Source organism: Balaenoptera borealis (assembly GCF_965194805.1).
Source record: "Balaenoptera borealis genome assembly, contig: HAP1_SCAFFOLD_1363, whole genome shotgun sequence".
Taxonomy (NCBI): domain Eukaryota; kingdom Metazoa; phylum Chordata; class Mammalia; order Artiodactyla; family Balaenopteridae; genus Balaenoptera; species Balaenoptera borealis.
This window is the reverse complement of record NW_028122858.1, coordinates 89933-156794: the sequence shown is the minus strand read 5'-3', so window position 1 is coordinate 156794 and position 66862 is coordinate 89933. Positions and strand designations below refer to the sequence as shown.

The window sequence follows — 66862 nt, the reverse complement described above, 5'->3', positions numbered from 1 at the left end:
CATTCCATTGCAAACTCCGTTTTTCTTGAGAGCTCCTCTATGCTTTCCCTCTTCATTCTTACATTTTCTCCCATCTCTTGGTGCCTGTTGGCCTGTGCTAATGAAAACCATCCTAAACTTCCTTACGCTCGACTCTGTGCCTCCCTGTAGAGCCCAGTACTCTCCATCCTCTCTCCCTATTCTCTCTTTTCAACTAGTCGAAATCCTAGTGGAGGGAGACCATTAGAGATGAAACATCTTGGTATATATTGCTAGTTTTCTATGTCCCCTGGCTTTTCTGTGTTTCTGTTGAAACACTCTTGAGAAGTGTCTGATTTCGTTTTCTACATGGGTACCCTTTAAGGCTCAATACTGGAAAAGAAGGGGATCAGAGTGATCAACCCAACGTGGTATCCTAACGTAACAGTTAAGGAAAGCAACAGGCTTTGTGAGACAGCCAGTGATTTGTCCAAAGTCACACAGATAGTAAACGTCAAAGTCAAAAGTGAAATTAGGTCTCCAGACGTGTAGTTCAATACTTTCCCTCATTATTCCATGCTATTTTGAATCTCCTACTTACTCAATTTAGGGGCAAAAGAAATCGAACGCAAAACTTTCCAAAGTTTCTTTTCTTACCTGACATGGTCAGAGAAGAGGAAGCATCCACTGCAGGTACAAGGGATGAGGAGACAACACTAGAGGATGTCCGAGTGGCTGCAGCTGAACGGCGCACGTGTCCAGTACAGAGGTCACTGGTTACTGGTCCAAACAGCTCCACGGAAACCCCAAGGCTCTACCAAGTGGTAGTAGGTTTGGTAGGAGAGTGATGTCACAAAGCAGGCAGTTGAAAGGTATGAGAGAGCCAATAGGGAGGTCCGATCCCCAACAGGAAGGCGGGCTTGGGTGAAGAGAGTGTAGGAGAGCTAAAACAACACCTGAGTTTCTGAGCTCTGGGGAGGAAATCCTAGAAGACAGATTTACCTCCCCCAGGCTCTTCCATTAGGGAAATCATTGCCACATTTCTTACAGACGTTCATTAATACACTGAACTAAGAGTTACTTATATTCTACAGAGTATTCTATTTTATGTATCATATACTTAGAGCTATATAGATCTTCTTTAATTAATAATCCTTAGGAAGGAAAGAGCCATCTAGTTTGAACTATTACAGTTGTTCTGAAATCATATGTGTCTAATGAGTGAACTGATAGCAGCTTTTAAGGAGCCAAAGTAGGGATTAAGAAGCTCTTTTTGTAACTTGGTTCAAGAGTAGGGTGAAGTTTGTTGAGTGTACCTTGTGGAGAATGTTGTGGTCCAAGGCTCTTCTCTTTTAGTTTCTTCTCCTTGACTCCTACCTTCCTTGGGCTGGGCTAGGCTGGGGGCCAGGTTGGACTTGCGACTTAACGTTTCTCTTCCGCTTTCTCTTTTTTTTTTTTCTTCCATTATGGGCATTGCTTCGAGGACAAGCCTTGATCTTGCATTGGACGTTACTTCCTGTCAACTTCCAGCAGCAGGAGTCTTCTTTTCAGTGCTTGATGCTTCACGAAATAGACTCTGCCCGTTGGCAGCAAATACCAGAGAGCTAGGAGACAGAGCTGGTTGCAGACCTTTCCTCTTCCAGCCTTTGGTTGCAATTGTTTGGCCCATAATTTGCTAGCTCTAGTTCCTTGGGCCACACAGGTATCCTGCCATCTCCAGCTCTTGTTATATGTGAGAGACATTCTGAACACTGTCCCTTTTTCTTTGCACAGAAGTATATACAGTGTGGCAGTTACTGTAATCTCCTCCGCCTTGCAAACAGCCACTCTAGAATCTTGGACCTCTAGGACTCTCTGTCTTGCATGCTTGGGGGCAAGGCCAAGCAAAATGAAGAGGAGAATAATTAGAGAAAGAGGAGGACGTTGGTGGAGAATTGGGAGCAGGTAAGGTGAAAGGGCACAGGAGAAAAGAGATGCATGTAGACTTTTTGGTTTCTGTGGGAAACAGGTTGACACACTTGGGCCTCATTTGGTATTAACAGAACAGAGAGTTAAAGATCTAAGTAGCTAGATAGTGTGCAGCAACTGCCATGAAGTCTGTACACTGAAGAGAAGAGTCTCACATCTAGTTTTCATTTTGTTTTATGTCATAGTACCTTATTTATAGCATTCACTGGTGTGTTTGTAGAATACAGATGTTTTCAAATGCTCTGGTTTTGTCTACATGGTTATCTCCTTGTCCTGTTTGTAAGGAATCCAACATTGTAAGACATATTGCATGTTTTTCTCTTGACGATTGTTGACCTTGAAGCGTCATGAACTAACTTGAGCTGTTGGATTCTGTGGAGAAACGTTCAAAAGGGTCTGTGAAAAAGGCACTGTGGTGAGTCGCATTATGCACCCGAGCGTAAGGAGCAAGATATCTGCCACCAGCCCAGCTTGGCCTGGATTGCCTCTGTTTTAGTTCCCCTGGTTAGTGCTTTTCTCCCTAACCACTCTTGTGACTGTGATAATGTGAGTAAGGGCGGAGTTGCTAATGATCTATGTGTGAGGTAAGCTGGTTTGAGGGAGGAAATCTATGGACCTAGTCATTTTCCTTGGTGGTAAGCTTTCAGGGGTGCAGAGATGGATCTTCCTGGGGCCTTTTCTGGTCCCAGGAAGATATCGCATAGATGGGACCTCCCAAGACACACATTGAATCTTTAGGCCTGTTTTTCCTATTATGAGGTACGAACGAGTTTCTTCACTGATGGGGATGATGCTTATCTGAGAAGAAATTGTGAAAGGTGGTGTAGTGTAGAGGTGTGGCTTAAGCTTTTAAGTTTTCCTCCAGGTTTTTCCCCTAAGCTTCCTACTTCGGACGGCCTACTTACATGATACTAGTAGGTGATGTCCGGCTAACAGCTTCCTAAATATACCTGCAAGCCAGATCAGTGTCTCTTTTCTCTGTATTCCCATGGAAATCAAGAGTCCCGCCGAATTTTCCATCGAAACAGTTGATTTGTGTTGTCTCTAGGAATTCTAAAGGGCGTACCGTTGCTTCCTAACCGGTGTCATTTGGGAGATCCGCCTCTGTACGTTCAAATGATTAATTTTGAGACTTTGCTCATGTGTGCAGTAAACCCTTGAATTCCCTAAGACCTTCCTTTCCTCCATCTCCTACCCCATTAAGCCCGCTTCAGTTCATCTCCTGAATTTCTTTGGAATCTGTCAGCCAGCTCTTCCTCAACTTCCTAATACTGAACTTGCCTGTCTGTTGCGATTAGGTCCTAACTGGTGTCCATATATCTTGTTTCCTTCCAATCCACTCTTCACACAAGAAACCTTCAAAGCAAGTTGGAACGTTGCTCATAAACATCGCTCACAAGCATTGTTTTGAGAATAGAAAACACACTGTTGGCCTTTAAGACTCTGCGTGGTCTAGAATCCTCTCTGCTTCTCTAGCCCCATCTTGTGCCACTTTTGCCCTCACTTTCTATGCTTCAGATACACTGAATTAACCTTAGTTCTCACTCATCTGACAGAAGTCAGTTCAGATACTATTTTTCACTGTGATTCCTAGCATTAAGGAATTTGATTATCAGGTTTTGTATGAGGACTATTTCATCAGGGGTACAGAAGTTCTGGCCATCTCTGGTTTTGGATATCCCTTATTTGTTGAGACCTTTGCGTTGTTTGGTTGCCTTTTGTCTGTTTTCCAGATGGGAAAACAGGAACAAGGGAAGTATAGGTTATTACTAGGTGGGGTTGAACAAGTGGAGCAGCAAACTGCAAAGCAGAAAGAAGAGGGACGTACTATAGAGGGATATGACTTCCATTCTCAAGGCGCCTGCATCCTGTGCAGGGAGACAGCCTAACATAAAATGTGCCTAACAACAAATATATTGACTTCTTACTAAAAATCTCCAGTTCATAGAACCGAGGGGTTTGTACCTTCTCCTTTAAAAGTGATAGTCCTGGGACTTCCCCGGTGGTCCCGTGGTGAAGACTCTGCGCTTCCAATGCAGCAGGCGTGGGTTCAATCCCTGGTTGGGGAGCTAAGATCCCACATGCTGCGCAGCCAAAGAAATTTTTTTCGAACGTTATACTCCTGTATTGTTGGCTTTAGTGGTTTAGATTTTGTTGTACTGTTAAGAAGATTTCAGTTTATTTACCGGGAACAAACAACACATAATGTAAAAATAGTTTCCCAGAAACGATTTCCATCATTCTCTTCCTCCCTTTCTCCCGCAGACTGGTGTTTCACCTTGACAAGTTCTCTGTCATTCCATAGGAAAGCTGTCTGGCTTGGAGGTTGCAATCCCAGGGAATTTTTCATCAGCGGGGAAGTCTCCATCACTACAGAGGAATCAAGGGAGAAGTCAGTCCCTGGTAAGTGAGATGCTCCCCCTAAACACCAACACAGCAGTCGTGTACCTTTCAAGGGGTTCAGGGGCAAGATGGGCAAGGCATTTCTACTAACTCTTCTTAAGGATCACGGACAGTGCCCTATGCTACGAGGTAAGCGGTGACTGCTGTAGTTCTTACTGGTGATCCTTTCCTGTCACTGATTCTCGGCCTTCTTTGTATTTCATAGGACTGTTGTCAGTCCAATACAAAATGAGTCTTATTTTTAAAAACCTGAAATGTTTTACAGAGCCTAGCATTCTCATATAGGGTCCTTTCCATTCTCCCCACTTTCCCGAGAGGCCAAGAACACTTCACACCATGAACTAGGAGAGGGGGTAGAGCCCTTTCTGATGAAATACATCAACAAAGACAGAGCCTTAGCCTGCTTGCTCTCTGGACAGGATCTCGGACCACAAGGTCTTCAATCCTGGTATAAATGAAGGAAGTGAGGACAGTTCAACTGGCACTCTGATAACAAGAGTTCGGAAACACCTTCCAAAGAGACTATAGCAGTAGATGAGGGAAGGGAGTGCTACAGTGTGGCAGTACAGGGGGAATGATCGGCTACAGCAGTGAAAAGTGTGGTACCGATTGGTGTGCTCTCGGGGTTCTTGTACATGTAGCATAGATGACCTCTACAGTGGCCCTCCCACCTTCCCACCTGCATTAGGTGTTCTTTTTTTTTGTAATTTATGTTTATGTATTTATTTACTGTTTGAACTTATTTATTCTACGTATTTATTTTTTTGGCTGCACTGGGTCTCTCATTGCTGTGCACGGGCTTTCTCTAGTTGGCGGCTAGCGGGGGCTACTCTCGGTTGCGGTGTGCGGGCATCTCATCGCGGTGGCTTCTCTTGTTGCGGAGCATGGGCTGTAGGCACGTGGGCTTCGGTAGTTGAGGCTCACGGGCTCTAGAATGCAGGCTCCGTCGTTGTGGCACATGCGCTTAGTTGCTGCACGGCATGTGGGATCTTCGCAGACCAGGGCTCGAACCCGTGTCCCCTGCATTGGCAGGCGCCACCAGGGAAGCCCTAGGTGTTCTCATATAGAGTCTAAAAACAGAGAGCACTGAGAGAAGGTAGTGGTTATTAAAGGCTCAGGATCTAAATTCTACCTGTCTCTACACCCCTTCCCAGCTGTCGATTTGACCCCATTTTTGAATGCTGACCTCATTGTTCAACTTTTCTCTGCCGTCTGTATACTCACCTTGAAAACTTGTTTCTGTGATGCGTTGAGCAGACACAGGGTGGCAGACTGCAGAGGTGGAAGCTGGTGGTCGGATATTTGTGGGCTGAATCTCCTTCAGTCCCATTCCCATTTCTGGTTGCCCAGAGGCCCTACTTCCTGTGTGTGACGCCGAGCCGTAGGATTGCGGGCAGGAGCCAAGTTCTCCATACAGTAAAGACCCCAGTGTGCCTTGGTTATAGTAATATACCTGGCTTCCTTCCTGGCAGGGAAGTGACAGGCGGCTATGCCCCTGCTTTGTTCGTGGGCCTCCTGATCCAGCAGTTCCCTTGGCTCTGCCCCTGTCGTCAGCTGCCCCTAGGATAACTCTGAGCCCTAGCCACTTCTCTGGTAGATTTCCCTATTCCCCCACTACAGTCACACCTGAATAAGGCAACTCAGACCTTTCAGAGATGTGTCCTGAACCTCTTGTTTTCTGAAATACCTATCTGGTGGTTGTGAGACTTAAGGCCAGCGTCCCCGAGAGACTTTTTCTATTTCTCCTAGTAAACCTAGACTCATCTTCTGTCACCTTCAACTCTACTCCAATTGTGTTCTTTCAACCCAGACCTCTGACCCTGCTTTTTACTTCTGCCATTTCATCCTCGCTCCTGCTTCCTTTCCTAAATCCATACGTCTCTTTTGGCCTTCCTAGCCCTGGGCCAAGTTCCTTCCTCTTTGCTCAGTTTTTACCCCTTTCCTTCATTCTCCCATCCAACTTTCAGTCCTTCCTTTCTCACGCCCCAGTTAGCAGCATCTGAAAATTCGAAAGGTTTGTTACTCGTCTATTAATTGTATTCCATTTACTTATTCAGTTCTATACCTGTCTTACCTGTGTATGGAAGAACAGCTGGTAGCCAAGGTGGCACCAAGAATCCTAGCAGCTCTCACTTGACGTATCCGTAGTAGTCGGCAATTTCCATTTCGTTTTCCCTCTCGGTGAAAAATTGCAGCTTGCCCGAAGAGGTGTATCTGGCAGCATTCTCCCGTTGTTGTTGAGCCCGCCTCTTCATGGCCTCTCGCTCTGGCCTCTGCTCTTGTTCGATGGGCTTTGACATGACTGGCTCAGGCACGTTGGGTTCCCTCCATGGAACTCGTTGCTTGCTGAAGTCTTGGAGTAGAAAGTGGGTTTGGAGCTTGGGTGGGGACTGGCGCTTATTCACAGCAGGGGGAACAGGCTCCCGCTGGAGAGGAGCGCCAGATGAAGTTTTGGAGGGTGCAGGCCTAGGAGCAGCAGACTGAGGGACACGAGGCTGGGTATGGTTGGGCCAAGCCGGTTGGGTTGGGTTGGTCACAGTTGGCTGAGCTGGTTTGGCGGGGCCTGGCAAAGAGGCAGGAGCTGGCTGGGATGAATTGGCTGCAGCAGGTTGAGCTGAGTCAGTAGAACCAGGCTGGGCACGGTAAGCCCCAGCAGGCCGATGTGAGGCCAGAGACTGTGGCCTCCGAGGAGCGGGTCGAGCTTGAGGCTTGTCCCAGGCAGAAAAAGGCAGAGGTATCAACTTGACCTTCCCAGGAGGAGGCCGCTCATACTGGGCTGGAGACGGACACTCTGTTTCAGCACTGCTGTCTGGTTTCTGGGCTTGGACTTGCGTTTTCTCAGGACCCTTCCCCTCACGTGGGGTATGCCGCCATGGCTGGATAGCTGGGGGTGGCTGGGGGTCTTTGGGGTTGCTTGACTTTCCCAAGAGCCGACAGGAAGAGAGCCCAGTTTTCGTCTCATTCTTCTTCCCCAGCGCATGAAGAACCTTCACAGACTCCAGCATGCGCACGCCAAGGGAGGTTCGAGGCTTTTGAAAGCTCTGTTGGAGAAGCTCAGTTTGGTGTTCCTTTCGCTTCGTGTGGGGGATTGCTGGCTTCTCTTCTGCCTTGACTTTGTTCCCTGACTGCTTGTTCTCCTCAGCCTTGTTTCTCCCTCTGGTCCTTTTGGTCTTTTCCTGCCCGTGGCTCTTAGTTTTGCTGATCTTTCTGGATGCAGCTTTCTGAGGTTTGCCTTGAGAGTGCTTGGCCGTGTTCACAGGAGCCCTGTCACTGACTGCAGCGTGGCATGTAACCACTTCTCCCCCTAACAGGCACTCTGGATTCTTTGGCTGGATTTTGGCCTTGGGAGCGCCACTGATAGGCTCAGAGGCTTTCTGTTTGTTCTTCCTGGGTTGATCAGAGGGAACCTTTATGACACTTGGCTTTTCCTGCACCTGATTCACCTTAATGGCTCTGGTGTCTTTAGCTTTGATCACGTTGGGACCTTGGGATTGATCAAGATCTTTCAAAGGATTAAAGAGCTGGGGAAGGTGAATATCCTCCGCCAGTGTAGTAATGTCTGCAAGACCACTGCTAGGTTCAATCCCATTTTCAAGTGTCCCTAGGTCCTGACGACTCCGGCTGTTCTCTCCCAGATCAGCATTTTCAGAACCAGGCTGCTCCTCTTGGCTGAGGGGATCGGTGCAGGCCAGCGGCTGGTGAATATCAGGGATTCCTAAAGGGAGTAGTGGAGGATCTTGGTTCTCTGTTGGGATCTGGTAGGCATCCAGAGGCTTTGAAAGCTTGGTTTTGATATCATCCACGTGCTTACTCTCTATTTGTCCCTGGCTTGGAGCTGGAGGCAGGGCCAGGAGACGCCTGGCACTCTGGACTGGAGCTGTCACTGAAATGTCCCCAAGTTCAGATGGTGGGTTACTCTCAAGTATGTGGCTGTTTCTGCTACTGCAGGACTTGGGGAGTTCTTGACTTTGTGTCACACAAAACGTCTGGCTTGGAGGTTGCAATCCCAGGGAATTTTTCATCACCAGGGGGGAGGTCTCCATCCCTACAAAGGGATCAAGGGAGAAGTCAGTCCCTGGTAAGTGAGATGCTCCCCCTAAACACCAACACAGCAGTCGTGTACCTTTCAAGGGGTTCAGGGGCAAGATGGGCAAGGCATTTCTACTAACTCTTCTTAAGGATCACGGACAGTGCCCTATGCTACGAGGTAAGCGGTGACTGTTGTAATTCTTACTGGTGAGCCTTTCCTGTCGCTGATTCTCGGCTCGCTTTGTATTTCATAGGACTGTTTATAAGTCGAATACAAAATGAGTCTTATTTTTAAAAACCTGAAATGTTTTACAAAGCCTAGCATTCTCATATAGGGTCCTTTCCATTCTCCCCACTTTCCCGAGAGGCCAAGAACACGTCACACCATGAACTAGGAGAGGGGGTAGAGCCCTTGCTGATGAAATACATCAACAAAGACAGAGTCTTAGCCTGCTTGCTCTCTGGACAGGATCTCGGACCACAAGGTCTTCAATCCTGGTATAAATGAAGGAAGTGAGGACAGTTCAACTGGCACTCTCATAACAAGAGTTCTGAAACACCTTCCGAAGAGACTATAGCAGTAGATGAGGGAAGGGAGTGCTACAGTGTGGCAGTACAGGGGGAACGATCGGCTACAGCAGTGAAAAGTGTGGTACCGATTGGTGTGCTCTCGGGGTTCTTGTACATGTAGCATAGATGACCTCTACAGTGGCCCTCCCACCTTCCCACCTGCATTAGGTGTTCTTTTTTTTGTAATTTATGTTTATGTATTTATTTACTGTTTGAACTTATTTATTCTACGTATTTATTTTTTTGGCTGCACTGGGTCTCTCATTGCTGTGCACGGGCTTTCTCTAGTTGGCGGCTAGCGGGGGCTACTCTTGGTTGCGGTGTGCGGGCTTCTCATCGCGGTGGCTTCTCTTTGTTGCGGAGCATGGGCTGTAGGCACGTGGGCTTCGGTAGTTGAGGCTCACGGGCTCTAGAATGCAGGCTCCGTCGTTGTGGCACATGCGCTTAGTTGCTGCACGGCATGTGGGATCTTCGCAGACCAGGGCTCGAACCCGTGTCCCCCGCATTGCATTGGCAGGCGGATTCTTAACCACGGCGCCACCAGGGAAGCCCTAGGTGTTCTCATAGAGAGTCTAAAAACAGAGGGCACTGAGCGAAGGTAGTGGTTATTAAAGGCTCAGGATCTAAATTCTACCTGCCTCTACACCCCTTCCCAGCTGTCGATTTGACCCCATTTTTGAGTGCCGACCTCATTCTTCAACTTTCTCTGGCGTTTGTTATACTCACCTTGAAAACTTGTTTCTGTGATGCGTTGAGCAGACACAGGGTGGCAGACTGCAGAGGTGGAAGCTGGTGGTCGGATATTTGTGGGCTGAATCTCCTTCAGTCCCATTCCCATTTCTGGTTGCCCAGAGGCCCGACTTCCTGTGTATGACGCCGAGCCGTAGGATTGCGGGCAGGAGCCAAGTTCTCCATACAGTAAAGACCCCAGTGTGCCTTGGTTATAGTAATATACCTGGCTCCCTTCCTGGCAGGGAAGTGGCAGGCGGCTCTGCCCCTGATTTGGAATCTGAGATGGTGTTCCCTGAGCAAGGCTGGCAGAAAGCGATGGATGTAGAGGGACCATGTTCTTGGCGTCTGAAGTTTTATCATACTGGGCTGCCAGAAACATGGAGGAGGCAGCTGTGTGGCGGTCAGTGAGTGCCAGAGTAAAGTCTCCGAGTGAAGAAGAATTCTTTTCAGTGCTTGCTGTGATGTCCCACTCAAGAACACCTGGATAGGAAGCAGCTGAAGTGGAGATCTGGCTGTGGTCAGTAACTCCAGATAACATAGTCGTGCTAGAATGTTGGTAAAGGTAGGCACTACCCATGAGTGTCTGGAAAGGGGTACCAGTAGCCGATGCCGAACTGACGGCAGGGGCAGAGACTCTGGAGAAGTTGCAGACACTTCGTGTTAGGGAAGTTGCATTGCTCACCACAGGAGGAGAATGCTGCAGAGAATTTAGAGTTCCAAGTAGAGATGGATGTTGGAAATTTTCTGTAAGAACAAGAGGGTCATGAAAAACTCAGGGAGGTTGAGAAATTCTCACTACGTTTGAGGAACGGCATCATCTGAAGGTTCTTGCTATCAGGACACCTCTACTATCACTACTTCCTGAGAAACCCAAAATCAGACAGTTAATGATGGCTGTAAGGACTGAGCAGTTTTCCACTCTTCTCTATTAACTGCCTGTGCTCCCATCTTGGGCACAGACGGGCAGAAGAGCCAAGTGGTGTGGTTCAGAGATTGTTCTCTAGGCTGGAAGCAACCTTCTCCCTGCCCTGTCTTTCCCTTCAGCCTGCACTCGTATTGACTTCTATGCTATTTCCTAGACTGGAAGCATTTTAGAACTAGGAGGCCCTTAGAGAACTTCGATGTTCTCAGTCTCATTTCGTGAGTAAGGAAACTGAGGCTCAGAGAGGTCGGGTTGACTTGTTCAAGTTCTCTCATTATGTTAGTATCATTACCAGGTTTCAGAACCTAAGTATCCTGACTTCCTTGCCAGGACTCCACTCTGAGCATGATACTGCCAGAAAGCAGGAGAAATAGAACTTATAATATAGGCATTTTTTTTGTCCATTAGAAAACAGTACGGCTATTACCATTGTCGTCTTCAGTGTCTCCCTTTGCTTGTGCAGTTCCCACGCTATTACCTAGAGGTGACGTACAGCTCAGTCCAACTGGTGAATTGAAAGAGTCATTTTTGCCCTCTTCAAGCCTGGTTTCTCATCCTACCTCAAAATGATTACCCGAAAGTGGATTTCTTAAGTGCTTTTGGAAAGGGAAAAGTTATCTGATTACTTCAGATTCCTCACCTATAAAGTGGTTATAACACCACCACCAATAATAATAGCAGTAATAATTAATAGATGAATAAGCTGATCTGTTGCGTATGATTTATATGGAGGAAGATACAATAAGTTCTAGAAAGACAAAGAAAAATCATGACAAGCATATTACGTTAACGAAAAAGAAATCCATAGATATTAATGAAAACTGGGGTATGTGGCAAGTATCGAAGCCTAATGAATTTACTAACAAATGGCATTCTGTACTATCCATGCAATATTATGAAAGTGAATTTTGCCCACTCTATTTTAGTGAATACTATTAACCAGAAGACACGATGGAGGTGATAGAGGTGAATGAATTCCTAGCCAATGCATACAGACAGAGAAGGTATGTCAGTAAAAAATGCATAACAAGCAACAGAATGCAATAAATGTGCATGTATAGGTAGCCACAACACATATAGACAAGTATTTCAATGAAAACCGGTACGAAGCAGACAGCAAAATAATAAGTGTAAAAGAGTTTCATTATTGTGCTCCTTCATATTTTTACCCAGCAAGTAAGAGGTATTAAGCCTAGGAGAAATATATATTTCAATGAATATAGCTTATATAATAAGCAGAAAGGAAGCTTAAAATGTATCAGGAAGGTTTTTGGATTTATCCTAGAACTTAGATTAGAATCATCTTCAGCATCCAAGAAGATGGCATCCCAAAACCTCAAAAAACCATCATGCCTAGAATCCAATTAAAAAAGATTTTCAAATGTAAGAAAATCCACAGGACTCCACAATATGGTTTTCGATAAACGTGGATGTTTGTTTGTTTTGTTTCTTTGGCCGCGCCGCGTGGCCCTGGCCGTGAAAGCACCGAGTCCTAAGCACTGGACCGCCAGGGAATTCCCTAAGTGGGGGGGGGAATTAGAGATGTGGGGCTTGACTTTTTCTTCTTCTTCTTCGGTAGCTAAGCTCTACAAGCGAACGATGGCTGTTGATCAATGTGCTCTCTGTGTTAGGAAGGAAATAACTGTAAAAATGAAAAGCAGCCTTGCCTTAGAACCTACATAGCACACCAAGGAAAATAGTCCTTCTGATTCAATTTAGAAGATATCACTTAAAATGTTGAATTGGTGAAATGTCTACCTAGTTTAAAAATTAGAAAGAATAAAACACTGAAAAGCAGCCCCCTAGATAACCACTGTGGTTGCTTGTTTATAGGAGGCATCATTTCTAAAACGTATTTCTAAAATGTTTATATTCAAAACTGTCAAGTGGCCAACTGTATTCAGAGAGGCAATAAAAGAAAGAAAACGGAGTATGACTTTTCTGATAAGCTGCCTTTCCTGGTGATCCCCTGTTCTGGCCTTACTTTCCTTCTTAGTCTGTTAATGTAAGGGTTTGCTACCATCAACTTGGTTTTGCCCTGCTCTGAGCAGGTTTCCCTCTGTGCTGTTTCTGCTTTAATTGAAAATCTTTGGTTCCCATCAGCATTCCATTGCAAACTCCGTTTTTCTTGAGAGCTCCTCTATGCTTTCCCTCTTCATTCTTACATTTTCTCCCATCTCTTGGTGCCTGTTGGCCTGTGCTAATGAAAACCATCCTAAACTTCCTTACGCTCGACTCTGTGCCTCCCTGTAGAGCCCAGTACTCTCCATCCTCTCTCCCTATTCTCTCTTTTCAACTAGTCGAAATCCTAGTGGAGGGAGACCATTAGAGATGAAACATCTTGGTATATATTGCTAGTTTTCTATGTCCCCTGGCTTTTCTATGTTTCTGTTGAAACACTCTTGAGAAGTGTCTGATTTCGTTTTCTACATGGGTACCCTTTAAGGCTCAATACTGGAAAAGAAGGGGATCAGAGTGATCAACCCAACGTGGTATCCTAACGTAACAGTTAAGGAAAGCAACAGGCTTTGTGAGACAGCCAGTGATTTGTCCAAAGTCACACAGATAGTAAACGTCAAAGTCAAAACTGAAATTAGGTCTCCAGACTTGTAGTTCAATACTTTCCCTCATTATTCCATGCTATTTTGAATCTCCTACTTACTCAATTTAGGGGCAAAAGAAATCGAACGCAAAACTTTCCAAAGTTTCTTTTCTTACCTGACATGGTCAGAGAAGAGGAAGCATCCACTGCAGGTACAAGGGATGAGGAGACAACACTAGAGGATGTCCGAGTGGCTGCAGCTGAACGGCGCACGTGTCCAGTACAGAGGTCACTGGTTACTGGTCCAAACAGCTCCACGGAAACCCCAAGGCTCTACCAAGTGGTAGTAGGTTTGGTAGGAGAGTGATGTCACAAAGCAGGCAGTTGAAAGGTATGAGAGAGCCAATAGGGAGGTCCGATCCCCAACAGGAAGGCGGGCTTGGGTGAAGAGAGTGTAGGAGAGCTAAAACAACACCTGAGTTTCTGAGCTCTGGGGAGGAAATCCTAGAAGACAGATTTACCTCCCCCAGGCTCTTCCATTAGGGAAATCATTGCAACATTTCTTACAGACGTTCATTAATACACTGAACTAAGAGTTACTTATATTCTACAGAGTATTCTATTTTATGTATCATATACTTAGAGCTATATAGATCTTCTTTAATTAATAATCCTTAGGAAGGAAAGAGCCATCTAGTTTGAACTATTACAGTTGTTCTGAAATCATATGTGTCTAATGAGTGAACTGATAGCAGCTTTTAAGGAGCCAAAGTAGGGATTAAGAAGCTCTTTTTGTAACTTGGTTCAAGAGTAGGGTGAAGTTTGTTGAGTGTACCTTGTGGAGAATGTTGTGGTCCAAGGCTCTTCTCTTTTAGTTTCTTCTCCTTGACTCCTACCTTCCTTGGGCTGGGCTAGGCTGGGGGCCAGGTTGGACTTGCGACTTAACGTTTCTCTTCCGCTTTCTCTTTTTTTTTTTTCTTCCATTATGGGCATTGCTTCGAGGACAAGCCTTGATCTTGCATTGGACGTTACTTCCTGTCACCTTCCAGCAGCAGGAGTCTTCTTTTCAGTGCTTGATGCTTCACGAAATAGACTCTGCCCGTTGGCAGCAAATACCAGAGAGCTAGGAGACAGAGCTGGTTGCAGACCTTTCCTCTTCCAGCCTTTGGTTGCAATTGTTTGGCCCATAATTTGCTAGCTCTAGTTCCTTGGGCCACACAGGTATCCTGCCATCTCCAGCTCTTGTTATATGTGAGAGACATTCTGAACACTGTCCCTTTTTCTTTGCACAGAAGTATATACAGTGTGGCAGTTACTGTAATCTCCTCCGCCTTGCAAACAGCCACTCTAGAATCTTGGACCTCTAGGACTCTCTGTCTTGCATGCTTGGGGGCAAGGCCAAGCAAAATGAAGAGGAGAATAATTAGAGAAAGAGGAGGACGTTGGTGGAGAATTGGGAGCAGGTAAGGTGAAAGGGCACAGGAGAAAAGAGATGCATGTAGACTTTTTGGTTTCTGTGGGAAACAGGTTGACACACTTGGGCCTCATTTGGTATTAACAGAACAGAGAGTTAAAGATCTAAGTAGCTAGATAGTGTGCAGCAACTGCCATGAAGTCTGTACACTGAAGAGAAGAGTCTCACATCTAGTTTTCATTTTGTTTTATGTCATAGTACCTTATTTATAGCATTCACTGGTGTGTTTGTAGAATACAGATGTTTTCAAATGCTCTGGTTTTGTCTACATGGTTATCTCCTTGTCCTGTTTGTAAGGAATCCAACATTGTAAGACATATTGCATGTTTTTCTCTTGACGATTGTTGACCTTGAAGCGTCATGAACTAACTTGAGCTGTTGGATTCTGTGGAGAAACGTTCAAAAGGGTCTGTGAAAAAGGCACTGTGGTGAGTCGCATTATGCACCCGAGCGTAAGGAGCAAGATATCTGCCACCAGCCCAGCTTGGCCTGGATTGCCTCTGTTTTAGTTCCCCTGGTTAGTGCTTTTCTCCCTAACCACTCTTGTGACTGTGATAATGTGAGTAAGGGCGGAGTTGCTAATGATCTATGTGTGAGGTAAGCTGGTTTGAGGGAGGAAATCTATGGACCTAGTCATTTTCCTTGGTGGTAAGCTTTCAGGGGTGCAGAGATGGATCTTCCTGGGGCCTTTTCTGGTCCCAGGAAGATATCGCATAGATGGGACCTCCCAAGACACACATTGAATCTTTAGGCCTGTTTTTCCTATTATGAGGTACGAACGAGTTTCTTCACTGATGGGGATGATGCTTATCTGAGAAGAAATTGTGAAAGGTGGTGTAGTGTAGAGGTGTGGCTTAAGCTTTTAAGTTTTCCTCCAGGTTTTTCCCCTAAGCTTCCTACTTCGGACGGCCTACTTACATGATACTAGTAGGTGATGTCCGGCTAACAGCTTCCTAAATATACCTGCAAGCCAGATCAGTGTCTCTTTTCTCTGTATTCCCATGGAAATCAAGAGTCCCGCCGAATTTTCCATCGAAACAGTTGATTTGTGTTGTCTCTAGGAATTCTAAAGGGCGTACCGTTGCTTCCTAACCGGTGTCATTTGGGAGATCCGCCTCTGTACGTTCAAATGATTAATTTTGAGACTTTGCTCATGTGTGCAGTAAACCCTTGAATTCCCTAAGACCTTCCTTTCCTCCATCTCCTACCCCATTAAGCCCGCTTCAGTTCATCTCCTGAATTTCTTTGGAATCTGTCAGCCAGCTCTTCCTCAACTTCCTAATACTGAACTTGCCTGTCTGTTGCGATTAGGTCCTAACTGGTGTCCATATATCTTGTTTCCTTCCAATCCACTCTTCACACAAGAAACCTTCAAAGCAAGTTGGAACGTTGCTCATAAACATCGCTCACAAGCATTGTTTTGAGAATAGAAAACACACTGTTGGCCTTTAAGACTCTGCGTGGTCTAGAATCCTCTCTGCTTCTCTAGCCCCATCTTGTGCCACTTTTGCCCTCACTTTCTATGCTTCAGATACACTGAATTAACCTTAGTTCTCACTCATCTGACAGAAGTCAGTTCAGATACTATTTTTCACTGTGATTCCTAGCATTAAGGAATTTGATTATCAGGTTTTGTATGAGGACTATTTCATCAGGGGTACAGAAGTTCTGGCCATCTCTGGTTTTGGATATCCCTTATTTGTTGAGACCTTTGCGTTGTTTGGTTGCCTTTTGTCTGTTTTCCAGATGGGAAAACAGGAACAAGGGAAGTATAGGTTATTACTAGGTGGGGTTGAACAAGTGGAGCAGCAAACTGCAAAGCAGAAAGAAGAGGGACGTACTATAGAGGGATATGACTTCCATTCTCAAGGCGCCTGCATCCTGTGCAGGGAGACAGCCTAACATAAAATGTGCCTAACAACAAATATATTGACTTCTTACTAAAAATCTCCAGTTCATAGAACCGAGGGGTTTGTACCTTCTCCTTTAAAAGTGATAGTCCTGGGACTTCCCCGGTGGTCCCGTGGTGAAGACTCTGCGCTTCCAATGCAGCAGGCGTGGGTTCAATCCCTGGTTGGGGAGCTAAGATCCCACATGCTGCGCAGCCAAAGAAATTTTTTTCGAACGTTATACTCCTGTATTGTTGGCTTTAGTGGTTTAGATTTTGTTGTACTGTTAAGAAGATTTCAGTTTATTTACCGGGAACAAACAACACATAATGTAAAAATAGTTTCCCAGAAACGATTTCCATCATTCTCTTCCTCCCTTTCTCCCGCAGACTGGTGTTTCACCTTGACAAGTTCTCTGTCATTCCATAGGAAAGCTGTCTGGCTTGGAGGTTGCAATCCCAGGGAATTTTTCATCAGCGGGGAAGTCTCCATCACTACAGAGGAATCAAGGGAGAAGTCAGTCCCTGGTAAGTGAGATGCTCCCCCTAAACACCAACACAGCAGTCGTGTACCTTTCAAGGGGTTCAGGGGCAAGATGGGCAAGGCATTTCTACTAACTCTTCTTAAGGATCACGGACAGTGCCCTATGCTACGAGGTAAGCGGTGACTGCTGTAGTTCTTACTGGTGATCCTTTCCTGTCACTGATTCTCGGCCTTCTTTGTATTTCATAGGACTGTTGTCAGTCCAATACAAAATGAGTCTTATTTTTAAAAACCTGAAATGTTTTACAGAGCCTAGCATTCTCATATAGGGTCCTTTCCATTCTCCCCACTTTCCCGAGAGGCCAAGAACACTTCACACCATGAACTAGGAGAGGGGGTAGAGCCCTTTCTGATGAAATACATCAACAAAGACAGAGCCTTAGCCTGCTTGCTCTCTGGACAGGATCTCGGACCACAAGGTCTTCAATCCTGGTATAAATGAAGGAAGTGAGGACAGTTCAACTGGCACTCTGATAACAAGAGTTCGGAAACACCTTCCAAAGAGACTATAGCAGTAGATGAGGGAAGGGAGTGCTACAGTGTGGCAGTACAGGGGGAATGATCGGCTACAGCAGTGAAAAGTGTGGTACCGATTGGTGTGCTCTCGGGGTTCTTGTACATGTAGCATAGATGACCTCTACAGTGGCCCTCCCACCTTCCCACCTGCATTAGGTGTTCTTTTTTTTTGTAATTTATGTTTATGTATTTATTTACTGTTTGAACTTATTTATTCTACGTATTTATTTTTTTGGCTGCACTGGGTCTCTCATTGCTGTGCACGGGCTTTCTCTAGTTGGCGGCTAGCGGGGGCTACTCTCGGTTGCGGTGTGCGGGCATCTCATCGCGGTGGCTTCTCTTGTTGCGGAGCATGGGCTGTAGGCACGTGGGCTTCGGTAGTTGAGGCTCACGGGCTCTAGAATGCAGGCTCCGTCGTTGTGGCACATGCGCTTAGTTGCTGCACGGCATGTGGGATCTTCGCAGACCAGGGCTCGAACCCGTGTCCCCTGCATTGGCAGGCGCCACCAGGGAAGCCCTAGGTGTTCTCATATAGAGTCTAAAAACAGAGAGCACTGAGAGAAGGTAGTGGTTATTAAAGGCTCAGGATCTAAATTCTACCTGTCTCTACACCCCTTCCCAGCTGTCGATTTGACCCCATTTTTGAATGCTGACCTCATTGTTCAACTTTTCTCTGCCGTCTGTATACTCACCTTGAAAACTTGTTTCTGTGATGCGTTGAGCAGACACAGGGTGGCAGACTGCAGAGGTGGAAGCTGGTGGTCGGATATTTGTGGGCTGAATCTCCTTCAGTCCCATTCCCATTTCTGGTTGCCCAGAGGCCCTACTTCCTGTGTGTGACGCCGAGCCGTAGGATTGCGGGCAGGAGCCAAGTTCTCCATACAGTAAAGACCCCAGTGTGCCTTGGTTATAGTAATATACCTGGCTTCCTTCCTGGCAGGGAAGTGACAGGCGGCTATGCCCCTGCTTTGTTCGTGGGCCTCCTGATCCAGCAGTTCCCTTGGCTCTGCCCCTGTCGTCAGCTGCCCCTAGGATAACTCTGAGCCCTAGCCACTTCTCTGGTAGATTTCCCTATTCCCCCACTACAGTCACACCTGAATAAGGCAACTCAGACCTTTCAGAGATGTGTCCTGAACCTCTTGTTTTCTGAAATACCTATCTGGTGGTTGTGAGACTTAAGGCCAGCGTCCCCGAGAGACTTTTTCTATTTCTCCTAGTAAACCTAGACTCATCTTCTGTCACCTTCAACTCTACTCCAATTGTGTTCTTTCAACCCAGACCTCTGACCCTGCTTTTTACTTCTGCCATTTCATCCTCGCTCCTGCTTCCTTTCCTAAATCCATACGTCTCTTTTGGCCTTCCTAGCCCTGGGCCAAGTTCCTTCCTCTTTGCTCAGTTTTTACCCCTTTCCTTCATTCTCCCATCCAACTTTCAGTCCTTCCTTTCTCACGCCCCAGTTAGCAGCATCTGAAAATTCGAAAGGTTTGTTACTCGTCTATTAATTGTATTCCATTTACTTATTCAGTTCTATACCTGTCTTACCTGTGTATGGAAGAACAGCTGGTAGCCAAGGTGGCACCAAGAATCCTAGCAGCTCTCACTTGACGTATCCGTAGTAGTCGGCAATTTCCATTTCGTTTTCCCTCTCGGTGAAAAATTGCAGCTTGCCCGAAGAGGTGTATCTGGCAGCATTCTCCCGTTGTTGTTGAGCCCGCCTCTTCATGGCCTCTCGCTCTGGCCTCTGCTCTTGTTCGATGGGCTTTGACATGACTGGCTCAGGCACGTTGGGTTCCCTCCATGGAACTCGTTGCTTGCTGAAGTCTTGGAGTAGAAAGTGGGTTTGGAGCTTGGGTGGGGACTGGCGCTTATTCACAGCAGGGGGAACAGGCTCCCGCTGGAGAGGAGCGCCAGATGAAGTTTTGGAGGGTGCAGGCCTAGGAGCAGCAGACTGAGGGACACGAGGCTGGGTATGGTTGGGCCAAGCCGGTTGGGTTGGGTTGGTCACAGTTGGCTGAGCTGGTTTGGCGGGGCCTGGCAAAGAGGCAGGAGCTGGCTGGGATGAATTGGCTGCAGCAGGTTGAGCTGAGTCAGTAGAACCAGGCTGGGCACGGTAAGCCCCAGCAGGCCGATGTGAGGCCAGAGACTGTGGCCTCCGAGGAGCGGGTCGAGCTTGAGGCTTGTCCCAGGCAGAAAAAGGCAGAGGTATCAACTTGACCTTCCCAGGAGGAGGCCGCTCATACTGGGCTGGAGACGGACACTCTGTTTCAGCACTGCTGTCTGGTTTCTGGGCTTGGACTTGCGTTTTCTCAGGACCCTTCCCCTCACGTGGGGTATGCCGCCATGGCTGGATAGCTGGGGGTGGCTGGGGGTCTTTGGGGTTGCTTGACTTTCCCAAGAGCCGACAGGAAGAGAGCCCAGTTTTCGTCTCATTCTTCTTCCCCAGCGCATGAAGAACCTTCACAGACTCCAGCATGCGCACGCCAAGGGAGGTTCGAGGCTTTTGAAAGCTCTGTTGGAGAAGCTCAGTTTGGTGTTCCTTTCGCTTCGTGTGGGGGATTGCTGGCTTCTCTTCTGCCTTGACTTTGTTCCCTGACTGCTTGTTCTCCTCAGCCTTGTTTCTCCCTCTGGTCCTTTTGGTCTTTTCCTGCCCGTGGCTCTTAGTTTTGCTGATCTTTCTGGATGCAGCTTTCTGAGGTTTGCCTTGAGAGTGCTTGGCCGTGTTCACAGGAGCCCTGTCACTGACTGCAGCGTGGCATATAACCACTTCTCCCCCTAACAGGCACTCTGGATTCTTTGGCTGGATTTTGGCCTTGGGAGCGCCACTGATAGGCTCAGAGGCTTTCTGTTTGTTCTTCCTGGGTTGATCAGAGGGAACCTTTATGACACTTGGCTTTTCCTGCACCTGATTCACCTTAATGGCTCTGGTGTCTTTAGCTTTGATCACGTTGGGACCTTGGGATTGATCAAGATCTTTCAAAGGATTAAAGAGCTGGGGAAGGTGAATATCCTCCGCCAGTGTAGTAATGTCTGCAAGACCACTGCTAGGTTCAATCCCATTTTCAAGTGTCCCTAGGTCCTGACGACTCCGGCTGTTCTCTCCCAGATCAGCATTTTCAGAACCAGGCTGCTCCTCTTGGCTGAGGGGATCGGTGCAGGCCAGCGGCTGGTGAATATCAGGGATTCCTAAAGGGAGTAGTGGAGGATCTTGGTTCTCTGTTGGGATCTGGTAGGCATCCAGAGGCTTTGAAAGCTTGGTTTTGATATCATCCACGTGCTTACTCTCTATTTGTCCCTGGCTTGGAGCTGGAGGCAGGGCCAGGAGACGCCTGGCACTCTGGACTGGAGCTGTCACTGAAATGTCCCCAAGTTCAGATGGTGGGTTACTCTCAAGTATGTGGCTGTTTCTGCTACTGCAGGACTTGGGGAGTTCTTGACTTTGTGTCACACAAAACGTCTGGCTTGGAGGTTGCAATCCCAGGGAATTTTTCATCACCAGGGGGGAGGTCTCCATCCCTACAAAGGGATCAAGGGAGAAGTCAGTCCCTGGTAAGTGAGATGCTCCCCCTAAACACCAACACAGCAGTCGTGTACCTTTCAAGGGGTTCAGGGGCAAGATGGGCAAGGCATTTCTACTAACTCTTCTTAAGGATCATGGACAGTGCCCTATGCTACGAGGTAAGCGGTGACTGTTGTAATTCTTACTGGTGAGCCTTTCCTGTCGCTGATTCTCGGCTCGCTTTGTATTTCATAGGACTGTTATAAGTCCAATACAAAATGAGTCTTATTTTTAAAAACCTGAAATGTTTTACAAAGCCTAGCATTCTCATATAGGGTCCTTTCCATTCTCCCCACTTTCCCGAGAGGCCAAGAACACGTCACACCATGAACTAGGAGAGGGGGTAGAGCCCTTGCTGATGAAATACATCAACAAAGACAGAGTCTTAGCCTGCTTGCTCTCTGGACAGGATCTCGGACCACAAGGTCTTCAATCCTGGTATAAATGAAGGAAGTGAGGACAGTTCAACTGGCACTCTCATAACAAGAGTTCTGAAACACCTTCCGAAGAGACTATAGCAGTAGATGAGGGAAGGGAGTGCTACAGTGTGGCAGTACAGGGGGAACGATCGGCTACAGCAGTGAAAAGTGTGGTACCGATTGGTGTGCTCTCGGGGTTCTTGTACATGTAGCATAGATGACCTCTACAGTGGCCCTCCCACCTTCCCACCTGCATTAGGTGTTCTTTTTTTTGTAATTTATGTTTATGTATTTATTTACTGTTTGAACTTATTTATTCTACGTATTTATTTTTTTGGCTGCACTGGGTCTCTCATTGCTGTGCACGGGCTTTCTCTAGTTGGCGGCTAGCGGGGGCTACTCTTGGTTGCGGTGTGCGGGCTTCTCATCGCGGTGGCTTCTCTTTGTTGCGGAGCATGGGCTGTAGGCACGTGGGCTTCGGTAGTTGAGGCTCACGGGCTCTAGAATGCAGGCTCCGTCGTTGTGGCACATGCGCTTAGTTGCTGCACGGCATGTGGGATCTTCGCAGACCAGGGCTCGAACCCGTGTCCCCCGCATTGCATTGGCAGGCGGATTCTTAACCACGGCGCCACCAGGGAAGCCCTAGGTGTTCTCATAGAGAGTCTAAAAACAGAGGGCACTGAGCGAAGGTAGTGGTTATTAAAGGCTCAGGATCTAAATTCTACCTGCCTCTACACCCCTTCCCAGCTGTCGATTTGACCCCATTTTTGAGTGCCGACCTCATTCTTCAACTTTCTCTGGCGTTTGTTATACTCACCTTGAAAACTTGTTTCTGTGATGCGTTGAGCAGACACAGGGTGGCAGACTGCAGAGGTGGAAGCTGGTGGTCGGATATTTGTGGGCTGAATCTCCTTCAGTCCCATTCCCATTTCTGGTTGCCCAGAGGCCCGACTTCCTGTGTATGACGCCGAGCCGTAGGATTGCGGGCAGGAGCCAAGTTCTCCATACAGTAAAGACCCCAGTGTGCCTTGGTTATAGTAATATACCTGGCTCCCTTCCTGGCAGGGAAGTGGCAGGCGGCTCTGCCCCTGATTTGGAATCTGAGATGGTGTTCCCTGAGCAAGGCTGGCAGAAAGCGATGGATGTAGAGGGACCATGTTCTTGGCGTCTGAAGTTTTATCATACTGGGCTGCCAGAAACATGGAGGAGGCAGCTGTGTGGCGGTCAGTGAGTGCCAGAGTAAAGTCTCCGAGTGAAGAAGAATTCTTTTCAGTGCTTGCTGTGATGTCCCACTCAAGAACACCTGGATAGGAAGCAGCTGAAGTGGAGATCTGGCTGTGGTCAGTAACTCCAGATAACATAGTCGTGCTAGAATGTTGGTAAAGGTAGGCACTACCCATGAGTGTCTGGAAAGGGGTACCGGTAGCCGATGCCGAACTGACGGCAGGGGCAGAGACTCTGGAGAAGTTGCAGACACTTCGTGTTAGGGAAGTTGCATTGCTCACCACAGGAGGAGAATGCTGCAGAGAATTTAGAGTTCCAAGTAGAGATGGATGTTGGAAATTTTCTGTAAGAACAAGAGGGTCATGAAAAACTCAGGGAGGTTGAGAAATTCTCACTACGTTTGAGGAACGGCATCATCTGAAGGTTCTTGCTATCAGGACACCTCTACTATCACTACTTCCTGAGAAACCCAAAATCAGACAGTTAATGATGGCTGTAAGGACTGAGCAGTTTTCCACTCTTCTCTATTAACTGCCTGTGCTCCCATCTTGGGCACAGACGGGCAGAAGAGCCAAGTGGTGTGGTTCAGAGATTGTTCTCTAGGCTGGAAGCAACCTTCTCCCTGCCCTGTCTTTCCCTTCAGCCTGCACTCGTATTGACTTCTATGCTATTTCCTAGACTGGAAGCATTTTAGAACTAGGAGGCCCTTAGAGAACTTCGATGTTCTCAGTCTCATTTCGTGAGTAAGGAAACTGAGGCTCAGAGAGGTCGGGTTGACTTGTTCAAGTTCTCTCATTATGTTAGTATCATTACCAGGTTTCAGAACCTAAGTATCCTGACTTCCTTGCCAGGACTCCACTCTGAGCATGATACTGCCAGAAAGCAGGAGAAATAGAACTTATAATATAGGCATTTTTTTTGTCCATTAGAAAACAGTACGGCTATTACCATGGTCGTCTTCAGTGTCTCCCTTTGCTTGTGCAGTTCCCACGCTATTACCTAGAGGTGACGTACAGCTCAGTCCAACTGGTGAATTGAAAGAGTCATTTTTGCCCTCTTCAAGCCTGGTTTCTCATCCTACCTCAAAATGATTACCAGAAAGTGGATTTCTTAAGTGCTTTTGGAAAGGGAAAAGTTATCTGATTACTTCAGATTCCTCACCTATAAAGTGGTTATAACACCACCACCAATAATAATAGCAGTAATAATTAATAGATGAATAAGCTGATCTATTGCGTATGATTTATATGGAGGAAGATACAATAAGTTCTAGAAAGACAAAGAAAAATCATGACAAGCATATTACGTTAACGAAAAAGAAATCCATAGATATTAATGAAAACTGGGGTATGTGGCAAGTATCGAAGCCTAATGAATTTACTAACAAATGGCATTCTGTACTATCCATGCAATATTATGAAAGTGAATTTTGCCCACTCTATTTTAGTGAATACTATTAACCAGAAGACACGATGGAGGTGATAGAGGTGAATGAATTCCTAGCCAATGCATACAGACAGAGAAGGTATGTCAGTAAAAAATGCATAACAAGCAACAGAATGCAATAAATGTGCATGTATAGGTAGCCACAACACATATAGACAAGTATTTCAATGAAAACCGGTACGAAGCAGACAGCAAAATAATAAGTGTAAAAGAGTTTCATTATTGTGCTCCTTCATATTTTTACCCAGCAAGTAAGAGGTATTAAGCCTAGGAGAAATATATATTTCAATGAATATAGCTTATATAATAAGCAGAAAGGAAGCTTAAAATGTATCAGGAAGGTTTTTGGATTTATCCTAGAACTTAGATTAGAATCATCTTCAGCATCCAAGAAGATGGCATCCCAAAACCTCAAAAAACCATCATGCCTAGAATCCAATTAAAAAAGATTTTCAAATGTAAGAAAATCCACAGGACTCCACAATATGGTTTTCGATAAACGTGGATGTTTGTTTGTTTTGTTTCTTTGGCCGCGCCGCGTGGCCCTGGCCGTGAAAGCACCGAGTCCTAAGCACTGGACCGCCAGGGAATTCCCTAAGTGGGGGGGGGGAATTAGAGATGTGGGGCTTGACTTTTTCTTCTTCTTCTTCGGTAGCTAAGCTCTACAAGCGAACGATGGCTGTTGATCAATGTGCTCTCTGTGTTAGGAAGGAAATAACTGTAAAAATGAAAAGCAGCCTTGCCTTAGAACCTACATAGCACACCAAGGAAAATAGTCCTTCTGATTCAATTTAGAAGATATCACTTAAAATGTTGAATTGGTGAAATGTCTACCTAGTTTAAAAATTAGAAAGAATAAAACACTGAAAAGCAGCCCCCTAGATAACCACTGTGGTTGCTTGTTTATAGGAGGCATCATTTCTAAAACGTATTTCTAAAATGTTTATATTCAAAACTGTCAAGTGGCCAACTGTATTCAGAGAGGCAATAAAAGAAAGAAAACGGAGTATGACTTTTCTGATAAGCTGCCTTTCCTGGTGATCCCCTGTTCTGGCCTTACTTTCCTTCTTAGTCTGTTAATGTAAGGGTTTGCTACCATCAACTTGGTTTTGCCCTGCTCTGAGCAGGTTTCCCTCTGTGCTGTTTCTGCTTTAATTGAAAATCTTTGGTTCCCATCAGCATTCCATTGCAAACTCCGTTTTTCTTGAGAGCTCCTCTATGCTTTCCCTCTTCATTCTTACATTTTCTCCCATCTCTTGGTGCCTGTTGGCCTGTGCTAATGAAAACCATCCTAAACTTCCTTACGCTCGACTCTGTGCCTCCCTGTAGAGCCCAGTACTCTCCATCCTCTCTCCCTATTCTCTCTTTTCAACTAGTCGAAATCCTAGTGGAGGGAGACCATTAGAGATGAAACATCTTGGTATATATTGCTAGTTTTCTATGTCCCCTGGCTTTTCTATGTTTCTGTTGAAACACTCTTGAGAAGTGTCTGATTTCGTTTTCTACATGGGTACCCTTTAAGGCTCAATACTGGAAAAGAAGGGGATCAGAGTGATCAACCCAACGTGGTATCCTAACGTAACAGTTAAGGAAAGCAACAGGCTTTGTGAGACAGCCAGTGATTTGTCCAAAGTCACACAGATAGTAAACGTCAAAGTCAAAACTGAAATTAGGCCTCCAGACTTGTAGTTCAATACTTTCCCTCATTATTCCATGCTATTTTGAATCTCCTACTTACTCAATTTAGGGGCAAAAGAAATCGAACGCAAAACTTTCCAAAGTTTCTTTTCTTACCTGACATGGTCAGAGAAGAGGAAGCATCCACTGCAGGTACAAGGGATGAGGAGACAACACTAGAGGATGTCCGAGTGGCTGCAGCTGAACGGCGCACGTGTCCAGTACAGAGGTCACTGGTTACTGGTCCAAACAGCTCCACGGAAACCCCAAGACTCTACCAAGTGGTAGTAGGTTTGGTAGGAGAGTGATGTCACAAAGCAGGCAGTTGAAAGGTATGAGAGAGCCAATAGGGAGGTCCGATCCCCAACAGGAAGGCGGGCTTGGGTGAAGAGAGTGTAGGAGAGCTAAAACAACACCTGAGTTTCTGAGCTCTGGGGAGGAAATCCTAGAAGACAGATTTACCTCCCCCAGGCTCTTCCATTAGGGAAATCATTGCCACATTTCTTACAGACGTTCATTAATACACTGAACTAAGAGTTACTTATATTCTACAGAGTATTCTATTTTATGTATCATATACTTAGAGCTATATAGATCTTCTTTAATTAATAATCCTTAGGAAGGAAAGAGCCATCTAGTTTGAACTATTACAGTTGTTCTGAAATCATATGTGTCTAATGAGTGAACTGATAGCAGCTTTTAAGGAGCCAAAGTAGGGATTAAGAAGCTCTCTTTGTAACTTGGTTCAAGAGTAGGGTGAAGTTTCTTGAGTGTACCTTGTGGAGAATGTTGTGGTCCAAGGCTCTTCTCTTTTAGTTTCTTCTCCTTGACTCCTACCTTCCTTGGGCTGGGCTAGGCTGGGGGCCAGGTTGGACTTGCGACTTAACGTTTCTCTTCCGCTTTCTCTTTTTTTTTTTTCTTCCATTATGGGCATTGCTTCGAGGACAAGCCTTGATCTTGCATTGGACGTTACTTCCTGTCACCTTCCAGCAGCAGGAGTCTTCTTTTCAGTGCTTGATGCTTCACGAAATAGACTCTGCCCGTTGGCAGCAAATACCAGAGAGCTAGGAGACAGAGCTGGTTGCAGACCTTTCCTCTTCCAGCCTTTGGTTGCAATTGTTTGGCCCATAATTTGCTAGCTCTAGTTCCTTGGGCCACACAGGTATCCTGCCATCTCCAGCTCTTGTTATATGTGAGAGACATTCTGAACACTGTCCCTTTTTCTTTGCACAGAAGTATATACAGTGTGGCAGTTACTGTAATCTCCTCCGCCTTGCAAACAGCCACTCTAGAATCTTGGACCTCTAGGACTCTCTGTCTTGCATGCTTGGGGGCAAGGCCAAGCAAAATGAAGAGGAGAATAATTAGAGAAAGAGGAGGACGTTGGTGGAGAATTGGGAGCAGGTAAGGTGAAAGGGCACAGGAGAAAAGAGATGCATGTAGACTTTTTGGTTTCTGTGGGAAACAGGTTGACACACTTGGGCCTCATTTGGTATTAACAGAACAGAGAGTTAAAGATCTAAGTAGCTAGATAGTGTGCAGCAACTGCCATGAAGTCTGTACACTGAAGAGAAGAGTCTCACATCTAGTTTTCATTTTGTTTTATGTCATAGTACCTTATTTATAGCATTCACTGGTGTGTTTGTAGAATACAGATGTTTTCAAATGCTCTGGTTTTGTCTACATGGTTATCTCCTTGTCCTGTTTGTAAGGAATCCAACATTGTAAGACATATTGCATGTTTTTCTCTTGACGATTGTTGACCTTGAAGCGTCATGAACTAACTTGAGCTGTTGGATTCTGTGGAGAAACGTTCAAAAGGGTCTGTGAAAAAGGCACTGTGGTGAGTCGCATTATGCACCCGAGCGTAAGGAGCAAGATATCTGCCACCAGCCCAGCTTGGCCTGGATTGCCTCTGTTTTAGTTCCCCTGGTTAGTGCTTTTCTCCCTAACCACTCTTGTGACTGTGATAATGTGAGTAAGGGCGGAGTTGCTAATGATCTATGTGTGAGGTAAGCTGGTTTGAGGGAGGAAATCTATGGACCTAGTCATTTTCCTTGGTGGTAAGCTTTCAGGGGTGCAGAGATGGATCTTCCTGGGGCCTTTTCTGGTCCCAGGAAGATATCGCATAGATGGGACCTCCCAAGACACACATTGAATCTTTAGGCCTGTTTTTCCTATTATGAGGTACGAACGAGTTTCTTCACTGATGGGGATGATGCTTATCTGAGAAGAAATTGTGAAAGGTGGTGTAGTGTAGAGGTGTGGCTTAAGCTTTTAAGTTTTCCTCCAGGTTTTTCCCCTAAGCTTCCTACTTCGGACGGCCTACTTACATGATACTAGTAGGTGATGTCCGGCTAACAGCTTCCTAAATATACCTGCAAGCCAGATCAGTGTCTCTTTTCTCTGTATTCCCATGGAAATCAAGAGTCCCGCCGAATTTTCCATCGAAACAGTTGATTTGTGTTGTCTCTAGGAATTCTAAAGGGCGTACCGTTGCTTCCTAACCGGTGTCATTTGGGAGATCCGCCTCTGTACGTTCAAATGATTAATTTTGAGACTTTGCTCATGTGTGCAGTAAACCCTTGAATTCCCTAAGACCTTCCTTTCCTCCATCTCCTACCCCATTAAGCCCGCTTCAGTTCATCTCCTGAATTTCTTTGGAATCTGTCAGCCAGCTCTTCCTCAACTTCCTAATACTGAACTTGCCTGTCTGTTGCGATTAGGTCCTAACTGGTGTCCATATATCTTGTTTCCTTCCAATCCACTCTTCACACAAGAGACCTTGAAAGCAAGTTGGAACGTTGCTCATAAACATCGCTCACAAGCATTGTTTTGAGAATAGAAAACACACTGTTGGCCTTTAAGACTCTGCGTGGTCTAGAATCCTCTCTGCTTCTCTAGTCCCATCTTGTGCCACTTTTGCCCTCACTTTCTATGCTTCAGATACACTGAATTAACCTTAGTTCTCACTCATCTGACAGAAGTCAGTTCAGATACTATTTTTCACTGTGATTCCTAGCATTAAGGAATTTGATTATCAGGTTTTGTATGAGGACTATTTCATCAGGGGTACAGAAGTTCTGGCCATCTCTGGTTTTGGATATCCCTTATTTGTTGAGACCTTTGCGTTGTTTGGTTGCCTTTTGTCTGTTTTCCAGATGGGAAAACAGGAACAAGGGAAGTATAGGTTATTACTAGGTGGGGTTGAACAAGTGGAGCAGCAAACTGCAAAGCAGAAAGAAGAGGGACGTACTATAGAGGGATATGACTTCCATTCTCAAGGCGCCTGCATCCTGTGCAGGGAGACAGCCTAACATAAAATGTGCCTAACAACAAATATATTGACTTCTTACTAAAAATCTCCAGTTCATAGAACCGAGGGGTTTGTACCTTCTCCTTTAAAAGTGATAGTCCTGGGACTTCCCCGGTGGTCCCGTGGTGAAGACTCTGCGCTTCCAATGCAGCAGGCGTGGGTTCAATCCCTGGTTGGGGAGCTAAGATCCCACATGCTGCGCAGCCAAAGAAATTTTTGTCGAACGTTATACTCCTGTATTGTTGGCTTTAGTGGTTTAGATTTTGTTGTACTGTTAAGAAGATTTCAGTTTATTTACCGGGAACAAACAACACATAATGTAAAAATAGTTTCCCAGAAACGATTTCCATCATTCTCTTCTTCCCTTTCTCCCGCAGACTGGTGTTTCACCTTGACAAGTTCTCTGTCATTCCATAGGAAAGCTGTCTGGCTTGGAGGTTGCAATCCCAGGGAATTTTTCATCAGCGGGGAAGTCTCCATCACTACAGAGGAATCAAGGGAGAAGTCAGTCCCTGGTAAGTGAGATGCTCCCCCTAAACACCAACACAGCAGTCGTGTACCTTTCAAGGGGTTCAGGGGCAAGATGGGCAAGGCATTTCTACTAACTCTTCTTAAGGATCACGGACAGTGCCCTATGCTACGAGGTAAGCGGTGACTGCTGTAGTTCTTACTGGTGATCCTTTCCTGTCACTGATTCTCGGCCTTCTTTGTATTTCATAGGACTGTTGTCAGTCCAATACAAAATGAGTCTTATTTTTAAAAACCTGAAATGTTTTACAGAGCCTAGCATTCTCATATAGGGTCCTTTCCATTCTCCCCACTTTCCCGAGAGGCCAAGAACACTTCACACCATGAACTAGGAGAGGGGGTAGAGCCCTTTCTGATGAAATGCATCAACAAAGACAGAGCCTTAGCCTGCTTGCTCTCTGGACAGGATCTCGGACCACAAGGTCTTCAATCCTGGTATAAATGAAGGAAGTGAGGACAGTTCAACTGGCACTCTGATAACAAGAGTTCGGAAACACCTTCCAAAGAGACTATAGCAGTAGATGAGGGAAGGGAGTGCTACAGTGTGGCAGTACAGGGGGAATGATCGGCTACAGCAGTGAAAAGTGTGGTACCGATTGGTGTGCTCTCGGGGTTCTTGTACATGTAGCATAGATGACCTCTACAGTGGCCCTCCCACCTTCCCACCTGCATTAGGTGTTCTTTTTTTTTGTAATTTATGTTTATGTATTTATTTACTGTTTGAACTTATTTATTCTACGTATTTATTTTTTTGGCTGCACTGGGTCTCTCATTGCTGTGCACGGGCTTTCTCTAGTTGGCGGCTAGCGGGGGCTACTCTCGGTTGCGGTGTGCGGGCTTCTCATCGCGGTGGCTTCTCTTGTTGCGGAGCATGGGCTGTAGGCACGTGGGCTTCGGTAGTTGAGGCTCACGGGCTCTAGAATGCAGGCTCCGTCGTTGTGGCACATGCGCTTAGTTGCTGCACGGCATGTGGGATCTTCGCAGACCAGGGCTCGAACCCGTGTCCCCTGCATTGGCAGGCGCCACCAGGGAAGCCCTAGGTGTTCTCATATAGAGTCTAAAAACAGAGAGCACTGAGAGAAGGTAGTGGTTATTAAAGGCTCAGGATCTAAATTCTACCTGTCTCTACACCCCTTCCCAGCTGTCGATTTGACCCCATTTTTGAATGCTGACCTCATTGTTCAACTTTTCTCTGCCGTCTGTATACTCACCTTGAAAACTTGTTTCTGTGATGCGTTGAGCAGACACAGGGTGGCAGACTGCAGAGGTGGAAGCTGGTGGTCGGATATTTGTGGGCTGAATCTCCTTCAGTCCCATTCCCATTTCTGGTTGCCCAGAGGCCCTACTTCCTGTGTGTGACGCCGAGCCGTAGGATTGCGGGCAGGAGCCAAGTTCTCCATACAGTAAAGACCCCAGTGTGCCTTGGTTATAGTAATATACCTGGCTTCCTTCCTGGCAGGGAAGTGACAGGCGGCTATGCCCCTGCTTTGTTCGTGGGCCTCCTGATCCAGCAGTTCCCTTGGCTCTGCCCCTGTCGTCAGCTGCCCCTAGGATAACTCTGAGCCCTAGCCACTTCTCTGGTAGATTTCCCTATTCCCCCACTACAGTCACACCTGAATAAGGCAACTCAGACCTTTCAGAGATGTGTCCTGAACCTCTTGTTTTCTGAAATACCTATCTGGTGGTTGTGAGACTTAAGGCCAGCGTCCCCGAGAGACTTTTTCTATTTCTCCTAGTAAACCTAGACTCATCTTCTGTCACCTTCAACTCTACTCCAATTGTGTTCTTTCAACCCAGACCTCTGACCCTGCTTTTTACTTCTGCCATTTCATCCTCGCTCCTGCTTCCTTTCCTAAATCCATACGTCTCTTTTGGCCTTCCTAGCCCTGGGCCAAGTTCCTTCCTCTTTGCTCAGTTTTTACCCCTTTCCTTCATTCTCCCATCCAACTTTCAGTCCTTCCTTTCTCACGCCCCAGTTAGCAGCATCTGAAAATTCGAAAGGTTTGTTACTCGTCTATTAATTGTATTCCATTTACTTATTCAGTTCTATACCTGTCTTACCTGTGTATGGAAGAACAGCTGGTAGCCAAGGTGGCACCAAGAATCCTAGCAGCTCTCACTTGACGTATCCGTAGTAGTCGGCAATTTCCATTTCGTTTTCCCTCTCGGTGAAAAATTGCAGCTTGCCCGAAGAGGTGTATCTGGCAGCATTCTCCCGTTGTTGTTGAGCCCGCCTCTTCATGGCCTCTCGCTCTGGCCTCTGCTCTTGTTCGATGGGCTTTGACATGACTGGCTCAGGCACGTTGGGTTCCCTCCATGGAACTCGTTGCTTGCTGAAGTCTTGGAGTAGAAATTGGGTTTGGAGCTTGGGTGGGGACTGGCGCTTATTCACAGCAGGGGGAACAGGCTCCCGCTGGAGAGGAGCGCCAGATGAAGTTTTGGAGGGTGCAGGCCTAGGAGCAGCAGACTGAGGGACACGAGGCTGGGTATGGTTGGTCCAAGCCGGTTGGGTTGGGTTGGTCACAGTTGGCTGAGCTGGTTTGGCGGGGCCTGGCAAAGAGGCAGGAGCTGGCTGGGATGAATTGGCTGCAGCAGGTTGAGCTGAGTCAGTAGAACCAGGCTGGGCACGGTAAGCCCCAGCAGGCCGATGTGAGGCCAGAGACTGTGGCCTCCGAGGAGCGGGTCGAGCTTGAGGCTTGTCCCAGGCAGAAAAAGGCAGAGGTATCAACTTGACCTTCCCAGGAGGAGGCCGCTCATACTGGGCTGGAGACGGACACTCTGTTTCAGCACTGCTGTCTGGTTTCTGGGCTTGGACTTGCGTTTTCTCAGGACCCTTCCCCTCACGTGGGGTATGCCGCCATGGCTGGATAGCTGGGGGTGGCTGGGGGTCTTTGGGGTTGCTTGACTTTCCCAAGAGCCGACAGGAAGAGAGCCCAGTTTTCGTCTCATTCTTCTTCCCCAGCGCATGAAGAACCTTCACAGACTCCAGCATGCGCACGCCAAGGGAGGTTCGAGGCTTTTGAAAGCTCTGTTGGAGAAGCTCAGTTTGGTGTTCCTTTCGCTTCGTGTGGGGGATTGCTGGCTTCTCTTCTGCCTTGACTTTGTTCCCTGACTGCTTGTTCTCCTCAGCCTTGTTTCTCCCTCTGGTCCTTTTGGTCTTTTCCTGCCCGTGGCTCTTAGTTTTGCTGATCTTTCTGGATGCAGCTTTCTGAGGTTTGCCTTGAGAGTGCTTGGCCGTGTTCACAGGAGCCCTGTCACTGACTGCAGCGTGGCATGTAACCACTTCTCCCCCTAACAGGCACTCTGGATTCTTTGGCTGGATTTTGGCCTTGGGAGCGCCACTGATAGGCTCAGAGGCTTTCTGTTTGTTCTTCCTGGGTTGATCAGAGGGAACCTTTATGACACTTGGCTTTTCCTGCACCTGATTCACCTTAATGGCTCTGGTGTCTTTAGCTTTGATCACGTTGGGACCTTGGGATTGATCAAGATCTTTCAAAGGATTAAAGAGCTGGGGAAGGTGAATATCCTCCGCCAGTGTAGTAATGTCTGCAAGACCACTGCTAGGTTCAATCCCATTTTCAAGTGTCCCTAGGTCCTGACGACTCCGGCTGTTCTCTCCCAGATCAGCATTTTCAGAACCAGGCTGCTCCTCTTGGCTGAGGGGATCGGTGCAGGCCAGCGGCTGGTGAATATCAGGGATTCCTAAAGGGAGTAGTGGAGGATCTTGGTTCTCTGTTGGGATCTGGTAGGCATCCAGAGGCTTTGAAAGCTTGGTTTTGATATCATCCACGTGCTTACTCTCTATTTGTCCCTGGCTTGGAGCTGGAGGCAGGGCCAGGAGACGCCTGGCACTCTGGACTGGAGCTGTCACTGAAATGTCCCCAAGTTCAGATGGTGGGTTACTCTCAAGTATGTGGCTGTTTCTGCTACTGCAGGACTTGGGGAGTTCTTGACTTTGTGTCACACAAAACGTCTGGCTTGGAGGTTGCAATCCCAGGGAATTTTTCATCACCAGGGGGGAGGTCTCCATCCCTACAAAGGGATCAAGGGAGAAGTCAGTCCCTGGTAAGTGAGATGCTCCCCCTAAACACCAACACAGCAGTCGTGTACCTTTCAAGGGGTTCAGGGGCAAGATGGGCAAGGCATTTCTACTAACTCTTCTTAAGGATCACGGACAGTGCCCTATGCTACGAGGTAAGCGGTGACTGTTGTAATTCTTACTGGTGAGCCTTTCCTGTCGCTGATTCTCGGCTCGCTTTGTATTTCATAGGACTGTTTATAAGTCGAATACAAAATGAGTCTTATTTTTAAAAACCTGAAATGTTTTACAAAGCCTAGCATTCTCATATAGGGTCCTTTCCATTCTCCCCACTTTCCCGAGAGGCCAAGAACACGTCACACCATGAACTAGGAGAGGGGGTAGAGCCCTTTCTGATGAAATACATCAACAAAGACAGAGTCTTAGCCTGCTTGCTCTCTGGACAGGATCTCGGACCACAAGGTCTTCAATCCTGGTATAAATGAAGGAAGTGAGGACAGTTCAACTGGCACTCTCATAACAAGAGTTCTGAAACACCTTCCGAAGAGACTATAGCAGTAGATGAGGGAAGGGAGTGCTACAGTGTGGCAGTACAGGGGGAACGATCGGCTACAGCAGTGAAAAGTGTGGTACCGATTGGTGTGCTCTCGGGGTTCTTGTACATGTAGCATAGATGACCTCTACAGTGGCCCTCCCACCTTCCCACCTGCATTAGGTGTTCTTTTTTTTGTAATTTATGTTTATGTATTTATTTACTGTTTGAACTTATTTATTCTACGTATTTATTTTTTTGGCTGCACTGGGTCTCTCATTGCTGTGCACGGGCTTTCTCGAGTTGGCGGCTAGCGGGGGCTACTCTTGGTTGCGGTGTGCGGGCTTCTCATCGCGGTGGCTTCTCTTTGTTGCGGAGCATGGGCTGTAGGCACGTGGGCTTCGGTAGTTGAGGCTCACGGGCTCTAGAATGCAGGCTCCGTCGTTGTGGCACATGCGCTTAGTTGCTGCACGGCATGTGGGATCTTCGCAGACCAGGGCTCGAACCCGTGTCCCCCGCATTGCATTGGCAGGCGGATTCTTAACCACGGCGCCACCAGGGAAGCCCTAGGTGTTCTCATAGAGAGTCTAAAAACAGAGGGCACTGAGCGAAGGTAGTGGTTATTAAAGGCTCAGGATCTAAATTCTACCTGCCTCTACACCCCTTCCCAGCTGTCGATTTGACCCCATTTTTGAGTGCCGACCTCATTCTTCAACTTTCTCTGGCGTTTGTTATACTCACCTTGAAAACTTGTTTCTGTGATGCGTTGAGCAGACACAGGGTGGCAGACTGCAGAGGTGGAAGCTGGTGGTCGGATATTTGTGGGCTGAATCTCCTTCAGTCCCATTCCCATTTCTGGTTGCCCAGAGGCCCGACTTCCTGTGTATGACGCCGAGCCGTAGGATTGCGGGCAGGAGCCAAGTTCTCCATACAGTAAAGACCCCAGTGTGCCTTGGTTATAGTAATATACCTGGCTCCCTTCCTGGCAGGGAAGTGGCAGGCGGCTCTGCCCCTGATTTGGAATCTGAGATGGTGTTCCCTGAGCAAGGCTGGCAGAAAGCGATGGATGTAGAGGGACCATGTTCTTGGCGTCTGAAGTTTTATCATACTGGGCTGCCAGAAACATGGAGGAGGCAGCTGTGTGGCGGTCAGTGAGTGCCAGAGTAAAGTCTCCGAGTGAAGAAGAATTCTTTTCAGTGCTTGCTGTGATGTCCCACTCAAGAACACCTGGATAGGAAGCAGCTGAAGTGGAGATCTGGCTGTGGTCAGTAACTCCAGATAACATAGTCGTGCTAGAATGTTGGTAAAGGTAGGCACTACCCATGAGTGTCTGGAAAGGGGTACCGGTAGCCGATGCCGAACTGACGGCAGGGGCAGAGACTCTGGAGAAGTTGCAGACACTTCGTGTTAGGGAAGTTGCATTGCTCACCACAGGAGGAGAATGCTGCAGAGAATTTAGAGTTCCAAGTAGAGATGGATGTTGGAAATTTTCTGTAAGAACAAGAGGGTCATGAAAAACTCAGGGAGGTTGAGAAATTCTCACTACGTTTGAGGAACGGCATCATCTGAAGGTTCTTGCTATCAGGACACCTCTACTATCACTACTTCCTGAGAAACCCAAAATCAGACAGTTAATGATGGCTGTAAGGACTGAGCAGTTTTCCACTCTTCTCTATTAACTGCCTGTGCTCCCATCTTGGGCACAGACGGGCAGAAGAGCCAAGTGGTGTGGTTCAGAGATTGTTCTCTAGGCTGGAAGCAACCTTCTCCCTGCCCTGTCTTTCCCTTCAGCCTGCACTCGTATTGACTTCTATGCTATTTCCTAGACTGGAAGCATTTTAGAACTAGGAGGCCCTTAGAGAACTTCGATGTTCTCAGTCTCATTTCGTGAGTAAGGAAACTGAGGCTCAGAGAGGTCGGGTTGACTTGTTCAAGTTCTCTCATTATGTTAGTATCATTACCAGGTTTCAGAACCTAAGTATCCTGACTTCCTTGCCAGGACTCCACTCTGAGCATGATACTGCCAGAAAGCAGGAGAAATAGAACTTATAATATAGGCATTTTTTTTGTCCATTAGAAAACAGTACGGCTATTACCATGGTCGTCTTCAGTGTCTCCCTTTGCTTGTGCAGTTCCCACGCTATTACCTAGAGGTGACGTACAGCTCAGTCCAACTGGTGAATTGAAAGAGTCATTTTTGCCCTCTTCAAGCCTGGTTTCTCATCCTACCTCAAAATGATTACCAGAAAGTGGATTTCTTAAGTGCTTTTGGAAAGGGAAAAGTTATCTGATTACTTCAGATTCCTCACCTATAAAGTGGTTATAACACCACCACCAATAATAATAGCAGTAATAATTAATAGATGAATAAGCTGATCTATTGCGTATGATTTATATGGAGGAAGATACAATAAGTTCTAGAAAGACAAAGAAAAATCATGACAAGCATATTACGTTAACGAAAAAGAAATCCATAGATATTAATGAAAACTGGGGTATGTGGCAAGTATCGAAGCCTAATGAATTTACTAACAAATGGCATTCTGTACTATCCATGCAATATTATGAAAGTGAATTTTGCCCACTCTAGTTTAGTGAATACTATTAACCAGAAGACACGATGGAGGTGATAGAGGTGAATGAATTCCTAGCCAATGCATACAGACAGAGAAGGTATGTCAGTAAAAAATGCATAACAAGCAACAGAATGCAATAAATGTGCATGTATAGGTAGCCACAACACATATAGACAAGTATTTCAATGAAAACCGGTACGAAGCAGACAGCAAAATAATAAGTGTAAAAGAGTTTCATTATTGTGCTCCTTCATATTTTTACCCAGCAAGTAAGAGGTATTAAGCCTAGGAGAAATATATATTTCAATGAATATAGCTTATATAATAAGCAGAAAGGAAGCTTAAAATGTATCAGGAAGGTTTTTGGATTTATCCTAGAACTTAGATTAGAATCATCTTCAGCATCCAAGAAGATGGCATCCCAAAACCTCAAAAAACCATCATGCCTAGAATCCAATTAAAAAAGATTTTCAAATGTAAGAAAATCCACAGGACTCCACAATATGGTTTTCGATAAACGTGGATGTTTGTTTGTTTTGTTTCTTTGGCCGCGCCGCGTGGCCCTGGCCGTGAAAGCACCGAGTCCTAAGCACTGGACCGCCAGGGAATTCCCTAAGTGGGGGGGGGGAATTAGAGATGTGGGGCTTGACTTTTTCTTCTTCTTCTTCGGTAGCTAAGCTCTACAAGCGAACGATGGCTGTTGATCAATGTGCTCTCTGTGTTAGGAAGGAAATAACTGTAAAAATGAAAAGCAGCCTTGCCTTAGAACCTACATATCACACCAAGGAAAATAGTCCTTCTGATTCAATTTAGAAGATATCACTTAAAATGTTGAATTGGTGAAATGTCTACCTAGTTTAAAAATTAGAAAGAATAAAACACTGAAAAGCAGCCCCCTAGATAACCACTGTGGTTGCTTGTTTATAGGAGGCATCATTTCTAAAACGTATTTCTAAAATGTTTATATTCAAAACTGTCAAGTGGCCAACTGTATTCAGAGAGGCAATAAAAGAAAGAAAACGGAGTATGACTTTTCTGATAAGCTGCCTTTCCTGGTGATCCCCTGTTCTGGCCTTACTTTCCTTCTTAGTCTGTTAATGTAAGGGTTTGCTACCATCAACTTGGTTTTGCCCTGCTCTGAGCAGGTTTCCCTCTGTGCTGTTTCTGCTTTAATTGAAAATCTTTGGTTCCCATCAGCATTCCATTGCAAACTCCGTTTTTCTTGAGAGCTCCTCTATGCTTTCCCTCTTCATTCTTACATTTTCTCCCATCTCTTGGTGCCTGTTGGCCTGTGCTAATGAAAACCATCCTAAACTTCCTTACGCTCGACTCTGTGCCTCCCTGTAGAGCCCAGTACTCTCCATCCTCTCTCCCTATTCTCTCTTTTCAACTAGTCGAAATCCTAGTGGAGGGAGACCATTAGAGATGAAACATCTTGGTATATATTGCTAGTTTTCTATGTCCCCTGGCTTTTCTATGTTTCTGTTGAAACACTCTTGAGAAGTGTCTGATTTCGTTTTCTACATGGGTACCCTTTAAGGCTCAATACTGGAAAAGAAGGGGATCAGAGTGATCAACCCAACGTGGTATCCTAACGTAACAGTTAAGGAAAGCAACAGGCTTTGTGAGACAGCCAGTGATTTGTCCAAAGTCACACAGATAGTAAACGTCAAAGTCAAAACTGAAATTAGGTCTCCAGACGTGTAGTTCAATACTTTCCCTCATTATTCCATGCTATTTTGAATCTCCTACTTACTCAATTTAGGGGCAAAAGAAATCGAACGCAAAACTTTCCAAAGTTTCTTTTCTTACCTGACATGGTCAGAGAAGAGGAAGCATCCACTGCAGGTACAAGGGATGAGGAGACAACACTAGAGGATGTCCGAGTGGCTGCAGCTGAACGGCGCACGTGTCCAGTACAGAGGTCACTGGTTACTGGTCCAAACAGCTCCACGGAAACCCCAAGACTCTACCAAGTGGTAGTAGGTTTGGTAGGAGAGTGATGTCACAAAGCAGGCAGTTGAAAGGTATGAGAGAGCCAATAGGGAGGTCCGATCCCCAACAGGAAGGCGGGCTTGGGTGAAGAGAGTGTAGGAGAGCTAAAACAACACCTGAGTTTCTGAGCTCTGGGGAGGAAATCCTAGAAGACAGATTTACCTCCCCCAGGCTCTTCCATTAGGGAAATCATTGCCACATTTCTTACAGACGTTCATTAATACACTGAACTAAGAGTTACTTATATTCTACAGAGTATTCTATTTTATGTATCATATACTTAGAGCTATATAGATCTTCTTTAATTAATAATCCTTAGGAAGGAAAGAGCCATCTAGTTTGAACTATTACAGTTGTTCTGAAATCATATGTGTCTAATGAGTGAACTGATAGCAGCTTTTAAGGAGCCAAAGTAGGGATTAAGAAGCTCTCTTTGTAACTTGGTTCAAGAGTAGGGTGAAGTTTCTTGAGTGTACCTTGTGGAGAATGTTGTGGTCCAAGGCTCTTCTCTTTTAGTTTCTTCTCCTTGACTCCTACCTTCCTTGGGCTGGGCTAGGCTGGGGGCCAGGTTGGACTTGCGACTTAACGTTTCTCTTCCGCTTTCTCTTTTTTTTTTTTCTTCCATTATGGGCATTGCTTCGAGGACAAGCCTTGATCTTGCATTGGACGTTACTTCCTGTCACCTTCCAGCAGCAGGAGTCTTCTTTTCAGTGCTTGATGCTTCACGAAATAGACTCTGCCCGTTGGCAGCAAATACCAGAGAGCTAGGAGACAGAGCTGGTTGCAGACCTTTCCTCTTCCAGCCTTTGGTTGCAATTGTTTGGCCCATAATTTGCTAGCTCTAGTTCCTTGGGCCACACAGGTATCCTGCCATCTCCAGCTCTTGTTATATGTGAGAGACATTCTGAACACTGTCCCTTTTTCTTTGCACAGAAGTATATACAGTGTGGCAGTTACTGTAATCTCCTCCGCCTTGCAAACAGCCACTCTAGAATCTTGGACCTCTAGGACTCTCTGTCTTGCATGCTTGGGGGCAAGGCCAAGCAAAATGAAGAGGAGAATAATTAGAGAAAGAGGAGGACGTTGGTGGAGAATTGGGAGCAGGTAAGGTGAAAGGGCACAGGAGAAAAGAGATGCATGTAGACTTTTTGGTTTCTGTGGGAAACAGGTTGACACACTTGGGCCTCATTTGGTATTAACAGAACAGAGAGTTAAAGATCTAAGTAGCTAGATAGTGTGCAGCAACTGCCATGAAGTCTGTACACTGAAGAGAAGAGTCTCACATCTAGTTTTCATTTTGTTTTATGTCATAGTACCTTATTTATAGCATTCACTGGTGTGTTTGTAGAATACAGATGTTTTCAAATGCTCTGGTTTTGTCTACATGGTTATCTCCTTGTCCTGTTTGTAAGGAATCCAACATTGTAAGACATATTGCATGTTTTTCTCTTGACGATTGTTGACCTTGAAGCGTCATGAACTAACTTGAGCTGTTGGATTCTGTGGAGAAACGTTCAAAAGGGTCTGTGAAAAAGGCACTGTGGTGAGTCGCATTATGCACCCGAGCGTAAGGAGCAAGATATCTGCCACCAGCCCAGCTTGGCCTGGATTGCCTCTGTTTTAGTTCCCCTGGTTAGTGCTTTTCTCCCTAACCACTCTTGTGACTGTGATAATGTGAGTAAGGGCGGAGTTGCTAATGATCTATGTGTGAGGTAAGCTGGTTTGAGGGAGGAAATCTATGGACCTAGTCATTTTCCTTGGTGGTAAGCTTTCAGGGGTGCAGAGATGGATCTTCCTGGGGCCTTTTCTGGTCCCAGGAAGATATCGCATAGATGGGACCTCCCAAGACACACATTGAATCTTTAGGCCTGTTTTTCCTATTATGAGGTACGAACGAGTTTCTTCACTGATGGGGATGATGCTTATCTGAGAAGAAATTGTGAAAGGTGGTGTAGTGTAGAGGTGTGGCTTAAGCTTTTAAGTTTTCCTCCAGGTTTTTCCCCTAAGCTTCCTACTTCGGACGGCCTACTTACATGATACTAGTAGGTGATGTCCGGCTAACAGCTTCCTAAATATACCTGCAAGCCAGATCAGTGTCTCTTTTCTCTGTATTCCCATGGAAATCAAGAGTCCCGCCGAATTTTCCATCGAAACAGTTGATTTGTGTTGTCTCTAGGAATTCTAAAGGGCGTACCGTTGCTTCCTAACCGGTGTCATTTGGGAGATCCGCCTCTGTACGTTCAAATGATTAATTTTGAGACTTTGCTCATGTGTGCAGTAAACCCTTGAATTCCCTAAGACCTTCCTTTCCTCCATCTCCTACCCCATTAAGCCCGCTTCAGTTCATCTCCTGAATTTCTTTGGAATCTGTCAGCCAGCTCTTCCTCAACTTCCTAATACTGAACTTGCCTGTCTGTTGCGATTAGGTCCTAACTGGTGTCCATATATCTTGTTTCCTTCCAATCCACTCTTCACACAAGAAACCTTCAAAGCAAGTTGGAACGTTGCTCATAAACATCGCTCACAAGCATTGTTTTGAGAATAGAAAACACACTGTTGGCCTTTAAGACTCTGCGTGGTCTAGAATCCTCTCTGCTTCTCTAGCCCCATCTTGTGCCACTTTTGCCCTCACTTTCTATGCTTCAGATACACTGAATTAACCTTAGTTCTCACTCATCTGACAGAAGTCAGTTCAGATACTATTTTTCACTGTGATTCCTAGCATTAAGGAATTTGATTATCAGGTTTTGTATGAGGACTATTTCATCAGGGGTACAGAAGTTCTGGCCATCTCTGGTTTTGGATATCCCTTATTTGTTGAGACCTTTGCGTTGTTTGGTTGCCTTTTGTCTGTTTTCCAGATGGGAAAACAGGAACAAGGGAAGTATAGGTTATTACTAGGTGGGGTTGAACAAGTGGAGCAGCAAACTGCAAAGCAGAAAGAAGAGGGACGTACTATAGAGGGATATGACTTCCATTCTCAAGGCGCCTGCATCCTGTGCAGGGAGACAGCCTAACATAAAATGTGCCTAACAACAAATATATTGACTTCTTACTAAAAATCTCCAGTTCATAGAACCGAGGGGTTTGTACCTTCTCCTTTAAAAGTGATAGTCCTGGGACTTCCCCGGTGGTCCCGTGGTGAAGACTCTGCGCTTCCAATGCAGCAGGCGTGGGTTCAATCCCTGGTTGGGGAGCTAAGATCCCACATGCTGCGCAGCCAAAGAAATTTTTGTCGAACGTTATACTCCTGTATTGTTGGCTTTAGTGGTTTAGATTTTGTTGTACTGTTAAGAAGATTTCAGTTTATTTACCGGGAACAAACAACACATAATGTAAAAATAGTTTCCCAGAAACGATTTCCATCATTCTCTTCCTCCCTTTCTCCCGCAGACTGGTGTTTCACCTTGACAAGTTCTCTGTCATTCCATAGGAAAGCTGTCTGGCTTGGAGGTTGCAATCCCAGGGAATTTTTCATCAGCGGGGAAGTCTCCATCACTACAGAGGAATCAAGGGAGAAGTCAGTCCCTGGTAAGTGAGATGCTCCCCCTAAACACCAACACAGCAGTCGTGTACCTTTCAAGGGGTTCAGGGGCAAGATGGGCAAGGCATTTCTACTAACTCTTCTTAAGGATCACGGACAGTGCCCTATGCTACGAGGTAAGCGGTGACTGCTGTAGTTCTTACTGGTGATCCTTTCCTGTCACTGATTCTCGGCCTTCTTTGTATTTCATAGGACTGTTGTCAGTCCAATACAAAATGAGTCTTATTTTTAAAAACCTGAAATGTTTTACAGAGCCTAGCATTCTCATATAGGGTCCTTTCCATTCTCCCCACTTTCCCGAGAGGCCAAGAACACTTCACACCATGAACTAGGAGAGGGGGTAGAGCCCTTTCTGATGAAATACATCAACAAAGACAGAGCCTTAGCCTGCTTGCTCTCTGGACAGGATCTCGGACCACAAGGTCTTCAATCCTGGTATAAATGAAGGAAGTGAGGACAGTTCAACTGGCACTCTGATAACAAGAGTTCGGAAACACCTTCCAAAGAGACTATAGCAGTAGATGAGGGAAGGGAGTGCTACAGTGTGGCAGTACAGGGGGAATGATCGGCTACAGCAGTGAAAAGTGTGGTACCGATTGGTGTGCTCTCGGGGTTCTTGTACATGTAGCATAGATGACCTCTACAGTGGCCCTCCCACCTTCCCACCTGCATTAGGTGTTCTTTTTTTTTGTAATTTATGTTTATGTATTTATTTACTGTTTGAACTTATTTATTCTACGTATTTATTTTTTTGGCTGCACTGGGTCTCTCATTGCTGTGCACGGGCTTTCTCTAGTTGGCGGCTAGCGGGGGCTACTCTCGGTTGCGGTGTGCGGGCATCTCATCGCGGTGGCTTCTCTTGTTGCGGAGCATGGGCTGTAGGCACGTGGGCTTCGGTAGTTGAGGCTCACGGGCTCTAGAATGCAGGCTCCGTCGTTGTGGCACATGCGCTTAGTTGCTGCACGGCATGTGGGATCTTCGCAGACCAGGGCTCGAACCCGTGTCCCCTGCATTGGCAGGCGCCACCAGGGAAGCCCTAGGTGTTCTCATATAGAGTCTAAAAACAGAGAGCACTGAGAGAAGGTAGTGGTTATTAAAGGCTCAGGATCTAAATTCTACCTGTCTCTACACCCCTTCCCAGCTGTCGATTTGACCCCATTTTTGAATGCTGACCTCATTGTTCAACTTTTCTCTGCCGTCTGTATACTCACCTTGAAAACTTGTTTCTGTGATGCGTTGAGCAGACACAGGGTGGCAGACTGCAGAGGTGGAAGCTGGTGGTCGGATATTTGTGGGCTGAATCTCCTTCAGTCCCATTCCCATTTCTGGTTGCCCAGAGGCCCTACTTCCTGTGTGTGACGCCGAGCCGTAGGATTGCGGGCAGGAGCCAAGTTCTCCATACAGTAAAGACCCCAGTGTGCCTTGGTTATAGTAATATACCTGGCTTCCTTCCTGGCAGGGAAGTGACAGGCGGCTATGCCCCTGCTTTGTTCGTGGGCCTCCTGATCCAGCAGTTCCCTTGGCTCTGCCCCTGTCGTCAGCTGCCCCTAGGATAACTCTGAGCCCTAGCCACTTCTCTGGTAGATTTCCCTATTCCCCCACTACAGTCACACCTGAATAAGGCAACTCAGACCTTTCAGAGATGTGTCCTGAACCTCTTGTTTTCTGAAATACCTATCTGGTGGTTGTGAGACTTAAGGCCAGCGTCCCCGAGAGACTTTTTCTATTTCTCCTAGTAAACCTAGACTCATCTTCTGTCACCTTCAACTCTACTCCAATTGTGTTCTTTCAACCCAGACCTCTGACCCTGCTTTTTACTTCTGCCATTTCATCCTCGCTCCTGCTTCCTTTCCTAAATCCATACGTCTCTTTTGGCCTTCCTAGCCCTGGGCCAAGTTCCTTCCTCTTTGCTCAGTTTTTACCCCTTTCCTTCATTCTCCCATCCAACTTTCAGTCCTTCCTTTCTCACGCCCCAGTTAGCAGCATCTGAAAATTCGAAAGGTTTGTTACTCGTCTATTAATTGTATTCCATTTACTTATTCAGTTCTATACCTGTCTTACCTGTGTATGGAAGAACAGCTGGTAGCCAAGGTGGCACCAAGAATCCTAGCAGCTCTCACTTGACGTATCCGTAGTAGTCGGCAATTTCCATTTCGTTTTCCCTCTCGGTGAAAAATTGCAGCTTGCCCGAAGAGGTGTATCTGGCAGCATTCTCCCGTTGTTGTTGAGCCCGCCTCTTCATGGCCTCTCGCTCTGGCCTCTGCTCTTGTTCGATGGGCTTTGACATGACTGGCTCAGGCACGTTGGGTTCCCTCCATGGAACTCGTTGCTTGCTGAAGTCTTGGAGTAGAAATTGGGTTTGGAGCTTGGGTGGGGACTGGCGCTTATTCACAGCAGGGGGAACAGGCTCCCGCTGGAGAGGAGCGCCAGATGAAGTTTTGGAGGGTGCAGGCCTAGGAGCAGCAGACTGAGGGACACGAGGCTGGGTATGGTTGGGCCAAGCCGGTTGGGTTGGGTTGGTCACAGTTGGCTGAGCTGGTTTGGCGGGGCCTGGCAAAGAGGCAGGAGCTGGCTGGGATGAATTGGCTGCAGCAGGTTGAGCTGAGTCAGTAGAACCAGGCTGGGCACGGTAAGCCCCAGCAGGCCGATGTGAGGCCAGAGACTGTGGCCTCCGAGGAGCGGGTCGAGCTTGAGGCTTGTCCCAGGCAGAAAAAGGCAGAGGTATCAACTTGACCTTCCCAGGAGGAGGCCGCTCATACTGGGCTGGAGACGGACACTCTGTTTCAGCACTGCTGTCTGGTTTCTGGGCTTGGACTTGCGTTTTCTCAGGACCCTTCCCCTCACGTGGGGTATGCCGCCATGGCTGGATAGCTGGGGGTGGCTGGGGGTCTTTGGGGTTGCTTGACTTTCCCAAGAGCCGACAGGAAGAGAGCCCAGTTTTCGTCTCATTCTTCTTCCCCAGCGCATGAAGAACCTTCACAGACTCCAGCATGCGCACGCCAAGGGAGGTTCGAGGCTTTTGAAAGCTCTGTTGGAGAAGCTCAGTTTGGTGTTCCTTTCGCTTCGTGTGGGGGATTGCTGGCTTCTCTTCTGCCTTGACTTTGTTCCCTGACTGCTTGTTCTCCTCAGCCTTGTTTCTCCCTCTGGTCCTTTTGGTCTTTTCCTGCCCGTGGCTCTTAGTTTTGCTGATCTTTCTGGATGCAGCTTTCTGAGGTTTGCCTTGAGAGTGCTTGGCCGTGTTCACAGGAGCCCTGTCACTGACTGCAGCGTGGCATGTAACCACTTCTCCCCCTAACAGGCACTCTGGATTCTTTGGCTGGATTTTGGCCTTGGGAGCGCCACTGATAGGCTCAGAGGCTTTCTGTTTGTTCTTCCTGGGTTGATCAGAGGGAACCTTTATGACACTTGGCTTTTCCTGCACCTGATTCACCTTAATGGCTCTGGTGTCTTTAGCTTTGATCACGTTGGGACCTTGGGATTGATCAAGATCTTTCAAAGGATTAAAGAGCTGGGGAAGGTGAATATCCTCCGCCAGTGTAGTAATGTCTGCAAGACCACTGCTAGGTTCAATCCCATTTTCAAGTGTCCCTAGGTCCTGACGACTCCGGCTGTTCTCTCCCAGATCAGCATTTTCAGAACCAGGCTGCTCCTCTTGGCTGAGGGGATCGGTGCAGGCCAGCGGCTGGTGAATATCAGGGATTCCTAAAGGGAGTAGTGGAGGATCTTGGTTCTCTGTTGGGATCTGGTAGGCATCCAGAGGCTTTGAAAGCTTGGTTTTGATATCATCCACGTGCTTACTCTCTATTTGTCCCTGGCTTGGAGCTGGAGGCAGGGCCAGGAGACGCCTGGCACTCTGGACTGGAGCTGTCACTGAAATGTCCCCAAGTTCAGATGGTGGGTTACTCTCAAGTATGTGGCTGTTTCTGCTACTGCAGGACTTGGGGAGTTCTTGACTTTGTGTCACACAAAACGTCTGGCTTGGAGGTTGCAATCCCAGGGAATTTTTCATCACCAGGGGGGAGGTCTCCATCCCTACAAAGGGATCAAGGGAGAAGTCAGTCCCTGGTAAGTGAGATGCTCCCCCTAAACACCAACACAGCAGTCGTGTACCTTTCAAGGGGTTCAGGGGCAAGATGGGCAAGGCATTTCTACTAACTCTTCTTAAGGATCATGGACAGTGCCCTATGCTACGAGGTAAGCGGTGACTGTTGTAATTCTTACTGGTGAGCCTTTCCTGTCGCTGATTCTCGGCTCGCTTTGTATTTCATAGGACTGTTATAAGTCCAATACAAAATGAGTCTTATTTTTAAAAACCTGAAATGTTTTACAAAGCCTAGCATTCTCATATAGGGTCCTTTCCATTCTCCCCACTTTCCCGAGAGGCCAAGAACACGTCACACCATGAACTAGGAGAGGGGGTAGAGCCCTTGCTGATGAAATACATCAACAAAGACAGAGTCTTAGCCTGCTTGCTCTCTGGACAGGATCTCGGACCACAAGGTCTTCAATCCTGGTATAAATGAAGGAAGTGAGGACAGTTCAACTGGCACTCTCATAACAAGAGTTCTGAAACACCTTCCGAAGAGACTATAGCAGTAGATGAGGGAAGGGAGTGCTACAGTGTGGCAGTACAGGGGGAACGATCGGCTACAGCAGTGAAAAGTGTGGTACCGATTGGTGTGCTCTCGGGGTTCTTGTACATGTAGCATAGATGACCTCTACAGTGGCCCTCCCACCTTCCCACCTGCATTAGGTGTTCTTTTTTTTGTAATTTATGTTTATGTATTTATTTACTGTTTGAACTTATTTATTCTACGTATTTATTTTTTTGGCTGCACTGGGTCTCTCATTGCTGTGCACGGGCTTTCTCTAGTTGGCGGCTAGCGGGGGCTACTCTTGGTTGCGGTGTGCGGGCTTCTCATCGCGGTGGCTTCTCTTTGTTGCGGAGCATGGGCTGTAGGCACGTGGGCTTCGGTAGTTGAGGCTCACGGGCTCTAGAATGCAGGCTCCGTCGTTGTGGCACATGCGCTTAGTTGCTGCACGGCATGTGGGATCTTCGCAGACCAGGGCTCGAACCCGTGTCCCCCGCATTGCATTGGCAGGCGGATTCTTAACCACGGCGCCACCAGGGAAGCCCTAGGTGTTCTCATAGAGAGTCTAAAAACAGAGGGCACTGAGCGAAGGTAGTGGTTATTAAAGGCTCAGGATCTAAATTCTACCTGCCTCTACACCCCTTCCCAGCTGTCGATTTGACCCCATTTTTGAGTGCCGACCTCATTCTTCAACTTTCTCTGGCGTTTGTTATACTCACCTTGAAAACTTGTTTCTGTGATGCGTTGAGCAGACACAGGGTGGCAGACTGCAGAGGTGGAAGCTGGTGGTCGGATATTTGTGGGCTGAATCTCCTTCAGTCCCATTCCCATTTCTGGTTGCCCAGAGGCCCGACTTCCTGTGTATGACGCCGAGCCGTAGGATTGCGGGCAGGAGCCAAGTTCTCCATACAGTAAAGACCCCAGTGTGCCTTGGTTATAGTAATATACCTGGCTCCCTTCCTGGCAGGGAAGTGGCAGGCGGCTCTGCCCCTGATTTGGAATCTGAGATGGTGTTCCCTGAGCAAGGCTGGCAGAAAGCGATGGATGTAGAGGGACCATGTTCTTGGCGTCTGAAGTTTTATCATACTGGGCTGCCAGAAACATGGAGGAGGCAGCTGTGTGGCGGTCAGTGAGTGCCAGAGTAAAGTCTCCGAGTGAAGAAGAATTCTTTTCAGTGCTTGCTGTGATGTCCCACTCAAGAACACCTGGATAGGAAGCAGCTGAAGTGGAGATCTGGCTGTGGTCAGTAACTCCAGATAACATAGTCGTGCTAGAATGTTGGTAAAGGTAGGCACTACCCATGAGTGTCTGGAAAGGGGTACCAGTAGCCGATGCCGAACTGACGGCAGGGGCAGAGACTCTGGAGAAGTTGCAGACACTTCGTGTTAGGGAAGTTGCATTGCTCACCACAGGAGGAGAATGCTGCAGAGAATTTAGAGTTCCAAGTAGAGATGGATGTTGGAAATTTTCTGTAAGAACAAGAGGGTCATGAAAAACTCAGGGAGGTTGAGAAATTCTCACTACGTTTGAGGAACGGCATCATCTGAAGGTTCTTGCTATCAGGACACCTCTACTATCACTACTTCCTGAGAAACCCAAAATCAGACAGTTAATGATGGCTGTAAGGACTGAGCAGTTTTCCACTCTTCTCTATTAACTGCCTGTGCTCCCATCTTGGGCACAGACGGGCAGAAGAGCCAAGTGGTGTGGTTCAGAGATTGTTCTCTAGGCTGGAAGCAACCTTCTCCCTGCCCTGTCTTTCCCTTCAGCCTGCACTCGTATTGACTTCTATGCTATTTCCTAGACTGGAAGCATTTTAGAACTAGGAGGCCCTTAGAGAACTTCGATGTTCTCAGTCTCATTTCGTGAGTAAGGAAACTGAGGCTCAGAGAGGTCGGGTTGACTTGTTCAAGTTCTCTCATTATGTTAGTATCATTACCAGGTTTCAGAACCTAAGTATCCTGACTTCCTTGCCAGGACTCCACTCTGAGCATGATACTGCCAGAAAGCAGGAGAAATAGAACTTATAATATAGGCATTTTTTTTGTCCATTAGAAAACAGTACGGCTATTACCATTGTCGTCTTCAGTGTCTCCCTTTGCTTGTGCAGTTCCCACGCTATTACCTAGAGGTGACGTACAGCTCAGTCCAACTGGTGAATTGAAAGAGTCATTTTTGCCCTCTTCAAGCCTGGTTTCTCATCCTACCTCAAAATGATTACCCGAAAGTGGATTTCTTAAGTGCTTTTGGAAAGGGAAAAGTTATCTGATTACTTCAGATTCCTCACCTATAAAGTGGTTATAACACCACCACCAATAATAATAGCAGTAATAATTAATAGATGAATAAGCTGATCTGTTGCGTATGATTTATATGGAGGAAGATACAATAAGTTCTAGAAAGACAAAGAAAAATCATGACAAGCATATTACGTTAACGAAAAAGAAATCCATAGATATTAATGAAAACTGGGGTATGTGGCAAGTATCGAAGCCTAATGAATTTACTAACAAATGGCATTCTGTACTATCCATGCAATATTATGAAAGTGAATTTTGCCCACTCTAGTTTAGTGAATACTATTAACCAGAAAACACGATGGAGGTGATAGAGGTGAATGAATTCCTAGCCAATGCATACAGACAGAGAAGGTATGTCAGTAAAAAATGCATAACAAGCAACAGAATGCAATAAATGTGCATGTATAGGTAGCCACAACACATATAGACAAGTATTTCAATGAAAACCGGTACGAAGCAGACAGCAAAATAATAAGTGTAAAAGAGTTTCATTATTGTGCTCCTTCATATTTTTACCCAGCAAGTAAGAGGTATTAAGCCTAGGAGAAATATATATTTCAATGAATATAGCTTATATAATAAGCAGAAAGGAAGCTTAAAATGTATCAGGAAGGTTTTTGGATTTATCCTAGAACTTAGATTAGAATCATCTTCAGCATCCAAGAAGATGGCATCCCAAAACCTCAAAAAACCATCATGCCTAGAATCCAATTAAAAAAGATTTTCAAATGTAAGAAAATCCACAGGACTCCACAATATGGTTTTCGATAAACGTGGATGTTTGTTTGTTTTGTTTCTTTGGCCGCGCCGCGTGGCCCTGGCTGTGAAAGCACCGAGTCCTAAGCACTGGACCGCCAGGGAATTCCCTAAGTGGGGGGGGGAATTAGAGATGTGGGGCTTGACTTTTTCTTCTTCTTCTTCGGTAGCTAAGCTCTACAAGCGAACGATGGCTGTTGATCAATGTGCTCTCTGTGTTAGGAAGGAAATAACTGTAAAAATGAAAAGCAGCCTTGCCTTAGAACCTACATAGCACACCAAGGAAAATAGTCCTTCTGATTCAATTTAGAAGATATCACTTAAAATGTTGAATTGGTGAAATGTCTACCTAGTTTAAAAATTAGAAAGAATAAAACACTGAAAAGCAGCCCCCTAGATAACCACTGTGGTTGCTTGTTTATAGGAGGCATCATTTCTAAAACGTATTTCTAAAATGTTTATATTCAAAACTGTCAAGTGGCCAACTGTATTCAGAGAGGCAATAAAAGAAAGAAAACGGAGTATGACTTTTCTGATAAGCTGCCTTTCCTGGTGATCCCCTGTTCTGGCCTTACTTTCCTTCTTAGTCTGTTAATGTAAGGGTTTGCTACCATCAACTTGGTTTTGCCCTGCTCTGAGCAGGTTTCCCTCTGTGCTGTTTCTGCTTTAATTGAAAATCTTTGGTTCCCATCAGCATTCCATTGCAAACTCCGTTTTTCTTGAGAGCTCCTCTATGCTTTCCCTCTTCATTCTTACATTTTCTCCCATCTCTTGGTGCCTGTTGGCCTGTGCTAATGAAAACCATCCTAAACTTCCTTACGCTCGACTCTGTGCCTCCCTGTAGAGCCCAGTACTCTCCATCCTCTCTCCCTATTCTCTCTTTTCAACTAGTCGAAATCCTAGTGGAGGGAGACCATTAGAGATGAAACATCTTGGTATATATTGCTAGTTTTCTATGTCCCCTGGCTTTTCTATGTTTCTGTTGAAACACTCTTGAGAAGTGTCTGATTTCGTTTTCTACATGGGTACCCTTTAAGGCTCAATACTGGAAAAGAAGGGGATCAGAGTGATCAACCCAACGTGGTATCCTAACGTAACAGTTAAGGAAAGCAACAGGCTTTGTGAGACAGCCAGTGATTTGTCCAAAGTCACACAGATAGTAAACGTCAAAGTCAAAAGTGAAATTAGGTCTCCAGACGTGTAGTTCAATACTTTCCCTCATTATTCCATGCTATTTTGAATCTCCTACTTACTCAATTTAGGGGCAAAAGAAATCGAACGCAAAACTTTCCAAAGTTTCTTTTCTTACCTGACATGGTCAGAGAAGAGGAAGCATCCACTGCAGGTACAAGGGATGAGGAGACAACACTAGAGGATGTCCGAGTGGCTGCAGCTGAACGGCGCACGTGTCCAGTACAGAGGTCACTGGTTACTGGTCCAAACAGCTCCACGGAAACCCCAAGGCTCTACCAAGTGGTAGTAGGTTTGGTAGGAGAGTGATGTCACAAAGCAGGCAGTTGAAAGGTATGAGAGAGCCAATAGGGAGGTCCGATCCCCAACAGGAAGGCGGGCTTGGGTGAAGAGAGTGTAGGAGAGCTAAAACAACACCTGAGTTTCTGAGCTCTGGGGAGGAAATCCTAGAAGACAGATTTACCTCCCCCAGGCTCTTCCATTAGGGAAATCATTGCAACATTTCTTACAGACGTTCATTAATACACTGAACTAAGAGTTACTTATATTCTACAGAGTATTCTATTTTATGTATCATATACTTAGAGCTATATAGATCTTCTTTAATTAATAATCCTTAGGAAGGAAAGAGCCATCTAGTTTGAACTATTACAGTTGTTCTGAAATCATATGTGTCTAATGAGTGAACTGATAGCAGCTTTTAAGGAGCCAAAGTAGGGATTAAGAAGCTCTTTTTGTAACTTGGTTCAAGAGTAGGGTGAAGTTTGTTGAGTGTACCTTGTGGAGAATGTTGTGGTCCAAGGCTCTTCTCTTTTAGTTTCTTCTCCTTGACTCCTACCTTCCTTGGGCTGGGCTAGGCTGGGGGCCAGGTTGGACTTGCGACTTAACGTTTCTCTTCCGCTTTCTCTTTTTTTTTTTTCTTCCATTATGGGCATTGCTTCGAGGACAAGCCTTGATCTTGCATTGGACGTTACTTCCTGTCAACTTCCAGCAGCAGGAGTCTTCTTTTCAGTGCTTGATGCTTCACGAAATAGACTCTGCCCGTTGGCAGCAAATACCAGAGAGCTAGGAGACAGAGCTGGTTGCAGACCTTTCCTCTTCCAGCCTTTGGTTGCAATTGTTTGGCCCATAATTTGCTAGCTCTAGTTCCTTGGGCCACACAGGTATCCTGCCATCTCCAGCTCTTGTTATATGTGAGAGACATTCTGAACACTGTCCCTTTTTCTTTGCACAGAAGTATATACAGTGTGGCAGTTACTGTAATCTCCTCCGCCTTGCAAACAGCCACTCTAGAATCTTGGACCTCTAGGACTCTCTGTCTTGCATGCTTGGGGGCAAGGCCAAGCAAAATGAAGAGGAGAATAATTAGAGAAAGAGGAGGACGTTGGTGGAGAATTGGGAGCAGGTAAGGTGAAAGGGCACAGGAGAAAAGAGATGCATGTAGACTTTTTGGTTTCTGTGGGAAACAGGTTGACACACTTGGGCCTCATTTGGTATTAACAGAACAGAGAGTTAAAGATCTAAGTAGCTAGATAGTGTGCAGCAACTGCCATGAAGTCTGTACACTGAAGAGAAGAGTCTCACATCTAGTTTTCATTTTGTTTTATGTCATAGTACCTTATTTATAGCATTCACTGGTGTGTTTGTAGAATACAGATGTTTTCAAATGCTCTGGTTTTGTCTACATGGTTATCTCCTTGTCCTGTTTGTAAGGAATCCAACATTGTAAGACATATTGCATGTTTTTCTCTTGACGATTGTTGACCTTGAAGCGTCATGAACTAACTTGAGCTGTTGGATTCTGTGGAGAAACGTTCAAAAGGGTCTGTGAAAAAGGCACTGTGGTGAGTCGCATTATGCACCCGAGCGTAAGGAGCAAGATATCTGCCACCAGCCCAGCTTGGCCTGGATTGCCTCTGTTTTAGTTCCCCTGGTTAGTGCTTTTCTCCCTAACCACTCTTGTGACTGTGATAATGTGAGTAAGGGCGGAGTTGCTAATGATCTATGTGTGAGGTAAGCTGGTTTGAGGGAGGAAATCTATGGACCTAGTCATTTTCCTTGGTGGTAAGCTTTCAGGGGTGCAGAGATGGATCTTCCTGGGGCCTTTTCTGGTCCCAGGAAGATATCGCATAGATGGGACCTCCCAAGACACACATTGAATCTTTAGGCCTGTTTTTCCTATTATGAGGTACGAACGAGTTTCTTCACTGATGGGGATGATGCTTATCTGAGAAGAAATTGTGAAAGGTGGTGTAGTGTAGAGGTGTGGCTTAAGCTTTTAAGTTTTCCTCCAGGTTTTTCCCCTAAGCTTCCTACTTCGGACGGCCTACTTACATGATACTAGTAGGTGATGTCCGGCTAACAGCTTCCTAAATATACCTGCAAGCCAGATCAGTGTCTCTTTTCTCTGTATTCCCATGGAAATCAAGAGTCCCGCCGAATTTTCCATCGAAACAGTTGATTTGTGTTGTCTCTAGGAATTCTAAAGGGCGTACCGTTGCTTCCTAACCGGTGTCATTTGGGAGATCCGCCTCTGTACGTTCAAATGATTAATTTTGAGACTTTGCTCATGTGTGCAGTAAACCCTTGAATTCCCTAAGACCTTCCTTTCCTCCATCTCCTACCCCATTAAGCCCGCTTCAGTTCATCTCCTGAATTTCTTTGGAATCTGTCAGCCAGCTCTTCCTCAACTTCCTAATACTGAACTTGCCTGTCTGTTGCGATTAGGTCCTAACTGGTGTCCATATATCTTGTTTCCTTCCAATCCACTCTTCACACAAGAAACCTTCAAAGCAAGTTGGAACGTTGCTCATAAACATCGCTCACAAGCATTGTTTTGAGAATAGAAAACACACTGTTGGCCTTTAAGACTCTGCGTGGTCTAGAATCCTCTCTGCTTCTCTAGCCCCATCTTGTGCCACTTTTGCCCTCACTTTCTATGCTTCAGATACACTGAATTAACCTTAGTTCTCACTCATCTGACAGAAGTCAGTTCAGATACTATTTTTCACTGTGATTCCTAGCATTAAGGAATTTGATTATCAGGTTTTGTATGAGGACTATTTCATCAGGGGTACAGAAGTTCTGGCCATCTCTGGTTTTGGATATCCCTTATTTGTTGAGACCTTTGCGTTGTTTGGTTGCCTTTTGTCTGTTTTCCAGATGGGAAAACAGGAACAAGGGAAGTATAGGTTATTACTAGGTGGGGTTGAACAAGTGGAGCAGCAAACTGCAAAGCAGAAAGAAGAGGGACGTACTATAGAGGGATATGACTTCCATTCTCAAGGCGCCTGCATCCTGTGCAGGGAGACAGCCTAACATAAAATGTGCCTAACAACAAATATATTGACTTCTTACTAAAAATCTCCAGTTCATAGAACCGAGGGGTTTGTACCTTCTCCTTTAAAAGTGATAGTCCTGGGACTTCCCCGGTGGTCCCGTGGTGAAGACTCTGCGCTTCCAATGCAGCAGGCGTGGGTTCAATCCCTGGTTGGGGAGCTAAGATCCCACATGCTGCGCAGCCAAAGAAATTTTTGTCGAACGTTATACTCCTGTATTGTTGGCTTTAGTGGTTTAGATTTTGTTGTACTGTTAAGAAGATTTCAGTTTATTTACCGGGAACAAACAACACATAATGTAAAAATAGTTTCCCAGAAACGATTTCCATCATTCTCTTCCTCCCTTTCTCCCGCAGACTGGTGTTTCACCTTGACAAGTTCTCTGTCATTCCATAGGAAAGCTGTCTGGCTTGGAGGTTGCAATCCCAGGGAATTTTTCATCAGCGGGGAAGTCTCCATCACTACAGAGGAATCAAGGGAGAAGTCAGTCCCTGGTAAGTGAGATGCTCCCCCTAAACACCAACACAGCAGTCGTGTACCTTTCAAGGGGTTCAGGGGCAAGATGGGCAAGGCATTTCTACTAACTCTTCTTAAGGATCACGGACAGTGCCCTATGCTACGAGGTAAGCGGTGACTGCTGTAGTTCTTACTGGTGATCCTTTCCTGTCACTGATTCTCGGCCTTCTTTGTATTTCATAGGACTGTTGTCAGTCCAATACAAAATGAGTCTTATTTTTAAAAACCTGAAATGTTTTACAGAGCCTAGCATTCTCATATAGGGTCCTTTCCATTCTCCCCACTTTCCCGAGAGGCCAAGAACACTTCACACCATGAACTAGGAGAGGGGGTAGAGCCCTTTCTGATGAAATACATCAACAAAGACAGAGCCTTAGCCTGCTTGCTCTCTGGACAGGATCTCGGACCACAAGGTCTTCAATCCTGGTATAAATGAAGGAAGTGAGGACAGTTCAACTGGCACTCTGATAACAAGAGTTCGGAAACACCTTCCAAAGAGACTATAGCAGTAGATGAGGGAAGGGAGTGCTACAGTGTGGCAGTACAGGGGGAATGATCGGCTACAGCAGTGAAAAGTGTGGTACCGATTGGTGTGCTCTCGGGGTTCTTGTACATGTAGCATAGATGACCTCTACAGTGGCCCTCCCACCTTCCCACCTGCATTAGGTGTTGTTTTTTTTTGTAATTTATGTTTATGTATTTATTTACTGTTTGAACTTATTTATTCTACGTATTTATTTTTTTGGCTGCACTGGGTCTCTCATTGCTGTGCACGGGCTTTCTCTAGTTGGCGGCTAGCGGGGGCTACTCTCGGTTGCGGTGTGCGGGCATCTCATCGCGGTGGCTTCTCTTGTTGCGGAGCATGGGCTGTAGGCACGTGGGCTTCGGTAGTTGAGGCTCACGGGCTCAAGAATGCAGGCTCCGTCGTTGTGGCACATGCGCTTAGTTGCTGCACGGCATGTGGGATCTTCGCAGACCAGGGCTCGAACCCGTGTCCCCTGCATTGGCAGGCGCCACCAGGGAAGCCCTAGGTGTTCTCATATAGAGTCTAAAAACAGAGAGCACTGAGAGAAGGTAGTGGTTATTAAAGGCTCAGGATCTAAATTCTACCTGTCTCTACACCCCTTCCCAGCTGTCGATTTGACCCCATTTTTGAATGCTGACCTCATTGTTCAACTTTTCTCTGCCGTCTGTATACTCACCTTGAAAACTTGTTTCTGTGATGCGTTGAGCAGACACAGGGTGGCAGATTGCAGAGGTGGAAGCTGGTGGTCGGATATTTGTGGGCTGAATCTCCTTCAGTCCCATTCCCATTTCTGGTTGCCCAGAGGCCCTACTTCCTGTGTGTGACGCCGAGCCGTAGGATTGCGGGCAGGAGCCAAGTTCTCCATACAGTAAAGACCCCAGTGTGCCTTGGTTATAGTAATATACCTGGCTTCCTTCCTGGCAGGGAAGTGACAGGCGGCTATGCCCCTGCTTTGTTCGTGGGCCTCCTGATCCAGCAGTTCCCTTGGCTCTGCCCCTGTCGTCAGCTGCCCCTAGGATAACTCTGAGCCCTAGCCACTTCTCTGGTAGATTTCCCTATTCCCCCACTACAGTCACACCTGAATAAGGCAACTCAGACCTTTCAGAGATGTGTCCTGAACCTCTTGTTTTCTGAAATACCTATCTGGTGGTTGTGAGACTTAAGGCCAGCGTCCCCGAGAGACTTTTTCTATTTCTCCTAGTAAACCTAGACTCATCTTCTGTCACCTTCAACTCTACTCCAATTGTGTTCTTTCAACCCAGACCTCTGACCCTGCTTTTTACTTCTGCCATTTCATCCTCGCTCCTGCTTCCTTTCCTAAATCCATACGTCTCTTTTGGCCTTCCTAGCCCTGGGCCAAGTTCCTTCCTCTTTGCTCAGTTTTTACCCCTTTCCTTCATTCTCCCATCCAACTTTCAGTCCTTCCTTTCTCACGCCCCAGTTAGCAGCATCTGAAAATTCGAAAGGTTTGTTACTCGTCTATTAATTGTATTCCATTTACTTATTCAGTTCTATACCTGTCTTACCTGTGTATGGAAGAACAGCTGGTAGCCAAGGTGGCACCAAGAATCCTAGCAGCTCTCACTTGACGTATCCGTAGTAGTCGGCAATTTCCATTTCGTTTTCCCTCTCGGTGAAAAATTGCAGCTTGCCCGAAGAGGTGTATCTGGCAGCATTCTCCCGTTGTTGTTGAGCCCGCCTCTTCATGGCCTCTCGCTCTGGCCTCTGCTCTTGTTCGATGGGCTTTGACATGACTGGCTCAGGCACGTTGGGTTCCCTCCATGGAACTCGTTGCTTGCTGAAGTCTTGGAGTAGAAAGTGGGTTTGGAGCTTGGGTGGGGACTGGCGCTTATTCACAGCAGGGGGAACAGGCTCCCGCTGGAGAGGAGCGCCAGATGAAGTTTTGGAGGGTGCAGGCCTAGGAGCAGCAGACTGAGGGACACGAGGCTGGGTATGGTTGGTCCAAGCCGGTTGGGTTGGGTTGGTCACAGTTGGCTGAGCTGGTTTGGCGGGGCCTGGCAAAGAGGCAGGAGCTGGCTGGGATGAATTGGCTGCAGCAGGTTGAGCTGAGTCAGTAGAACCAGGCTGGGCACGGTAAGCCCCAGCAGGCCGATGTGAGGCCAGAGACTGTGGCCTCCGAGGAGCGGGTCGAGCTTGAGGCTTGTCCCAGGCAGAAAAAGGCAGAGGTATCAACTTGACCTTCCCAGGAGGAGGCCGCTCATACTGGGCTGGAGACGGACACTCTGTTTCAGCACTGCTGTCTGGTTTCTGGGCTTGGACTTGCGTTTTCTCAGGACCCTTCCCCTCACGTGGGGTATGCCGCCATGGCTGGATAGCTGGGGGTGGCTGGGGGTCTTTGGGGTTGCTTGACTTTCCCAAGAGCCGACAGGAAGAGAGCCCAGTTTTCGTCTCATTCTTCTTCCCCAGCGCATGAAGAACCTTCACAGACTCCAGCATGCGCACGCCAAGGGAGGTTCGAGGCTTTTGAAAGCTCTGTTGGAGAAGCTCAGTTTGGTGTTCCTTTCGCTTCGTGTGGGGGATTGCTGGCTTCTCTTCTGCCTTGACTTTGTTCCCTGACTGCTTGTTCTCCTCAGCCTTGTTTCTCCCTCTGGTCCTTTTGGTCTTTTCCTGCCCGTGGCTCTTAGTTTTGCTGATCTTTCTGGATGCAGCTTTCTGAGGTTTGCCTTGAGAGTGCTTGGCCGTGTTCACAGGAGCCCTGTCACTGACTGCAGCGTGGCATGTAACCACTTCTCCCCCTAACAGGCACTCTGGATTCTTTGGCTGGATTTTGGCCTTGGGAGCGCCACTGATAGGCTCAGAGGCTTTCTGTTTGTTCTTCCTGGGTTGATCAGAGGGAACCTTTATGACACTTGGCTTTTCCTGCACCTGATTCACCTTAATGGCTCTGGTGTCTTTAGCTTTGATCACGTTGGGACCTTGGGATTGATCAAGATCTTTCAAAGGATTAAAGAGCTGGGGAAGGTGAATATCCTCCGCCAGTGTAGTAATGTCTGCAAGACCACTGCTAGGTTCAATCCCATTTTCAAGTGTCCCTAGGTCCTGACGACTCCGGCTGTTCTCTCCCAGATCAGCATTTTCAGAACCAGGCTGCTCCTCTTGGCTGAGGGGATCGGTGCAGGCCAGCGGCTGGTGAATATCAGGGATTCCTAAAGGGAGTAGTGGAGGATCTTGGTTCTCTGTTGGGATCTGGTAGGCATCCAGAGGCTTTGAAAGCTTGGTTTTGATATCATCCACGTGCTTACTCTCTATTTGTCCCTGGCTTGGAGCTGGAGGCAGGGCCAGGAGACGCCTGGCACTCTGGACTGGAGCTGTCACTGAAATGTCCCCAAGTTCAGATGGTGGGTTACTCTCAAGTATGTGGCTGTTTCTGCTACTGCAGGACTTGGGGAGTTCTTGACTTTGTGTCACACAAAACGTCTGGCTTGGAGGTTGCAATCCCAGGGAATTTTTCATCACCAGGGGGGAGGTCTCCATCCCTACAAAGGGATCAAGGGAGAAGTCAGTCCCTGGTAAGTGAGATGCTCCCCCTAAACACCAACACAGCAGTCGTGTACCTTTCAAGGGGTTCAGGGGCAAGATGGGCAAGGCATTTCTACTAACTCTTCTTAAGGATCACGGACAGTGCCCTATGCTACGAGGTAAGCGGTGACTGTTGTAATTCTTACTGGTGAGCCTTTCCTGTCGCTGATTCTCGGCTCGCTTTGTATTTCATAGGACTGTTTATAAGTCGAATACAAAATGAGTCTTATTTTTAAAAACCTGAAATGTTTTACAAAGCCTAGCATTCTCATATAGGGTCCTTTCCATTCTCCCCACTTTCCCGAGAGGCCAAGAACACGTCACACCATGAACTAGGAGAGGGGGTAGAGCCCTTGCTGATGAAATACATCAACAAAGACAGAGTCTTAGCCTGCTTGCTCTCTGGACAGGATCTCGGACCACAAGGTCTTCAATCCTGGTATAAATGAAGGAAGTGAGGACAGTTCAACTGGCACTCTCATAACAAGAGTTCTGAAACACCTTCCGAAGAGACTATAGCAGTAGATGAGGGAAGGGAGTGCTACAGTGTGGCAGTACAGGGGGAACGATCAGCTACAGCAGTGAAAAGTGTGGTACCGATTGGTGTGCTCTCGGGGTTCTTGTACATGTAGCATAGATGACCTCTACAGTGGCCCTCCCACCTTCCCACCTGCATTAGGTGTTCTTTTTTTTGTAATTTATGTTTATGTATTTATTTACTGTTTGAACTTATTTATTCTACGTATTTATTTTTTTGGCTGCACTGGGTCTCTCATTGCTGTGCACGGGCTTTCTCTAGTTGGCGGCTAGCGGGGGCTACTCTTGGTTGCGGTGTGCGGGCTTCTCATCGCGGTGGCTTCTCTTTGTTGCGGAGCATGGGCTGTAGGCACGTGGGCTTCGGTAGTTGAGGCTCACGGGCTCTAGAATGCAGGCTCCGTCGTTGTGGCACATGCGCTTAGTTGCTGCACGGCATGTGGGATCTTCGCAGACCAGGGCTCGAACCCGTGTCCCCCGCATTGCATTGGCAGGCGGATTCTTAACCACGGCGCCACCAGGGAAGCCCTAGGTGTTCTCATAGAGAGTCTAAAAACAGAGGGCACTGAGCGAAGGTAGTGGTTATTAAAGGCTCAGGATCTAAATTCTACCTGCCTCTACACCCCTTCCCAGCTGTCGATTTGACCCCATTTTTGAGTGCCGACCTCATTCTTCAACTTTCTCTGGCGTTTGTTATACTCACCTTGAAAACTTGTTTCTGTGATGCGTTGAGCAGACACAGGGTGGCAGACTGCAGAGGTGGAAGCTGGTGGTCGGATATTTGTGGGCTGAATCTCCTTCAGTCCCATTCCCATTTCTGGTTGCCCAGAGGCCCGACTTCCTGTGTATGACGCCGAGCCGTAGGATTGCGGGCAGGAGCCAAGTTCTCCATACAGTAAAGACCCCAGTGTGCCTTGGTTATAGTAATATACCTGGCTCCCTTCCTGGCAGGGAAGTGGCAGGCGGCTCTGCCCCTGATTTGGAATCTGAGATGGTGTTCCCTGAGCAAGGCTGGCAGAAAGCGATGGATGTAGAGGGACCATGTTCTTGGCGTCTGAAGTTTTATCATCCTGGGCTGCCAGAAACATGGAGGAGGCAGCTGTGTGGCGGTCAGTGAGTGCCAGAGTAAAGTCTCCGAGTGAAGAAGAATTCTTTTCAGTGCTTGCTGTGATGTCCCACTCAAGAACACCTGGATAGGAAGCAGCTGAAGTGGAGATCTGGCTGTGGTCAGTAACTCCAGATAACATAGTCGTGCTAGAATGTTGGTAAAGGTAGGCACTACCCATGAGTGTCTGGAAAGGGGTACCAGTAGCCGATGCCGAACTGACGGCAGGGGCAGAGACTCTGGAGAAGTTGCAGACACTTCGTGTTAGGGAAGTTGCATTGCTCACCACAGGAGGAGAATGCTGCAGAGAATTTAGAGTTCCAAGTAGAGATGGATGTTGGAAATTTTCTGTAAGAACAAGAGGGTCATGAAAAACTCAGGGAGGTTGAGAAATTCTCACTACGTTTGAGGAACGGCATCATCTGAAGGTTCTTGCTATCAGGACACCTCTACTATCACTACTTCCTGAGAAACCCAAAATCAGACAGTTAATGATGGCTGTAAGGACTGAGCAGTTTTCCACTCTTCTCTATTAACTGCCTGTGCTCCCATCTTGGGCACAGACGGGCAGAAGAGCCAAGTGGTGTGGTTCAGAGATTGTTCTCTAGGCTGGAAGCAACCTTCTCCCTGCCCTGTCTTTCCCTTCAGCCTGCACTCGTATTGACTTCTATGCTATTTCCTAGACTGGAAGCATTTTAGAACTAGGAGGCCCTTAGAGAACTTCGATGTTCTCAGTCTCATTTCGTGAGTAAGGAAACTGAGGCTCAGAGAGGTCGGGTTGACTTGTTCAAGTTCTCTCATTATGTTAGTATCATTACCAGGTTTCAGAACCTAAGTATCCTGACTTCCTTGCCAGGACTCCACTCTGAGCATGATACTGCCAGAAAGCAGGAGAAATAGAACTTATAATATAGGCATTTTTTTTGTCCATTAGAAAACAGTACGGCTATTACCATTGTCGTCTTCAGTGTCTCCCTTTGCTTGTGCAGTTCCCACGCTATTACCTAGAGGTGACGTACAGCTCAGTCCAACTGGTGAATTGAAAGAGTCATTTTTGCCCTCTTCAAGCCCGGTTTCTCATCCTACCTCAAAATGATTACCCGAAAGTGGATTTCTTAAGTGCTTTTGGAAAGGGAAAAGTTATCTGATTACTTCAGATTCCTCACCTATAAAGTGGTTATAACACCACCACCAATAATAATAGCAGTAATAATTAATAGATGAATAAGCTGATCTATTGCGTATGATTTATATGGAGGAAGATACAATAAGTTCTAGAAAGACAAAGAAAAATCATGACAAGCATATTACGTTAACGAAAAAGAAATCCATAGATATTAATGAAAACTGGGGTATGTGGCAAGTATCGAAGCCTAATGAATTTACTAACAAATGGCATTCTGTACCATCCATGCAATATTATGAAAGTGAATTTTGCCCACTCTATTTTAGTGAATACTATTAACCAGAAAACACGATGGAGGTGATAGAGGTGAATGAATTCCTAGCCAATGCATACAGACAGAGAAGGTATGTCAGTAAAAAATGCATAACAAGCAACAGAATGCAATAAATGTGCATGTATAGGTAGCCACAACACATATAGACAAGTATTTCAATGAAAACCGGTACGAAGCAGACAGCAAAATAATAAGTGTAAAAGAGTTTCATTATTGTGCTCCTTCATATTTTTACCCAGCAAGTAAGAGGTATTAAGCCTAGGAGAAATATATATTTCAATGAATATAGCTTATATAATAAGCAGAAAGGAAGCTTAAAATGTATCAGGAAGGTTTTTGGATTTATCCTAGAACTTAGATTAGAATCATCTTCAGCATCCAAGAAGATGGCATCCCAAAACCTCAAAAAACCATCATGCCTAGAATCCAATTAAAAAAGATTTTCAAATGTAAGAAAATCCACAGGACTCCACAATATGGTTTTCGATAAACGTGGATGTTTGTTTGTTTTGTTTCTTTGGCCGCGCCGCGTGGCCCTGGCCGTGAAAGCACTGAGTCCTAAGCACTGGACCGCCAGGGAATTCCCTAAGTGGGGGGGGGAATTAGAGATGTGGGGCTTGACTTTTTCTTCTTCTTCTTCGGTAGCTAAGCTCTACAAGCGAACGATGGCTGTTGATCAATGTGCTCTCTGTGTTAGGAAGGAAATAACTGTAAAAATGAAAAGCAGCCTTGCCTTAGAACCTACATATCACACCAAGGAAAATAGTCCTTCTGATTCAATTTAGAAGATATCACTTAAAATGTTGAATTGGTGAAATGTCTACCTAGTTTAAAAATTAGAAAGAATAAAACACTGAAAAGCAGCCCCCTAGATAACCACTGTGGTTGCTTGTTTATAGGAGGCATCATTTCTAAAACGTATTTCTAAAATGTTTATATTCAAAACTGTCAAGTGGCCAACTGTATTCAGAGAGGCAATAAAAGAAAGAAAACGGAGTATGACTTTTCTGATAAGCTGCCTTTCCCGGTGATCCCCTGTTCTGGCCTTACTTTCCTTCTTAAGTCTGTTAATGTAAGGGTTTGCTACCATCAACTTGGTTTTGCCCTGCTCTGAGCAGGTTTCCCTCTGTGCTGTTTCTGCTTTAATTGAAAATCTTTGGTTCCCATCAGCATTCCATTGCAAACTCCGTTTTTCTTGAGAGCTCCTCTATGCTTTCCCTCTTCATTCTTACATTTTCTCCCATCTCTTGGTGCCTGTTGGCCTGTGCTAATGAAAACCATCCTAAACTTCCTTACGCTCGACTCTGTGCCTCCCTGTAGAGCCCAGTACTCTCCATCCTCTCTCCCTATTCTCTCTTTTCAACTAGTCGAAATCCTAGTGGAGGGAGACCATTAGAGATGAAACATCTTGGTATATATTGCTAGTTTTCTATGTCCCCTGGCTTTTCTATGTTTCTGTTGAAACACTCTTGAGAAGTGTCTGATTTCGTTTTCTACATGGGTACCCTTTAAGGCTCAATACTGGAAAAGAAGGGGATCAGAGTGATCAACCCAATGTGGTATCCTAACGTAACAGTTAAGGAAAGCAACAGGCTTTGTGAGACAGCCAGTGATTTGTCCAAAGTCACACAGATAGTAAACGTCAAAGTCAAAAGTGAAATTAGGTCTCCAGACTTGTAGTTCAATACTTTCCCTCATTATTCCATGCTATTTTGAATCTCCTACTCAATTTAGGGGCAAAAGAAATCGAACGCAAAACTTTCCAAAGTTTCTTTTCTTACCTGACATGGTCAGAGAAGAGGAAGCATCCACTGCAGGTACAAGGGATGAGGAGACAACACTAGAGGATGTCTGAGTGGCTGCAGCTGAACGGCGCACGTGTCCAGTACAGAGGTCACTGGTTACTGGTCCAAACAGCTCCACGGAAACCCCAAGGCTCTACCAAGTGGTAGTAGGTTTGGGAGGAGAGTGATGTCACAAAGCAGGCAGTTGAAAGGTATGAGAGAGCCAATAGGGAGGTCCGATCCCCAACAGGAAGGCGGGCTTGGGTGAAGAGAGTGTAGGAGAGCTAAAACAACACCTGAGTTTCTGAGCTTTGGGGAGGAGGAAATCCTAGAAGACAGATTTACCTCCCCCAGGCTCTTCCATTAGGGAAATCATTGCCACATTTCTTACAGACGTTCATTAATACACTGAACTAAGAGTTACTTATATTCTACAGAGTATTCTATTTTATGTATCATATACTTAGAGCTATATAGATCTTCTTTAATTAATAATCCTTAGGAAGGAAAGAGCCATCTAGTTTGAACTATTACAGTTGTTCTGAAATCAGATGTGTCTAATGAGTGAACTGATAGCAGCTTTTAAGGAGCCAAAGTAGGGATTAAGAAGCTCTCTTTGTAACTTGGTTCAAGAGTAGGGTGAAGTTTCTTGAGTGTACCTTGTGGAGAATGTTGTGGTCCAAGGCTCTTCTCTTTTAGTTTCTTCTCCTTGACTCCTACCTTCCTTGGGCTGGGCTAGGCTGGGGGCCAGGTTGGACTTGCGACTTAACGTTTCTCTTCCGCTTTCTCTTTTTTTTTTTTCTTCCATTATGGGCATTGCTTCGAGGACAAGCCTTGATCTTGCATTGGACGTTACTTCCTGTCAACTTCCAGCAGCAGGAGTCTTCTTTTCAGTGCTTGATGCTTCACGAAATAGACTCTGCTCGTTGGCAGCAAATACCAGAGAGCTAGGAGACAGAGCTGGTTGCAGACCTTTCCTCTTCCAGCCTTTGGTTGCAATTGTTTGGCCCATAATTTGCTAGCTCTAGTTCCTTGGGCCACACAGGTATCCTGCCATCTCCAGCTCTTGTTATATGTGAGAGACATTCTGAACACTGTCCCTTTTTCTTTGCACAGAAGTATATACAGTGTGGCAGTTACTGTAATCTCCTCCGCCTTGCAAACAGCCACTCTAGAATCTTGGACCTCTAGGACTCTCTGTCTTGCATGCTTGGGGGCAAGGCCAAGCAAAATGAAGAGGAGAATAATTAGAGAAAGAGGAGGACGTTGGTGGAGAATTGGGAGCAGGTAAGGTGAAAGGGCACAGGAGAAAAGAGATGCATGTAGACTTTTTGGTTTCTGTGGGAAACAGGTTGACACACTTGGGCCTCATTTGGTATTAACAGAACAGAGAGTTAAAGATCTAAGTAGCTAGATAGTGTGCAGCAACTGCCATGAAGTCTGTACACTGAAGAGAACAGTCTCACATCTAGTTTTCATTTTGTTTTATGTCATAGTACCTTATTTATAGCATTCACTGGTGTGTTTGTAGAATACAGATGTTTTCAAATGCTCTGGTTTTGTCTACATGGTTATCTCCTTGTCCTGTTTGTAAGGAATCCAACATTGTAAGACATATTGCATGTTTTTCTCTTGACGATTGTTGACCTTGAAGCGTCATGAACTAACTTGAGCTGTTGGATTCTGTGGAGAAACGTTCAAAAGGGTCTGTGAAAAAGGCACTGTGGTGAGTCGCATTATGCACCCGAGCGTAAGGAGCAAGATATCTGCCACCAGCCCAGCTTGGCCTGGATTGCCTCTGTTTTAGTTCCCCTGGTTAGTGCTTTTCTCCCTAACCACTCTTGTGACTGTGATAATGTGAGTAAGGGCGGAGTTGCTAATGATCTATGTGTGAGGTAAGCTGGTTTGAGGGAGGAAATCTATGGACCTAGTCATTTTCCTTGGTGGTAAGCTTTCAGGGGTGCAGAGATGGATCTTCCTGGGGCCTTTTCTGGTCCCAGGAAGATATCGCATAGATGGGACCTCCCAAGACACACATTGAATCTTTAGGCCTGTTTTTCCTATTATGAGGTACGAACGAGTTTCTTCACTGATGGGGATGATGCTTATCTGAGAAGAAATTGTGAAAGGTGGTGTAGTGTAGAGGTGTGGCTTAAGCTTTTAAGTTTTCCTCCAGGTTTTTCCCCTAAGCTTCCTACTTCGGACGGCCTACTTACATGATACTAGTAGGTGATGTCCGGCTAACAGCTTCCTAAATATACCTGCAAGCCAGATCAGTGTCTCTTTTCTCTGTATTCCCATGGAAATCAAGAGTCCCGCCGAATTTTCCATCGAAACAGTTGATTTGTGTTGTCTCTAGGAATTCTAAAGGGCGTACCGTTGCTTCCTAACCGGTGTCATTTGGGAGATCCGCCTCTGTACGTTCAAATGATTAATTTTGAGACTTTGCTCATGTGTGCAGTAAACCCTTGAATTCCCTAAGACCTTCCTTTCCTCCATCTCCTACCCCATTAAGCCCGCTTCAGTTCATCTCCTGAATTTCTTTGGAATCTGTCAGCCAGCTCTTCCTCAACTTCCTAATACTGAACTTGCCTGTCTGTTGCGATTAGGTCCTAACTGGTGTCCATATATCTTGTTTCCTTCCAATCCACTCTTCACACAAGAAACCTTCAAAGCAAGTTGGAACGTTGCTCATAAACATCGCTCACAAGCATTGTTTTGAGAATAGAAAACACACTGTTGGCCTTTAAGACTCTGCGTGGTCTAGAATCCTCTCTGCTTCTCTAGCCCCATCTTGTGCCACTTTTGCCCTCACTTTCTAT

The 66862-nt window shown here is 46.2% G+C and overlaps 1 pseudogene across 1 annotated transcript; it reads right to left on the bottom strand.

Moving 5' to 3' along the window:
• Window positions 1–6458: 6458 nt before the first annotated feature.
• LOC309622001 (uncharacterized protein C2orf78 pseudogene) lies at window positions 6459–64121 on the bottom strand (annotated as a pseudogene). The gene is made up of 3 exons: window positions 64038–64121; window positions 9713–10404; window positions 6459–8366 (listed from the first exon to the last, which is right to left on the bottom strand). The product of its transcript is annotated as an uncharacterized protein C2orf78 pseudogene (transcript).
• Window positions 64122–66862: the final 2741 nt, after the last annotated feature.